The 70,520-nt window shown below is 51.7% G+C and overlaps 3 protein-coding genes across 3 annotated transcripts; 1 reads left to right on the forward strand and 2 right to left on the reverse strand.

Annotated features, from left to right (window-relative positions):
* Nucleotides 1–16,900: 16,900 nt before the first annotated feature.
* Nucleotides 16,901–17,920, forward strand: LOC135999445 (olfactory receptor 14C36-like). The gene has a single exon (XM_065653001.1). It carries the CDS (start codon nucleotides 16,901–16,903, stop codon nucleotides 17,918–17,920), a length of 1,020 nt encoding a protein of 339 aa, XP_065509073.1.
* A 7,680-nt stretch (nucleotides 17,921–25,600) lies between these two features.
* On the reverse strand, nucleotides 25,601–34,156 carry LOC135999414 (olfactory receptor 14A16-like). Its single transcript, XM_065652969.1, has 2 exons — nucleotides 33,482–34,156; nucleotides 25,601–25,903 (listed from the first exon to the last, which is right to left on the reverse strand). The coding sequence occupies exons 1-2, from the start codon at nucleotides 34,154–34,156 to the stop codon at nucleotides 25,601–25,603; spliced, it is 978 nt and encodes a 325-aa protein (XP_065509041.1).
* A 19,977-nt stretch (nucleotides 34,157–54,133) lies between these two features.
* LOC135999500 (olfactory receptor 14J1-like) lies at nucleotides 54,134–55,066 on the reverse strand. The gene has a single exon (XM_065653071.1). It carries the CDS (start codon nucleotides 55,064–55,066, stop codon nucleotides 54,134–54,136), a length of 933 nt encoding a protein of 310 aa, XP_065509143.1.
* Between the last annotated feature and the right edge of the window lie 15,454 nt (nucleotides 55,067–70,520).

Genomic DNA, 70,520 nt, shown 5'->3' on the forward strand with positions numbered 1-70,520 from the left:
ATCAAGGGTTTGAGTGGAGAAACGTTCCTCAGAGGAGCTGCTGTATTTACACTGGGGCATTTTATGTCTCTGCTTCTGCCTCTTTTTCTTTCTTCTTCCTCTGTCTATTTGACGTGAAAGAGCTCTCCAAGGAAAAGATTCATGGAATCCTACAATAAGGCGGGTTGGAAGAGACCCCTGAACACCATCTCTGTCTCACTGACCTTTATGGCACTCCAAGGAAAAGCTGATAGCATTTGTGCTCCCTTGGGTTCATCTTACCACATGCACACAGTGGACAGGCACATGATGTGTATGCTTACAACTCATCTGTACAATGAAAACATGGAATCATAGAATGTCCTGAGTTGGAAGGGACCCACCGGAATCATGGAGTCCAATTCCTGTCTCTGCACAGGACAACCACACAGTTCACACCGTGTGTCTGAGGGCTTTGTCCAGTCTCTTCTTGAACACTGTCAGGCTTGGGGCCGTGACACCTCCGTGGGGAGCCTGTTCAGTGTCCAGCACCTCTGGGTGAAGAACCTTTTCCGCATGTCCAACTGACCCTCCCCTGGCACATCTTTCTTACATTCCCTTGGGTTCTGTCACTGGTCACCACAGAGAAGAGCTCAGTACCTACCCTTCCTTCTCCCCTTGTGAGGAAGCTGTAGCCACCGTGAGGTCTCCTTTTAGTGTTTTCCTCAGCTCTGATGCTCAGAAACCCCTTGGTTTGCTTTCTGAAGCAGAAAGGAGAAGCTATGAGCCCCAGGCAGTGGGAAGGGGGATCCTGTCCCTCACACACGGCTCAAGGCTTTTCCTGGGACCGTGGGATGTGGGTGTGCAAGGCCGAGGGAAGGACAACACTGGTACAACACCTTCCAGCTTCCCCATGGGGCTGCAAGGAGGCAATGAGGCCCCAGTGCCATGAGGACAACATGTCTTCTCCTGGGCCTCAGTGGCAGAGACAACTGTGATGGCCAAGGGGACAGAGACCTGGGTTCTGTTGGTCCCTTCCAGTCTCACCAGTGCCCTTTGCCATCCCCATCACAGGCTGTTCTACACGGTCCTACACCTGCCCCTCTTCCCCTGCAGGCTGCAGACACCCATCTCGCTTCCTCTCCTTGTTCAAATTTGTCAAATATCTTTTTTAGTAACAATGTGAAGTGAAAAGCACTCCTCACTGGAACTGCTGTATTTATGTTAACACCTTCTATATCTCCTCTTTTGCCTTTTTATTTTTTTTTACGATTCCTCTACCTATTCTCTCTCCAGAAACCTCTCCAAAGCAATTATTATTTCAAATCACAGAATAACTCAGGTTTGAAGAGAGCCCTTGTCTCGCTCATCTTGTCTCACTCATCTTGTCTCACTCTCCTGCTCAGGGCAGGGTGAACCAGGGGAGGTTGCTCACGGCGCCCACCCAAGTTTGCATCATCCACAAAGGAGCTGAAAGTACACTCTGTTACATCATAGAACTGGAGAATAAAGATGTTCAACAGTGTTGGCCCAAGTGCTGGTCACTGAGAGATGACGCTGGTAACTGGCTGCACGGAGGACTTTGTACCACTGATGATATTTGGGCTTGATGGTTCAGCCAACTTCCCACCCAGCATCCACTTCTTGAGCCCCATCAGCACCACTCTGCCCAGAAGCACACCATGTCTGAGGCCTTGCAAACGCCCTGTACACAACATGCCTTTCTTGCCCCTCTCCATTGGGGTTCAGAAGTCCCTTCCTTGTCCTTCACGTTCCTGGAAATGGCTGCAGGAGGACATGTCCCATCCCCTTCCCAGGGAGGGAGGTAGGGTGGCCAGCCTGTTATTCTCCCAGTTCTTAGTCCAGCTCTTCTTGAAGATGGCTTTGAGGTCTGCGTTTCCTAAGGACCCCAGAACCATTCTGGTGTCTATGTCACTTTTGAGAGCACAATCCAGAATCACAGGCAAGGGCGACATAGCAGACTGGAGCACTTGCAATGAGCCTGTCCAAGGCAGCTGAGATGAATCTCACTGGGCCACTGGGGTTTGTTCCTGGAGTCACACACAGAAATACCAGGGTTCCGTCAAGCATTGACATCTGAGCTGGCCTCATGGGCTCCTTCTGCACCCAGGGATGTTCAGAGACAGAGTCTCTCCATTTTACACACAGAGGCAGGATTCACAGTGTCTCTCAGGCCTCCTGTTGCCACTCCCAAAGGACAGGAGGCACCTCAGCCCTGTGGTGTGTCACCTGCTCTGCACTCATCTGAGATGTCCCACGTCATGAGGAATGGACACGGGGACCTCAGTTCAAGGAAGCACAACCCAGTGCTGCATTCAGGTGGTTTCCCACGGGATGTTCCTCCCAATATGAAGTGACCTCAAGACCTTGTCTGTGCCACAGGCCTTCAGGGAACCCCAAGGAATAGTTGATGGTGTTTGTGCTCACTCGCGTTCATGTCACCTCACGTACATGATGTGCATGCTCACATCTCATCTGTACAATACAAACTTGGACTGCTGACCTACTCATTCAGTGTCCCTCCATGGAGGGAAGAACAACCTCTGTGAGCTGGGGAGGGAGGCCAGGGCTGGAAATGGTGGTTGTGAGGGGCCAGTCCATGACGATGCCCTGGGGCAGCTTCCGCGGGGTGTCCAGTGCACAGGGGCACAGCCCAGCCCCTGCTCTGCTGGTCCTGCAGGTCTCTGGCAGGAGGCCTGGCTGTGAGAGGACACTGCTGTGTGCCCAGCCCTGCACACACACACTGTGCAGCTGGACCCTGCTGTTTGCATCTGTGGCCACTTTCGTGGGCAAGTTTTTGAGAGAAGGTTTGTAAGAAGACCTAAGCCTTCCGGCACTGCCCTGAGGAGATCACTCTTCTTTATAGAAGTACTGTTACAGAGGCCAGCTCTGTCACAGCAGTGCCCATTGCCTGTCCCTGCCTGCGCTCACAGGACTGACACACAGCAGGACGGTGACCAGGCTGCCAGAGCACTCAGGCCTTGCACCAACACAAGGGATGAGAAGGAGAGTGTGGGAGTGGAACGAGAACAGCTCTGGAAGGCCAAGCGCTGGTGTCCCTGGCAGTGCTGCCAAGCGAGAGCTCTTTCCCCTTCCACCCATGCACACAGGAACTGTCCCTGCAGCTTGAAAAAGGTCTTGGAGTTCGGATGTCAGCAGAAAACAGTTTGCCGGAGAGCACTTTATTTTGCTTAAACACAGGGAGCATGATTCCTCATGGACACAGACACTCAGTGAGAAAACAAAAGCAGGCAGTGAACTAAAAATGGAATTACAGTATTATCATAAGAGAAAAACACAACTAGAGACAAAAAATACTGCACACAGGATGAACCTGCAATGAGTTAGACTATAACTCGTATGTAGAAGAAGACAGAGACAGTTTATAGCTTCGGAAGAAATCCAGTCATCAGTTTCCACAGGGCATCCTTGAGCTCCTGGTTCCTCATGCTGTAGATGAGGGGGTTCACTGCTGGAGGAACCACCGAGTACAGAACGGCCATCACCAGGTCCATGGATGGGGAAGAGATGGAGGGGGGTTTCAGATAGGCAAACATGGCAGTGATGACAAACAGGGAGACCACGGCCAGGTGAGGGAGGCACGTGGAAAAGGCTTTGTGCCGTCCCTGCTCAGAGGGGATCCTCAGCACGGCCCTGAAGATCTGCACATAGGACAGCACAATGAATACAAAACACCCAAATATTACTAAGAGAGTAAACACAGAAAGCCAAACTTCCCTGAGGGAGGCATCTGAGCAGGACAGCTTGAGGATCTGGGGGATTTCACAGAAGAACTGGTCCAGGGCATTGCCCTTGCACAGTGGCAGTGAAAATGTATTGGCCGTGTGCAGCAGAGCACTGAGAAACCCAGTGGCCCAGGCAGCTGCTGCCATGCGGACACAAGCTCTGCTGCCCAGGAGGGTCCCGTAGTGCAGGGGTTTGCAGATGGCAACGTAGCGGTCGTAGGACATGATGGTGAGGAGGGAATACTCTGCACCAATTAAGAAACATACAAAGAAGACCTGGGCAGCACAACCTGCAAAGGAAATGACCCTGGTATCCCACAGAGAGTTGGCCATGGATTTGGGCACAGTGGTGGAGATGCAGCCCATGTCGAGGAGGGCGAGGTTGAGCAGGAAGAAGTACCTGGGGGTGTGGAGGTGCTGGTCACAGGCTATGGTGGTGATGATGAGGCCGTTGCCCAGGAGGGCAGCCAGGTAGATGCCCAGGAAGAGCCAGAAGTGCAAGAGCTGCAGCTCCCGTGTGTCTGTGAACGCCAGGAGGAGGAACTGGGTGATGGAGCTGCTGTTGGACATTTGCTGCCTGTGGGCATGAGGACCTGTGCAAGGAGGAAAAAACAGTGACAGTTTAGATGAGACTTCTCTGGGAAAAACCAAAGCCATTTCCCACAGACCCTCCCACAAAGAGACCCTTTTCTTTTTCCAGGAGAACGTCCTGGCTGGAGCCTTCGTCGGTGCTTGATGAGTGTGCAATGAAGAGCAGGGTCTCTGCCCAGGGGCTCTTGAGGAGTCAGCCTGACCCTGTGTGATGGGTGGGGCAGGGGCCAGTCCTGGGGTTCAGCTTTGTCAGATGGAACCGCTTCTGCTGCAGAAGGGACTGTCAGCATCTGTACCCGCAGGGCTGAGAAACTGAGTTTGAGAGGTTTGGCGTTTCTACAGCTCCTTCTCCTCTCACAGCCTGGGGAGTGTTGTTGGGTGTCAGAAACCCTCAGCATTTCTGCTGCACTCAGGGAGAACAGAGCGAGTCCTGCGAGACCAGAGGATGCCTGTGGGTCAGTGCGGAGTGAGGGCAGCTGCTCTGTCCCTCTGTCTTGCTCCAGCTGCCCTGGGCTGGCACCTTTCTGAGATGGAGGCTGATCACACTGCCATGTTACCCTGAAAAGCCACCAGGCACTGCTGAGAGCAGAGGGGTCCACCTCAGACCATGACATGTTTAGCCCAGGACACACATGGATATTTCACAAACCCAACAGCATTTTCTTGGTCACAGCATCTCTCTGCTTCTCCATGGGGCTTTCAGATAACACACATATGCTGTAGGACGTTTGCATCCTGGAGGGAGGATCACAGCTTGGGAAAAAAACACTCAAGGAGACAGCCAAGAGTCCTAATGATGGCATTTGATTCAGGGAGGCTGAGCTCATTCCCCAGCCCCACACACTGCATTGCCCACAGCCCCACAGGGCAGAGCGAAGCTGGGACACGTGTTCCCATGGACACAGCTGCAGGAAAGGACCCACAAGATCAGGCTGTGACTCTGCAGCTGAAACTCCCATCCCCAGAGAGCCTGACAGCAAGAACCAGATCACACCAACAGTGACCCAGAGCAGTGGAGCAAGAAGGAAACTGTGGTGAGGGTGGGTGTGAGAGAGGCCAGGGCAGAGGCAGCCGGGCACTCAGACAGCGTCACCCTTTCCCAGCTGTGCAGCCACCTCCCACACACCAGCATTGCCGGGCAGCTGCTCTCAGCCCCTGTGCTCTGCAGAGGGAACTGGAGCTCTGGCTGCACAGGAGCTGCTTCATGCCTTGGAGCCCCCGGCCCTGAGGGCAGAGGCTTTGCTGGGTGGGAGAGGAGGCGAGGGGGCTGCTCACAGGAGGCATCTGCACTGCAGGGGATAATACAGAGTTTAACGTATTCTCCCTCCCATATCAATTCTGAGTTTAGTTTCCTCTCATTTCTGATCATTTCCCTGATGTCTGGAGATTCTCCCCCTGGGCGGTGTTTCCCTGTACATGTCTCTTCCCGGTCAGCGCTCACAGACCCCATCCCACTCTCTGTGCTCTCACCCTGGCTCTACAGATCCTGCCTGTTCACAGGGCACTGCCTGGGGGCATCTTCCTGTTTGCAGGTTGGACAACAGGACAGGTCAGACTAAGGCTGATGGGTTCAGCAGATGTGATGCTGGTGCTGTGCACAGGCAGAGCAGTGGCTGAAGGAATGTTAATGAGGATTCTGGAAGATGTAGTGATTAATTGGAGTTGCAGTTCAGGAGTATCATTGACTTGTTTAAGCATGAGAGCTCATTTTCATTTTATCCTTTCCTGCACCCCCCAACCCTTGGGATTGGAAACTGAAAAGACAGGCTCAGGAAAGCTCTCTATCTCTCTGGTAATCCTTGCATTGACGTTCTGCTTGAGGCATCCACTTGGAAAAATCCTGGGGGTGATCTGGAGCTGTGAGCAGCTCTGATCCACACAGCACCCCCTTAACAGCAGAAGCACCTTTCCTGCCTTGACACGGGTCGCTCCTTCCCCGCACAGCTTCTCCCCACAGCACCATGGGGATCTCCCCGGGCAGGCTGAGCGCTGACCCTGGCAGGCGGCAGAGTCCCTGCCCCGGCACAGCCCTGGGGTGCAGGGACCCTGCTCTGCAGGACAGCCCTGGGCACCCCTGGGTGCTCACATGGCTACACAGCTGTTCAAAATTGCCTGATAACAGCCCCCTCCTTACAGATCCCACAAGCTGTGCCTGTGCTAACTTGAGGAGATGCCTCCAGGAGCTGCAGCTGCATTGCCCTGCACCCAGAGACTTACCATGGCAAGGGCTGCAAAGATTTCTCCTCCAGTGAGCTCTCAGTCATCCTCCCCATCCTGACCACCTTTCATCTCTCTCTGCCTTGCTCGTCTCCCTGAGATCCCCAGGCAGAGCCCTCAGCCCTGCTGCGCTTTGCAGAGGAGCTGCTCCTGGGCAGAGCTGTCTCTCTGCAGCGCTGCCGCTTGCCATGAGCTCCCTCTGTCCCAGGAGCCCAGCCCAGCTCAGCAGCACAGGAGCAGCCCAAGGGGCTTTAATGACCCCTCTGGTGGCTTTGGTGCTGAGTCCATGAACCTCAGACCCTGAGGGGAAGTTGAATAAAACCTTTCAAGAAGTCCAAGTCAGATTCAAACTCCAAAGTTTCTTGTAATGTTAATGAGTCCCACTGAAGGACACTATTGAGGAAATGACTCCAAGATTTGGTTAGAGAGGAAACTGGAGGCAGAGACAACAGGTGAGGCAAATCAAGGAGAAGTTCTCTCTGATGATCAGTAAACCTGGATGTGTTTCATTAACCAAAGGGCCAAGCCCTGACCCCCAGCCCTGGGAAGGCAGATCCTGTCCCTCCCACGTTGCCCAGGGCCCTTCCTGGGACAGTGTGATGTGGGGCTGTGCAAGGCCTAGGGCAGGACTATGGTCCCACACCTCCCAGGTTCCTGGCTGGGGACAAGGAGGCCATGAGGCCCCTGTGCTGTAAGGACAAGGTGTCTCCTCACAGGCATCAGAGCTGGAGACAACAGCCACAGCCAAGGGGAGAAGAAGCTCCAGCTGTTAGTGTTTACATGCAGACGGTTTATCCTGATGAGAGCGTCTATCCCAAGGTAACATCATGAGGAGTTACAGGACACTACGAATATCACCTGCAGGAGAAACTTTGCGGTCTTGGGGGGCTAGTGCTCGTAATGCCAGAGGTCTGGACTTAGAGGGCAAGTTTCCCTTCATGTGGGAGAACATCAGGAATGTGTGGAGCTCTGCCTGGGGCCAGGGAATATCAGCTGAAAGTTGAGGACTCAGCGTGAGAGGGCAGAACAACATGGGCAATGTTGTGGTGACTGGACATCAGCTACTGACTCACTGATGAGGAAGAGGAATTAGATGAGGCCTCCTTCAGACAAAGGAAAGAAGCCTCATGTTTTCAGGGCCGTGTCCTCATGGCAAACCTAAGATATCCCAATATCTGCAAGGTACCAGCCATCCAGGAGGGGTTTGGAGCTCATGGACAACATCTTCCTGACACGGGTGGCTGAGGAGTCAGTGAGGTGAGGTGCCCTGTGGGACTTCACACTTACAAACCAGAAAGGGTTGGTCAGGGATGGAACAGTCAGGGATGGGAAAGTAGAGTTGAGGCTCCTGGGAGATGATAACAAGGCAAAGAGCAGGATTTCAGGAGAGCAGGCTTTGGCCTGCTGAGGGACCTGCTTGGGTCCCATGGGATATGACCTTGGTGTTTGCAGCGATTTTTCTCTCACATTTCCTCCCTGCTCTCTCCCACCTGCTGTTGTGCAGCGTTTTTTACCCTTTCTCAAATACAATATCACAGAGGTGCTGCCAGCATCCCTGAGTGGCTCAGATTTGGCAAGGAGTGGGTCCATCTTGGAGCCAGCTCATATCGGCTCTGTCTGACATCAAACTCCTGTTGTCTTCCCAGAGACGTGACAACTGTAGCACGCCCACACTCACCCCAGTTCCAAGACTTTGCCATGTAAACCCGGTAGATGGTGACAATGTGTTGGGTGTTACAAACTACTTGATCATGGGGAAGAAGTGGAAAAGATCTTCTGTCAGCAACCTGAGGAAGTCTCCAGTCAATGAGTAGGTTCCTATGGGGATCTGTAATTGCCCTGACATTCACTGGCCAGGCAAAGCGGCAGGTGCCAACAGTCCAGAGGATCTTGGGCCAACTGCTTTACAGAGGGGAGGGTGGAAGGCCAGCAGCAGAGCACAGGCTGGTGGGCTCCAGAGGAGAAGACTTCGATGTACTGGAGGATGGCGGGCGAGATGGTGACATCATGACATGGAAGTAGGTCTGAAGGGTGAAGGAGCTCAGGAAATCTGGGAAGCCTTACAGAACAGCCTGCTCCAAGCACAAGAATGATCTCTCCAATTACCCACGAAAAGAAGCATTTATCTCATGAAGCTGCTCCTCTGAGCTGGTGAAGCTCCAGCGCAAAAAGGCAGCACACAGGAGGTGGAAGCAGGGGAAGCTGCAAAGGAAGAATTTAGAAACCTTGTCCATGGATGTGGGGATGATGCCAAAGCTGCCCTGGACTTGACTCCTGCAGCAGAGGCTGAGTCCAGTAAGATGAGCTGACACTGCTTCATTTGCAGTAAAAGAATAGACAGGGTGAATGCAGGCCTGCTGCTGAACTTGGTAAGAGAGGGCTGAACTTCGTAAGACAGGACTGAGTTGCTTCACGGCTTCTTTGCCTCCATCTCCACCAGCAAGGTCTCCTGGGACTTTGTTCCTGAAGGCAGGAGTCTGGAGAACAGCCAGGAGTGGATGGGGCTCAAGTCAGCGGTTACCTGAGCAAACTCAGACACCATTATAGAAAAGGAGATGGGTCACTTGACCAGCTCCCTGAACACAAGTATCGCTGTGCTGTGGCACCTCAGATTCCCAGGAACACCCACCTCTTGGTCCAGAGTTGTGTGATTCCTCCTGAGGAGTCCTATCCTGTCTCCTCACTCAAGTGGTGCTTTAGGCACCCACTTTTCTGGCACATTCAGTCTTTATCAGGAGATTCTCTAGATCAATATTTAGTGGACATTGATACCAGTTGTTCTGGCAATGAGGGCATTGGGAGGGGGACAGAAATATAAGAAATTTGGCTTTATGAATACTTATTAAGGAAATGCTCACTGTTTGGCTACAGTTCTGAAATCTCTCTAATCATCCACACCAGACCTGAAGCCTTTAGCAAAGTGCTGCAGAGAGCCTTGGCTTGTAAGAGCATTTTGGCTGTTAATGAGCCCTCTGCTGCCATGGTCCTGAACTGCAGCTACTGAAAGAATTAACAAACTCCTAATGACGTGAAAGGCAGAAAAAAACTCCAAGTTTCTGAGGGTGTTTGGGACCCCAGGAGGGGCCATCGCTGACACAAGCAGTCCCTGTCCCTGGAGGATGGTGAAGGAAAAGCCTGGAGACAATGGTCAGAGGTGGTAAAGGCGATGTGGAGGTGGCTCTGGTGCCCTGTCAGCCCTTCATGGTTGTTTAGCATCAGAATGGCCAAGCCCTGACCCCCAGGGCCTGGCAAAGGAGACCCTTTCAGTCAAATGTTTCTCAAGGCTCTGCCTGTGGTCACTGGGAGGGTATTTGTCGTTTGGGTGTGGGTTTGGTGCCAAGTGCTGTTGCTTTATCCACAGGGCTCTAGTTTTCTGAGGGTTTGGCAATGCCTATGAGGTTCCCCAAGCCCATGCAGCTTCTTTCATAGACCTGCAATGGTCACCAATCACCTGAGCTGTCCCGGTCCCAAACTTGCTTGAATCCGCTCTTTGGATCCATGCCCCAGCACTGAAAGCACACGTTCCTTCTTCTGCTGCCCTAAAATAAAAAAGAAAAATCAATCTATTCCACATTAGCACGATCAGCCAATGGTCTTTAGGTCTTCTTCTTTAACACACTTACTGCTACTCATAGGCCCCTCTCTTCCTGCACTCCCATGTGTCTCACAAACCTTTCACTCTTGTCCTCCAGAAATGGGCCAACACTCCAGGAGGCTGGTGCTTCCTCCAGGCTCATGGATGATTCCTGAGGACCATCCAAGCATGGGCAGTGCAAGAGAGGAGCAGAGCAAGGTCAGCTCATGGGCCATGCCTGAGCACAGCCCCCCCAGCAGCAGCCATTCCCCATCTCCCAGGCACAGCCATGCCCACAGCATGCAAATGTCACTGCCATATATGACTAGTCCAAGAGAAGCCTGCCTTCTTTCCATAAAAACCTGAAAATCTTCCTCCTGTTCCCCCTCCACCCACAAACATCAACCACATTCCACTTGCGGGATTAAACATGGTTGTAAGGATTTGCTGAATTCATCAGCCACCACCCTTCTCTACCTCACATCCCCTGACCCTCCCACACCACACATGGCCGCTCACTGTGCTCAGGGCCTCTCACTCTTCAGAAGAGGCCTTGAGCTCCTTGCTTCTTCCTGGTGCTTATTATCATCTTCCTCCCTCCCTCCAGAGCTCATGGTGAGGTTTCTTGTCCATAACAGCACCTTTATGGCCATGTTTTACTACATGGGTGTCTTTTTGTGAGCATTTGTGCAGAAAGAGTAGTCACAGGAAAGCACCAAATATATAAAAACTGATGCCGAGTGAAATGCCATGAAGACCTGAGGAGTTACTCCCATTGCTGTGTCTCTCCTGGAAGGAGTCTGTCCCAAGAAGGGGATCCAGACTCTGCCACTCTCTGGAGAGGCACACGAGCAGTGTCCGTGCACCTGGGGAGGAACAGGGTGATTTTTGCCAGACCACCCTTCATCTGAACCACTTAGATATGTACTTACGGATGGGGTGTCATGCCTTATACTGAAAATACCTATTGGATTGGCCCTGCCAGTGGGGCTACCACAGATGCAGACTGCTGTGTTGCAGGTATTTATATGTAGGCAGATGAACCCTTTTCTATTTTTTTAATTATTATTATTTTTAATACTGACACTCTTAGAGAAATTACACAAAGACTTGAATGATTATTGATGCATTCTAACATGATTATCCACAGAAGCCCCAGCAGCTTTGCATCTCAAGAAATGGGATGCCAGAGGGCAAGGGCAGGATGGCTTGGGCTCTGTCCTGGCATCTGGAAACTGAAGTGTGCGCCCATCTCCCAACACCCGCCCTGCTCACTGAAGGGTGTGAGAAACTCTGAAGTCACAGTCATGACAGGTATCTTATGTCTAACTGCAGACAGTGTTGTCCTGCCAGCTCAGGATTGGAGCTTCCATCCCTGAAGGTATTGAAAAGATGTGTAAACATGGTGCTTAGGGATATGGTGTAATGGGTAGACTTGGCAGTGTCATATTTACAATTGGACTTTATGACCTTAAGGGTCTTTTCCAACCTAAATTATGATTTGAGTCAAAACCACTTCAATTCCCATCACCTTCAGCTGCCCCCGAGGTCGGCTGTAGTGTGGCACCACTCGCCTGGCTCTCCAGGCAGGCTGGGCACTGGTTTGGTGCCTGCATTGAGAGTTTTCCCCTTTCTGGGGTAAAAGATCTTCGATGAGAGACAGTTGTAGAGATCTGAGTTGCAGAGATTTCAAGCAGTCCTTTCAAAATCTGAGCAGGCTCAGTTTTGGAGTCAGCGAAAAATAGAGACAATCTCAAGGATGTTTTTGAAAAGTGGTACAATCACTAATAAGAATAACAGGGAGTTCCTTATTCCTGATGATGATGATGATGACGATGAACTGAAGTTTTTTAACTTCATTCCCAACAGTCGTTCTTGCTTCTCAAAACAGCTGCTATGTCTCTGTAGCTAACCTCTTGCATGGAGTTCTTTTTAAGAGCTTTTCCTCTCACTTCTACAATTTTTATCATTTAGAAAGTATTTCTTTGGACAGAATTGCCCTGAAATCACCCCTTTCATACTTTTCCCCCTTTTTTTCTGGTGTGAGTGGAGCTGACACAGGGCAGATTACTTCTTTTTTAGGCAAAGAAGGCCAAGGAACAAATCTCAGGTCAGTGCAAAGGCAGAAAGGAAGCCAGAATGTTTATGTGGTGTGCACTGACACACACCGTCACCTGCATTTCCAGTCTCTGAAGTTCCAATGGTGCAGCAGAGACTGGAGTTCTGAGCTCCCTTCATCTGCCCTGTGTGACACATGTAAAATGAAACTACCCCAGCCAAAGAGTTGGTTTTGATTCTCTTCACAGCCTGAAGCCCCACATGGGTCAGGAGACGAGCCAGGATACCCAACGAGGACTCACATGCTCTGCACTTAAATTTCAGGTGTTCCCAGGAATCTCAGGAGACAAGTCGTGCCGATTCCTGGGTGCAAGGAGCTGGTCAAGAGCCCCGTCTCCATTTCTGTAATGATGGCTTTGCTGCCTGGCTGATGTGCAGACTCTGTACACGGATGCTGACACCTGTTGAGCAACCTGCTCTGAAAGGATGAACAAGGTGGGCATGAGGACAGCAGAACAGAAGAACTTGGGTGGGGGCAAGGAAAAGGGATGCACAAGATGTGGTCAGGGCTGTTTGGGGGCACTTGTAAGGCAGCCCTGCACCTCATGTGAGTTATTTCTATGGTCAGAGAGAACCTGAGAGCTGTCCCTAAATTGAAAACATGAAGGGAATGAAAGGACAGCATCATTCAGGCTGGATGGGACCTCGGGACGTGTCTTGACCAACCTCCTGCTCAAAGCACGGTTGGACCAGATTACTCAGGGCTTTCTCCAAACACATCTTGGTCACTTTCTGGGTCAGAGTGGATGCGCACCCCTGGGAAACAGCTTCCAGGGCTTGACTGTCCTCAGGATTGGAAAGTTTCTCCCTTTCTATAGCAGCCTTCCAAGCCTGACCTTCCAGATTATTTTTTACCCGTCTACTTACACACTGACACAAACCATAATATCCTACCTTGGACACAAGAATATTGTGGGGGATGATGCTGAATGCCTTGCTGACTTCCAGGTAACGGACCACCACTGCTCTCCCCACGTCCAGCAACCCTGTCCTTTCCTCACAGAAAGCAAAGAGGTTGGACAGGCACAACCTGCCCTGGGTAAACCCTGTCACCTTCAGACACCCAGAATTGGGGTCCCAGTGAACATGCTCTGGGGCACAGCCCTTAGTTCCCCTGCTCACCCATTGGCCATTTTTGAGAAGTGCACACACTGTGTGAGAGCTGCCAGTGGTCAGGGAGTCCCCCCAGTCTCCATGAGCTTTCCAAGAAGGTGGAGAGTGGCCTCACTGTGACATGGTCCTGCTGTCTCAGCTCCTGGGATGCTGCCCCTCCTGTCCCATAGACTGGAAAGGATTGTGTTAGTTCCAGTGACCCCTGACTTGATCCCCATCCACTGCTGGTTGTTCTCCCTCCAGTCACAGAGGCCTGGGAGACCTTGCTGGTGAAGATGGAGGACCAGAGACACAGAAAATATCACTTCTCTCCCTTATTAAATTAATCCGTACCCACACGGTGTCTTTGTTTCTCCTTTAACTGTTCCTGCAGTAGTAACAGCTCATTAGGGTGCCCTTGAATTGCCTTACAGGTCTAGACTGAGTTTTGCTCTGGCCTGTTGCTGTGCTTGGAGGCTGCTGTCCTTGCAGACCAGATGAACTAACTTCTGCCACCCTGCCTTGGCAGTTTATTCCATCCGTGTCACAGCTCTGTCTGCAACACTGACAGCTCCAGCTCCCCCAGTCAGGTCCCTGGCTGAGGACATTGCCTCACATCTGGGCTGAACCACCCCAGCTGTGGCACCAGGAAACCTCTGAGTTGCCCCGTGGAAACCTGGTACCAAGTGTCCAAGACTCCATGCGTGCAAAGGCTTTGCTTCAGAGCACAGACGTGACGTGGCCAAAAGATTGCTGGATATCTCTCTAGACCTATGAGTATAAAACCAAAATATAATGACTAAATTCATTCAGGTGAACATAGTCCTCCTCCAGTTTTTAGAAATTAGATCCTTTCCTGTAACGTTCTTTTTGTCCTGCCTAATGATGAGAGAAGAAAAGATGATCCTCATACCAATTTACTTTTTAATACAAAGAGCACAATGCTGGCAAGAAGTGTCACTGCTGAAGAGAGAGAATCAACATCACTGATTACTTGAGGTTGTTTCAAAGGATGTGACCCTGGAGCCCCAGGGACAGCTGGAGGGAGCCCAGAGGGGACAGAGGAAGGGACATCATGGGCTGCTCCTGTGCTGCTGAGCTGGGCTGGGCTCCTGGGACAGAGGGAGCTCATGGCAAGCGGCAGCGCTGCAGAGAGACAGCTCTGCCCAGGAGCAGCTCCTCTGCAAAGCGCAGCAGGGCTGAGGGCTCTGCCTGGGGATCTCAGGGAGACGAGCAAGGCAGAGAGAGATGAAAGGTGGTCAGGATGGGGAGGATGACTGAGAGCTCACAGAGGAGAAATCTTTGCAGCCCTTGCCATGGTAAGTCTCTGGGTGCAGGGCAATGCAGCTGTAGCTCCTGGAGGCATCTCCTCAAGTTAGCACAGGCACAGCTTGAGGGATCTGTGAGGAGGAGGCTCTTGGCAGGCAATGTTGAACAGTTGTGAAGGTGGGTGAGCAGCCAGGGGTGCCCAGGGCTGTCCTGCAGAGCAGGGTCCCTGCACCCCAGGGCTGTGCCGGGGCAGGGACTCTGCCGCCTGCCAGGGTCAGCACTCAGCCTGCCCGGGGAGATCCCCACGGGGCTGTGGGGGGAAGCTGTGCGGGGAAGGAGCGACCCCTATCAGGGCAGGAAAGGTGCTTGCGCTGTGGAGAGGCTGCTGTGTGGGTCAGGGCTGCTCACAGCTCCAGATCACCCCCAGGATTTTTCCAAGTGGATGCCTCAAGCAGAAGATCAATGCAAGGATTACCAGACAGATAGGGAGCTTTCCTGAGCCTGCCTTTTCAGTTTCCTATCCGAAGGGTTGGGGGGTGCAGGAAAGGATAAAATGAAAATGAGCTCTCATGCTTAAACAAGTCACTGAGACTCCTGAACTGCAACTCAGAGTCATCAGTACATCTGCCAGAAGCCTCATAACATCTCTTCAGCTGCTGCTCTGCCTGTGCACAGCACCTGCATCACATTGGCTATACTCGTCAGTCTTACTCTGACCTGTCCTTTTCCCCAGTCTGCAAACAGGAAGATGCCCCCAGGCAGTGCCCTGTGAACAGGCAGGATCTGTAGGGCCAGGGTGAGGGCACAGAGGGCGGGATGGGGTCTGTGAGCATTGACAGGGAAAAGACATGGACAGGAAAACACCTCCCAGGAGGAGAATCTCCAGGCAATAGGGAAATGATCAGAAATGAGAGGTAACTAAACTCAGAATTGTTATGGGAGGGAGAACACAGAAAACTCCGTATGATCCCCGCAGTGCAGATCCCTCCTGTGAGCAGCCCCCTCGCCTCCTCTCCCACCCAGCAAAGCCTCTGCCCTCAGGGCCGGGGGCTCCAAGGCATGAAGCAGCTCCTGTGCAGCCAGAGCTCCAGTTCCCTCTGCAGAGCACAGGGGCTGAGAGCAGCTGCCCGGCAATGCTGGTGTGTGGGAGGTGGCTGCACAGCTGGGGAAGGGTGACGCTGTCTGAGTGCCCGGCTGCCTCTGCCCTGGCCTCTCTCACACCCACCCTCACCGCAGTTTCCTTCTTGCTCCACTGCTCTGGGTCACTGTTGTGATCTGGTTCTTGCTGTCAGGCTCTCTGGGGATGGGAGTTTCAGCTGCAGAGTCACAGCCTGATCTTGTGGGTCCTTTCCTGCAGCTGTGTCCATGGGAACACGTGTCCCAGCTTTGCTCTGACCTGTGGGGCTGTGGGCAATGCAGTGTGTGGGGCTGGGGAATGAGCTGAGTCTCCCTGAATCAAATGCCATCATTAGGACCCTTGGCGGTCTCCCTGAGTTTTTCTTCCAAGCTGTGAGCTTCCCTCCAGGATGCAAACCTGTCCTATAGCATGTTAGCATTATCTGAATTACTCATGTAGAAGTGCAGAGATGGTATGATGGAAGAAATGCTGTTTGGTTTGTGAAATGAGCCGTGTGTGTCCTGGGATAGAAGTGAGGTGCTGAGACCTGAGGAAAGGGTGGGACATGTCATGGTCTGAGGTGGATCCCCCTGCTCTCAGCAGTGCCTGGTGGCTTTTCAGGGTAACATGGCAGTGTGATCAGTCTCCATCTCAGAAAGGTGCCAGCCCAGGGCAGCTGGAGCAAGACAGAGGGACAGAGCAGCTGCCCTCACTCTGCACTGACCCACAGGCATCCTCTGGTCTCGCAGGACTCGCTCTGTTCTCCCTAAGTGCAGCAGAAATGCTGAGGGTTTCTGACACCCAAGAACACTCTCCAGGGGAGTTGAATGATTGGACTACATGATCTTTCGAGGTCCCTTCCAATCCCTAATCTGTGATTTTGTGAAGCTGTCAAAACCCCAAGCATTTCAAACTTCATTTTACCATCCTGTTTCATTCTTGGTGACAGTGCAGATGCTGACAGGCCCTTCTGCACCAGCAGCAGTTTCAGATGACAGCTTTGAGCCCCAGGACTGGCCCCTGCCCCCCGTTCCATGACCCCTGCTGCAGAGCAGGGCTGACTCCTGGGCAGCCAGCGGGCACAGGCCCTGCTCCTCACGGCACCTCCAGCCAGCACCACCCAGGGCTCAGCCACGGACCCGAAGGAAGGTCTGGAAAAGGACAAGGGGTGTGGAGCAGGGGGAAGGCATATGTGAAATGGCTTTGATTTTGCTTAGAGAAGTCTCCCCTAACGTGTCGCTTTTATTCCCTCTTGTGACAGTGCCCCATGCCCAGAGACAGCAAATGTCCAACAGCAGCTCCATCACCCAGTTCCTCCTCCTGGCATTTGCAGACACATGGGAGCTGCAGCTCTTGCACTTCTGGCTCTTCCTGGGCATCTACCTGGCTGCCCTCCTGGGCAACGGCCTCATCATCACCACCATAGCCTGTGACCAGCACCTCCACACCCCCATGTACTTCTTCCTGCTCAACCTCGCCCTCCTCGACCTGGGCTCCATCTCCATCACTGTCCCCAAATCCATGGCCAACTCCCTCTGGGACACAAGGGCCATCTCCTACACAGGATGTGCTGTACAGCTCTTTTTGTTTACATTCTTGATAGAAGCAGAGTATTATATACTCACCATCATGTCCTACGACCGCTACGTTGCCATCTGCAAACCCCTGCACTACGGGACCCTCCTGGGCAGCAGAGCTTGTGTCCACATGGCAGCAGCTGCCTGGGCCACTGGGTTTCTCCATGCTCTGCTGCACACGGCCAATACATTTTCACTGCCACTGTGCAAGGGCAATGCCCTGGACCAGTTCTTCTGTGAAATCCCCCAGATCCTCAAGCTCTCCTGCTCAGATGCCTACCTCAGGGAACTTGGGCTTATTGTGGTTAGTGCCTGTTTAGTTTTTATGTGTTTTGTGTTCATTGTGCTGTCCTACGTGCAGATCTTGAGGGCCGTGCTGAGGATCCCCTCTGAGCAGGGACGGCACAAAGCCTTTTCCACGTGCCTCCCTCACCTGGCCGTGGTCTCCCTGTTTGTCAGCACCATTATGTTTGCCTACCTGAAGCCTCCCTCCATCTCCTCCCCATCCCTGGACCTGGTGGTGTCTGTTCTATACGCATTGGTGCCTCCAGCAGTGAACCCCCTCATCTACAGCATGAGGAACCAGGAGCTCAAGGATGCCCTGTGGAAACTCATATCTTACTGTTTTCTGAAACAATAAACTGCCCATCTGCTTCTGAATAGGAATTGTAATGTAACTAATTAGAGATCCAGCCTGTCATCTGTATTATATGTTATTGATTGTTTTTTTATTGTGATAATGTTGTCATCCCCTTTCTAATTCTCTGTCTGCTTTTCTTTCATAACCACTAGTGTAAATCAGGAGCCATGCTCTCTTTCCCTTTAAACAAAATAAATGTGTCTGTAGTGACTTGTTTTTCATTATATCCTTCCTGCAAGGCCTTTTGGAGCTGCAGGAACAGTTCCTGTGTGCATGGGAGGAGGGGAAAAGAGTCCAGCCTGGCAGCACTGCCAGGGAGCACCAGCGCTTGGCCTTCCAGAGCTGTTCTCGTTCCACTCCCACACTCTCCTTCTCATCCCTTGTGTTGGTGCAAGGCCTGAGTGCTCTGGCAGCCTGGTCACCGTCCTGCTGTGTGTCAGTCCTGTGAGCGCAGGCAGGGACAGGCAATGGGCACTGCTGTGACAGAGCTGGCCTCAGAACAGCCTTTCCAGAAAGAAAGGTCATCTCCTATGGGCAGGCCCTCAAGGTTTAGGTCTTTTTACAAACATTCTCTCAAAAACTTGCCCACGAAAGTGGCCACAGATGAAACAGCAGGGTACAGCTGCACAGTGTGTGTGTGCAGGGCTGGGCACTCAGCAGTGTCCTCTCACAGCCAGGCCTCCTGCCAGAGACCTGCAGGACCAGCAGAGCAGGGGCTGGGCTGTGCCCCTGTGCACTGGACACCCCATGGAAGCTGCCCCAGGACATCGTCATGGACTGGCCCCTCACAACCTCCATTTGCAGCCCTGTCCTCTCACCCCAGCTCACAGAGGTTGTCTTCCCTCCATGGAGGGACACTGAATGAGTAGCTCAGCAATCCAAGTTTGCATTGTACAGATGAGATGTGAGCATGCACATAATGTACACGAGTTGACATGAACCCAAGTGAGCACAAACGCCATCAGTTATTCCAGGGGGTTCCATGAAGGCCCATGGGACAGACAGTGTCTCAAGGTCACTTCATGTTGAAAGTAACATCCCATGGGAAACCACCAGAATGCAGCACTGGGATGTGCTTCCTTGAACTGAGATCCCTCCCTGTGTCCATTCCACGTGACATGGGACATCTCAGACGAATACAGAGCAGGGGGACACACCTTAGGGCTGAGGTACCTCCCATCCCTTCGGAGTGGCAACAGGAGGTTTTCATCGAACAGATGAGCTGTGAGCATGCACGTCATGTATGTGAGGTGAGAGGAACCTCAGGTGAGATGAGCCCAGGTGAAAACAAACAGCCATTCCTTGAGGTTCCATGAAGGCCTGTGGGGCAGACAGTGTCTAGAGCTCGCTTCATGTTGGATGTTACATACCAGAGAAATCAGCCTAGATGCAGCACTGGGATATTTCCCCACTTAAATCGTTAGTAGGAAATATATTTGATAACTTTGATAAAAGAAACATACAATCATCTGGTCAGGTCCTGGGCCATAGGCGTTTTATGGATGGGTATGGTGTGTTATGACATCAGCTGTGCCTCAGACACTCATAATCCAGTAAGCAGTATGTGACTGTGAAGGGGACAGTGAGGTCAGTTCTGTCTCTGGAGGTGACAGCCCAGCAGCAGGAACGTGGCTGGGAAAGAACCTCTGCATAAGTACCCACAGCCCCTACCCAGGAAGAGGCCTTGGAGACAGGTTGTCATGTCCATCCCACCTGAGAACATGATGGGACAGAAACAGGGACATGCTCATGTCTATCAGAGAAGCTGAAGGGCCAGCAGCAGTCATGGTGAGGTTACTTCTCTCTGGTCTAGTGGAAGACCACAAGAAGACTAAGCAGGGTTCCCTGCTTGATGGGCAGTTTCTGAGGTGGTATAGCTTTCCCAAGTAGTAGGAACAACCAGGAGAGGAAAAAAAAGCTACCAAGTGCAGATTGGGAAGTGGAGACTGGATATCAGGAGGAAAAAATGTCACTGGAAGGGCAGTGCTGTGGTGCAAGAGGTCACCCAGAGGGGGCTGGATCAGCCCATGGTTTGTGTTCCAAAGAACAGGCAGGGAGGGTGCAGACACATCAGTGAAGGGACAGAAATGCTGGGGTGAGAGCAGGTGGGGAAGCAGATGGGTGTCTGCAGCCTGCAGGGAAAGAGGGGCAGGTGTAGGGCTGTGTAGAACAGCCTGTGATGGAGATGGCAAAGGGCACTGGAGGGGCTCAAGGCACCAACAGAACCCAGGTCTCTGTCCCCTTGGCCATGGCAGTTGTCCCTGCCACTGAGGCCCAGGAGAAGACATGTTGTCCTCATGGCACTGGGGCCTCGTTGCCTCCTTGCAGCCCCATGGGGAAGCTGGAAGTTGCTGTACCAGTGTTGTCCTTCCCTCAGCCTTGCACACCCACATCCCACGGTCCCAGGAAGAGCCCTGAGCCGTGTGTGAGGGACAGGATCCCCCTTCCCATTGCCTGGAGGTCGTGGCTTCTCCTTTCTGCTGCAGAAAGCAAACCAAGGGGTTTCTCAGCATCAGAGCTGAAGAAAACACTAAAAGGAGACCTCATGGTGGCTACAGCTTCCTCACAAGGGGAGAAGGAAGGGTAGGTACTGAGCTCTTCTCTCTGGTGACCAGTGACAGAACCCAAGGGAATGGCAGGAGGATGTGCCAGGGGAGGTTTAGGTTGGACATGAGGAAAAGGTTCTTCACCCAGAGGGTGCTGGACACTGGAACAGGCTGCCCAGGGAGGTGTCACACCCCAACCTGACAGTGATCAAGAAGAGACTGGCCAACGTCCTCAGACACACGGTGTGACCTGTGGGGTGTCCTGTGCAGGGACAGCAGTTGGGCTCGATGATCCATGTTGGTCCCTTCCAGCTCAGGACATTCTATGATTCTATGAAATACTAGGTTAAAAATCCATGTTTTCATTGTGCAGATGAGTTGTAAACATACACATCATGTGCATGTCCACTGCGTGCATGTGGTGAGATGAACCCAAGGGAGCACAAATGCTATCAGCTATTCATTAGAGTGCCATAAATGACAGTTGGACAGAGGTGGTGTTCAGGGATCTCTTCTAACCTGTGTTATTGTAGGATTCCATGAATCTTTTCCTTGGAGAGCTCTTGCACATCAGAATAGACAGAGGAAGAGGAAGAATGGAAAAAAAGAGGCAGAAGCAGAGATATAAAATGCCCCAGTGTAAATACAGCAGCTCCTCTGAGGAACGTTTCTCTACTCAAACCCTTGATAGGAAATCTATTAGATAAATTTGATGAAACCAGCTTAGTTTTACCTGCTCACATGGGACATCTTTGCTCCAGGAAATGGACATATTGGTCTCGGTGGCCCAAGGGGTCCAGTGATGCGATATCTTGGTCTTGGTGGACCAAGATGACTGGAGATGGTACATCCTCGTCTTGGTGGCCCAAAGTGTGCAGGGATGGGACTTCTTGTGTTCAGGAATGGGACATCTTGGCCTGGGTGGTCCAATGGGCCCAAGGGTTGGGACACTGTAGGACTTGGTGGCCCAAGATGCCTGGAGATGGGACATTTTGGGTCTTGGTGGCTTAAAAGTTCCGGAGATGAGACATCCTGCATCTTGATGGCCCAAAGTGTCCAGGGATAGGACATTTTGTGTCCAGAGATGGGACGTCTTGGATCTAGGGATGGGACATCTTGGTCTCAGTGGCCCAAAGTTTCCAGGGATGGGGCATCGGAGCTCTGAGATGGGTCATTTTGGTTCACAGTGGCCCAAGGAGTCCAAAGATGGGACATCTTGGTCTTGGTTGCCCAAGATTGCTGGACGTGGGACATCTTAGGACTTGGTGTCCCCAAAGGGTCTAGGGATGAGACATCCTTGGTCTTGGTGTCCTCACAGTGTCCAGGGATGGGACATCTAGGCCTGGGTGTCCCAAAGTGTCCAGGGATGGGACGTTTTAGGTCTTGGTGGCCAAATGTGTCCAGGGGTCTGGGATTGGACATTTTATATCTTGGTGGCCTAAGGGGTCCAGAAAAGGGACATCCTGGGTCTTGGTGGTTCAAAGTGTCCAGGGAATTGGCATCTTGGCCTGGGTGGTCCATGGATTGGGGCATTTAGGTATTGGTGGCTCAAGGGGGCTGGAGATGGGACATATTGTGTCCAGAGCTGGGACATCCTGGGTCTTGTTGGCCCAAAGTGTCCAGGGATGAGACATCTTGGTCACTTTGGCCTAAGGGGTCCAGGGATGGGACCTCTTTGCTCTGGTTGGCCCAAATGTCCAGGGATGGGACATCCGGGGTCTGGGATGAGACACCCTTGCTCTCTGTGGCCCAAGGGGTCCAGGGATGGGACATTTTTGGTCTTGGTGGTCTGAGGGGTCCAGAGATGGGACATTTTAGGTCTTGATCACCCAAAGTCTCCAGGGATGGTACATCCGGGTTCTGGGATTGGACATTTTATGTCTTTGTGGCCAAAGTTGTCCAGAGATGGGAAATCTTGGTCTGGGTGGTCCAAGGGGGCTGGAGATGGGACATCTTAGGACTTGGTGTCCCCAAAGTTTCCAGGAATGGGTCATCCTGGGTCTCGGAGGCTTCATGGGGTCCAGAGATGGGATATCTGGGCCTGGGTGGCCTAAATTGTCTAGGGATGGGACATCTTGGATCCAGGGATGGGACATTTTAGGTCTTGGTCCCAAAGTCTCTAGGGATGGGATATCCGGTGTCTGGCATGGGACATTCTGGCTCTCGGTGGCCCAAGGAGTCCAGGGACGCGACATTTTAAGTTTTTGGGCCCTAATGGGTCCAGGGACAGGAAATTTAACCCTGAGCGGCCCAAGGTGTCCAGGGATGGGAGATTTTGGCTCTTAGTGGCCTCACAGTTTGCAGGGATGGGACATAGCGGCAGCGAGAGCGACTCCGGTAGCAGTGCCGGCCATGGCAGCGTGTCCGGCTGCCACCACGTCTCCTCTTTCACCAGGACAGGGCCATGGCGGAGTGGCCACCTCCCTGTCCTGCCAGAGGATGCAGCTCTGCACCCCCAGCCCCGCTTTTAAAGGAGTGCCTGGGTGGGGCCCTTTGTGACATCACCAGTGACATCACAATGCCCCACTGTGGCAGTTGCACATCCCCCTGAGATCCAGAGGCTTCAATAGGGCAGTTGATGGCTCCTTCACACATTTTGTGCCCCGCTGTGCCTGTCCCCACGTACACACCAGGGTGGTACCAAGGTGCTGACAGTCACATCCTCCCCTGCCCCGGGCAGGGTGACTTCACCTGCACCAGCTGGGGGGCAGGAGGGGTGGGACCCTCAGTCAGTTGACAGGGTCCTCAGCAAAGGAGTGCCCAGAGAGACTGAGAAGCTCCTGGACTATGTTGTAATGCCCACAGCCTGTCACGTCCTGCCCTCAGGTATGAGTGCGGAATGGAGGGAATGGAGGTTCTCGTTTTCCTGTTTCTGGGAGAGTTTCATCCTCAGTGGAGGAGGGAGCTAAAGCTATAATGGGTAGGACTTCTTTCATGCTCTGTGAATGTTCTTTTGGATTATGCCACCTTGATACCAGTTTACTCAGTTTATCAAGGGGTAAGTAAGCCTTCCATTATATCTCCGGGAACTCCCTTTTAAATTCCCAAAACCCACCATTGTTGTCGGATCTTAGGTTGTTCCCCCTTTCCTCTTCTAATATGCGGATGCTTCTTTCTTGGAGCACTGGTAGCAGCAGCAGTACTGGTAGAAAGGGGCAGATTCTTGACTTCAACATGACAGATTCCTCTCGACCTTTCTTCTAGGATTTTTACAGGGCCATATTTCCTATTATAATGTATCAATTCTTGTGCTGTTTCCCCCCACGTCCACACCTTTTTAGTATTTGGTTGGTTGGGGAAAGTCAGGGCAGGGGTGAACAGTGAATCAATGGTAGTGTCAGCTCCATCCCTCTGGCTCCCACTTCTGGTACCCTGGCTTCTCATCAAGCCTTCCAATCTTTCTACTGGGCTCATCAATGCGATTGTCCTTTGAAGGTTTAAGTGACTCTGGAAGTCCCCTTATCAAGGGTGTCATCATGTCAGGACTCACCGGCAGCATCATTGAGGATTCACATTCGGGAATCAATTTTCTTTCATGTATCATTTGCAAGCAGGCTGCTTTGTGTACACTTTCTAGCGATTGATCAGGTGTGCCAGTGATTGCCAGGGGCTCTCCTCTATCTAAAGGGCTTAGCCCTCCAGCCCAATAAGCAGCTCGCTGGGTTAGGGATCACGGGGCATGTCTGTCACCAGTTGTTAAGAAAACTTCATACCCCCAGTAACCATTAGCTTCCTGTTCACTTAACTGAATTTGGTCTCCCCCAGTTAGGGATACACGCCACACGTACTCAGTTCTTTAGGGAGGCACCCATACTCTTTCTTTAGTTGGCCAGCTCGGTGGCAGTGTCAGGTGTTTGCTTAGTTGTAATGTGAGGGTCAGTATCCTCCTCATTTGCATAAAAATATTCTGTTTTCACTAAGGGTCTCACGTGTGGGTATTCCTCATCATGTCTTCTCGTCTCTTCCAATTCTTTCAGAGGGTAAATTTGATTTATTTGTTGGATACTTTTCTCCTCTAGCTCCCGCTCCCTCAGCACTCCTGTGTTTTATAAACATTCCTCCTTTAGAGTAGCTTGTAATGAGCGGTTTTCTTCCATCGCTTTTTCTAGTTGTGGTGAACAATTTTCTAATTTTTGTTCTAAATTGGAGATTGTTTTTTGCAAAATCTGCACCAGATTTTCAAGGGATTCTATAATTTTGCTTTCATTACTACGCTGCCTGAGGCGATCTTCAATCACTGCGACTAGGCTGGCTCCTCGGACAGCACAGGCTGTAGCTTTGCTGTTATCTGATCTAAACTTAGACTTAGCCTGTAGAGAAATCACTCGGTCCACTACACTCTGTAAATCAGCCCAATTATCACGAGCCCAGTCTTCTCCAGATACGGAGGGTCGAGCCCCATACTTTGCTAAAAGTGTGTAGAACGGGTCTCTATCTTTCCCTAACCAAAAATCTTGATTATCAGCCTTTTCAGTCATTCTTATTATGAAGGGACCAAACCCACTTCAGGAAGGGACAACTTAGTTACACAAAAGCACAGCAACTGCTGTGTCACCCTTCCCGAGTGGTTGGAGGGGCCAAAAATCTGCTATGGGAAGGCTCAACATAGTTACACGAAGACACAGGATTGCCCCTTCACTCTCCCTGGCAGGCAATTCTCATCAACATGAGAACAACACCTATATTTGCACTTTGAGATCCCAGAGACAGAGCCCTCAACTCAAGTTTGGAGCGCTCAACACCAAGGCGTGCATGTTGTGTGGGAAATCTGAATCGCCCCCCCTTGCTTTCTGGACACCTCTCACCTTATCGGGTGTAGGGCCAGGTGTGGATGGAGTGAAACTTTCTTCCCCTATTACAGACCATACAGTACTCCTTTGTTTTCTCAGAATCCTGTCCATGACACAAATTTAATGTCACAGGCCATTCGTTGATGGACTCGTGATGGTTCATTTACTTTGATCTCGAAGCGACCAAAATGCCAAGGGGTCATAATCCAACCAAACAGTGTTAACTTTATTATTTTGTCTGTAAATCGGCACGCGATAGAGAAAGTGGAGAAAAGAGAAAGAGAAAAAAAAAGGGGGAAAGAGGATTAGCTACCACCACGAGTTCCAAAGGCGTCCCTATGGTCTCAGGTCCCGAAAGCAGCGTCCTGCTGGTCCTCCGTCATGACGCATGATCCTTTGGTGGTGTGAGCTCCATGATGTCCACTTGGGAATTGTCTTTTATGCTTCTTCGCCCCGCCTCGCTCCCATGGATTGAGGCCAATCACCGCCTTTGTTTCGCAATCCAGGCTTAACTGCGCAGGTCTGAAGAGTCCCCGCTTCGCTTGCCAGAACCTGACTGCATCGCCTCGGTTCAGGGGTCTCTTACTGGTCCGCTGGGTGACATCAAGACCTTTGTCAAGCCTCTGTCCATGCTCTTCTTTGTTGGCCTTAGTAGCAGGGAGGAGGTGGGGGCAAGTTTGGCTGAGGCAGCAGGTGAAAATCCATCTTCTGGACAGCAGTTATTGTCCCCAGGTCGGAGAGACCTGTAGAACACAATTCCTTTTAGGAGGTGGGGGCAAGTCTGGCTGCGGCAGCAGGTGGAATCCATACAGCAGCCATTGTTACCTGTAGCCCCCGGGTCGGAGAGACCTGTGCAACACAGTTCTTTTCCTCAGGCCTCTCTCCAAGCCATTGTCCAATTCTTTCTGTCAGGGTATCTGTTCTCCAAGTCCCTGATGGTGATGTTGAGGGAAATACTGTTCTTTGGACCGACTTTTACAGGAGGTCATGGAGAATCACAGAATCACAGAATGTTAGGGATTGGAAGGGACCTCGAAAGATCATCTAGTCCAATCCCCCTGCCAGAGCAGGAACACCTAGGTGAGGTTACACAGGAAGGCGTCCAGGCGGGTTTTGAATGTCTCCAGAGAAGGAGAATCCACAACCCCCCTGGGCAGCCTGTTCCAGTGTTCCATCACCCTCACTGAGAAGAAGTTTCTTCTCACATTTAAGTGGAACCTCTTGTGTTCCAGCTTGAACCCATTACCCCTTGTCTTATTGTTGGTTGTCACCGAGAAGAGCCTGGCTCCGTCCTCGTGACACCCACCCTTTATATATTTATAAACATTTATGAGGTCACCCCTCAGTCTCCTCTTCTCCAAGCTAAAGAGACCCAGCTCCCTCAGCCTTTCCTCATAAGGGAGATGCTCCACTCCCTTAATCATCTTTGTGGCCCTGCGCTGGACTCTCTCCAGCAGTTCCCTGTCCTTCTTGAACTGAGGGGCCCAGAACTGGACACAATATTCCAGATGAGGTCTCACCAGGGCAGAGTAGAGGGGAAGGAGAACCTCTCTGGACCTACTAACCACCCCCCTTCTTATACACCCCAGGATGCCATTGGCCTTCTTGGCCACAAGGGCACAGTGCTGGCTCATGGTCATCCTGCTGTCCACCAGGACCCCCAGGTCCCTTTCCCCTACACTGCTCTCTGATAGGTCATTCCCCAACCTGTACTGGAACCTGGGGTTGTTCCTGCCGAGATGCAAGACTCTACATTTCCCCTTGTTATATTTCATTAAATTTTTCCCCGCCCAACTCTCTAGCCTGTCCAGATCTCGCTGGATGGCAGCACAGCCCTCTGGCGTGTCAGCCACTCCTCCCAGCTTGGTGTCATCAGCAAACTTGCTGATAGTACACTCAATTCCCTCATCCAAGTCATTGATGAATATATTGAACAGTATTGGTCCCAGAACTGACCCTTGAGGCACTCCACTAGATACAGGCCTCCAACCAGACTCTGCCCCATTGATCACAACTCTCTGGCTGCTCTCCTTCAGCCAGTTTGCAGTCCACCTCACTAAACACAGCCAGGCTCTTCACTATGGTGCGTGGTAGAAGCACAAAAGAGAATGGGTGGAAGGTGAGAGAGGTTCAGCCAGGACATAAGGAAAAGCTTTTTCCCCAGGAGCTCAGCCAAGTGCTGTCTCAGGTCACCCAGAGAGGCTGCACAGGCTCTGTCTTTGCAAGTTTTCAATCTCTGATTGAATTAAGGCTTGAACACCTTGGTCTGACCCAGTTTGTGACAGGTTGGACTGCAGACTCCTGATGTCCCTTCAACCTCAGTTCTCCTAACGATCCCATTTTGATGCTGGGCTCTGTTTCTAATAGAAGCAGAGCAGACGATTTTGGGCCATGAATCCAGCTGTGCTGGAGGTGACCATCTAAACCATCATCTCAACCAGTGAACCAGCCAACACCTCAGTGTGACTCGCTCTGGGCAAAGTGTGAGGAGTCCTGGGCAGGGAAGGTTTAGAGGGCATGGGGTGCTATGCAAGACACAAAATGATCTTGGCTTAATGCCTGCAGGCCCAACAGATGTCAGTTAATGTCAATGAAAATTAAAATAAGAAGAACTGAAGACAAAGATCCAAAGCAAAGGAAAGTGTCAACATACTTGTCTTTATTTTTCTTTTTTTCTTTGGGAGGGCTTCTTTTCTTTGAAAAGCAAAGAGTTTTCCAGAACTGGGAATGGATTTAGGACACAAGTGTCTTCAGCTCCAGGGACACAAACACCTGGTGCCAGTGTAGATGCCCCGGGAACCCCTGCCCAGGCTCCCCCTGCATTGCAAGGTGCTCTGGTCTCCCCCAGGTCCTCTGTGATAGATGCCAATCCCAGGCTAGCACCTCAGGTGCACTGGGGCCCCGAAAATGGCACTGACTGTTTATGGTGAGACAACTGATGACTGATGTCTGCCTGGAAAGCTGCACTTTGTTGTTGTTGTTGTTGGTTTGGTTTGGTTAGGTTTGGTTTTTTGGGGGTTTTTTGGGTTTTGCTTGTTTGTTTTGTTTGTTTGTTTGTTTCTGGGGGTTTTTGTTTGGTTGGTTTTTAACATATTAAAACAAAAATTCCACAACAAACAAAAAAACACCCACCAGAAACACAAAAAAATGCTAAACAGTGAATTACCAGGAAGTGTCCTAAGGGTACGAAAAGAAATATTGGTCTTCCCCTGTACTTCTATTTCCAGCACTCTATTATTTCAACTCCCTCGTCATTCAGGAGTTTCCACCTCTCCTGATTAAATGCTCATGTCAAAGGACAACTTTCCAGCAGACTGTCTGGACGTTTGCCCTTCCCAGTGCTCTCAGGTTTCCTCCTCCACTTGCTCTGTGGTCATTCAGTTGCCTCTCAACTCTCTGGTTTCTGATTTGAGCTTCAGGGAGTTACAAACTTGCCCCATTCTTCAGAAGTCTAATTAACACGGTAGTTAACGTGTTAATTGTGTTTATGTATATCCTTTCCTATCTCTCTGTCTAAAACAGTTCTTGTGTGGATGTCCCGTGTGGATGGTGGACCTCATTAGATCCAGCTTACACACACAGTTGAGGAAAGTGGTTTAGTGTTTATGAAATTGTGTAGTGTTTACACAGGAGAGCAGGTGGGAGCTGGTGTGCAGGAGCTGCAGCATCCACCCGCAGAGCTCAGTGCAGAAGTCTGATGTGAGGAAAAGTGATGCAAGTCCCAGGTGGCCAAGGAGGGAACTGGCAGACTGGGGGTGGGCGGTGAGCAGCAAGGGTGTCCATACAGTGTCCAGCCTCAAGGGACTGTTCTCCTGCCTGTCCAGATGGCTTCAGGAGACCCTCTGGATCAATGTCCATTGCAGAATGCTGCTGTCACTTCTTCTACACACTGAAAAATGACAGAAAATACCCTTGAAAGAAAAACCCCTCCTTTATGAAATCTTCTTTGAAGTCTTCATCAGTAAGTGTCCCATTGAAACCTCTCCAGTTAGTTCTACAAGTCTTGAAGATTTGAAGAAAATTAGGAAAGAAACATCGCTCGTTAGGGCTTTCTGTGTTTTAATGAGCCCCATGGCGTATTTGGTGCTGAGTCCATGAACCTCAGATCCCAAGGACAGACTGAAGAATCTCCTCAAGAAGTCCAAGTCAGAAGCAAAGCCCAAAGTACCTTGAAGCATTAATGGGCCCCACTGAGGGCTGTTACTGACAAAGCCTCCCCAGGGACTCGTTAGAGCAGATAATTGGAGGCAGTGATTGCATCAGGCAAAGGCAAAGTGCAGCAGCTCTGATGCTGAGAAAACCCTTGGTTTGTTTGATGAAGGACAATGGCCAAGCCTTGACCCCTGCCCCTAGGAAGGGAGATCCTGTCCCTCACGTGTGTCTCAGGGCTCTTCCTGGGGATGTGGGGATGATGCCCAGTGCAGGACAACGGTGTGACACTCCCTGGGGGGTGCAAGGAGGCAATGGGGCGCCATGGCCATGACAACCATGTGTCTCCTCTAGGCCGCACTGTCAGGGACATCTGCAGACACCCCATGCGCTTCCCCAGCTTGTTCTCACCCCGGTGTGTCCCCACCTGTGCTGCTGAACAGCTGATCCCAGCAAGAGAGAACAAAAGGGCAACAGGCAAAAAGACCCAAAGGCCAACTGCAAAATGGCAGAACGGCAAAAGGCCGAACTGACATCGAACTCCTGACAGAATGAAACTTCTGAATGGAACTAACCAAACCAGCTGGAAAACCCAAAGTAATGGATGTAACAAACCCTAAAAGCCAGCTCCAGCTTTAGACTGAGCATGACGCTAATCACAGGGAATATTTCATTGATCAGCCTGCATGTCAGTCCAGGTGCTGTCCTGTCTGTGTCCCCTCCTGCCAATTTGCATCTGCAGCTGGATGGCCAAAGAAGTCCTTGGTTTCCCTGACAACAGCCAAGATATCAGTGAGTTCTGACATTCCTTTCATACCAAATGGCAAACACTGTAAAGCTGCTAAAAGAAAAAATTAACTCTATCCCAGGGAAGAAACAGTGTTATTATTCTCATAGCAAATCTAAACAAAAGACTGTAGTAGCTATGAAGGAGAGAGATTCAAAATGCATGAAGAAAATTAACTCAATCTCAGTAAAAACAGCACGTTTCCTCAGCCTCCACTTCACCAGGCTAAAGAAGTTTGGGTCTCTCAACATCTCCACACATGACCCAGACTCTCTCTGGCCACACGACAGCTCCTCCCCGTTCCTCCAGCGTGGGGAACCTCCCACTGGGACACCCCGCTCCAGATGTGACCACACCAGTGCGGAGTCAAGATGGACAATAACTGCCCTTGGCTGGGTGGCCACGCTCCTCCCAGTGCAGCCCAATGTGCTCATGGGCATATTCCTGTTTAGCACCACTGAGAACTGACTGAACATCCAGGCTCAGAGGGTTGTGACCAGCGGCACAAAGCCCAGCAGGAGGTACCATGAGGAGCACTGAAGGACACCATGTCCCTACCCAACATCTCCTCCCCACAGGTGTCTCTTGGGTCCCTGGAACCACCTCAGTGACAAGGGGGAGAGCACTGCCTGTATGGGGTGGAGGAGATGGGGTCTGGAATGAGGGTCCTGGGGCAGTTTCTCCTGGATGTTCGTGCAGCAACAAGCTGGGCTGGATATTTGAAGAGAGGAACTCTTCCGAAGGGCCTCCAATGGGCTTGGGGATGGTCTACAGTTTCCTGCATGCTGCCTTTTCTGGTGGAGATCAGAGGCTGCCGGCCCTTTAGAGGACCCAGGACAGGCCTTGTCCTTCCCCTGGTCACAGCTGGACCCCAGTTCTCCAGCTCGGCCCCAGCTCAGGAGCCTTGTCTAGGGGTGACTTTTGGGGTAAGGTTGACAAGAGTGGTGCATAAGTTTGTCTTAAGGACATGTGATGAGCACCAGGACTGAAGTACCAGAGCAAAATGATGTGGCTTCTGGGCGAATACTTTGTTCGGTGCAAATCCTGAAACAGAGTCCCAGACTTGCTTTCCATGCCACCCTTCACGAGCAATGATGCACTAAGAGATGGCAAGTGGGGGACACCAATCCTTCTCCAGCTACTTCCCGGGCCTGGTGAAGCACCAGGACAGCAAGGACTTCTGGCCCTGCACCCTGAACTCTGGGTATTATCTTGGGGCAGCTGAACACCAGCATTTTTCTCTCCAAGGCAATTTCCAGCCCTGGTCAGCTCCTGTCTGATCTCCCCCCATCCCTCCTCTGATCTGGTCTGGTGCTCCTGGCCCCTTCCCTGTGCTCCCCACAGGGCCCCAACCTGGCACTGATGCTCTATAGAGCTGGTTGGCTGCAGGACCATGGGGTGACTCCACACTGGTTGTGCTGCTCAGTGAGGGACACAGATGCAACTGCATGGGCTGCACTGTCACTGAGCTCTTTCCCGGGGGTCTAAAGCTCCAGAATGGGTTCAGAGCATTTCTTGGGACTCATTGGGTTTTCTGCTCATTTTGGTTCAGCAATCCCTTCCTTGTCCTTCAGGTGCCTGGAGATTGGTGCAGGAAGATGCGGCCTATCCCGTTCCCAGGGATGGAGGTAGGCTGACCAGCCCGTAATTCTTCAAATTGTCCTTCCTGCCCTTCTTGAAGATGGGTTTGACATCTTCCTTTCCCAAGGACCTCAGAACTCCTATGTTTCTGCTGTCACTTTTGAAAGCACAATCCAGAATCATGGGCAAGGGTGATGTAGCAGACAGGAGCACTTGCAATGAGCCTGTCCAAGGCAGCTGAGATGAATCTCACTCAGCCACTGAGGTTTGTTCCTGGAATCACACGCAGAAATGCCAGGGTTCCATCAGGCATCCACGTCTGAGCTGGTCTCAGGACTGCTTATGCACCCAGGGATGATCAGAGACAGAGTCTGTCCCTTTTACACACAGAGGCAGGAGTCACAGTGGGTCTCTGGCCTCCTGTTGCCACTCCAAAGGGACAGGAGGCACCTCAGCCCTGTGGTGTGTCACCCTGCTCTGCACTCATCTGAGATGTTCCATGTCATGAGGAATGGACACGGGGACCTCAGTTCAAGGAAGAAGATCGCAGTGCTGCATTCAGGTGATTTCCCATGGGGTGTTCCTCCCAACATCAAGTGACCTCAAGACCTTGTCTGTGCCACAGACCTTAATGGAAAAACAAGGAATAATTGATGGTGTTTGTGATCACTCGCGTGCGTGTCACCTCACGTACATGATGTGTGTGCCTACATCTGTACAAAGCCAACATGGACTGCTGAACAACTCATTCAGTGTCCCACCAAGGAGGGAAGAGCAACCTCTGTGAGCTGGGGAGAGAGGCCAGGGCTGGAAATGAAGGTTGTAAGGGGCCAGTCCATGATGATGTCCTGAGACTTCTTCTCAAGGGGTGTCCAGTGCACAGGGGCACAGCCCAGCCCCTGCTCTGCTGGTCCTGCAGGTCTCTGGCAGGAGGCCTGGCTGTGAGAGGACACTGCTGAGTGCCCAGCCCTGCACACACACACTGTGCAGCTGTACCCTGGTGTTTGCATCTGCATGTCGCTTCAGCATGTTCTACAGAGAAGCTTGGAAGAAGAGCTAAACCTTCAGGCCCTGTCCATAGGAGATGACCTTTCTTTCTGGAAAGGCTGTTGTGAGGCCAGCTCTGTCACAGCAGTGCCCATGGCCTGTCCCTGCCTGCGCTCACAGGACTGACACACAGCAGGACGGTGACCAGGCTGCCAGAGCACTCAGGCCTTGCACCAACACAAGGGATGAGAAGGAGAGTGTGGGAGTGGAACGAGAACAGCTCTGGAAGGCCAAGCGCTGGTGCTCCCTGGCAGGGCTGCCAGGCTGGACTCTTTTCCCCTCCTCCCATGCACACAGGAACTGTCCCTGCAGCTCCAAACAGGCCTTGCAGGAAGGATATAGTGAAAATGAAGTCACTACAGGATGCTTTATTTTGTTTAAATACACACAGATCATGGCTCCTCATTTACACAGCCAGGGGTTATAAAAGAAAAGCAGACAGTGAATTAGAAAGGGGATGAAAATGTTATCACAATTAAAAAAAAAGGCTAATAACAACAGAAAACACAGATGAGAGACTGGACCTGTAACTAGTTACATTAAAACTGCTATGTAGAAGCAGATGGGCAGTTTATTGCTTCAGAAAACACTAAGATATGAATTTCCACAGGGCATCCTTGAGCTCCTGGTTCCTCATGCTGTAGATGAGGGGGTTCACTGCTGGAGGCACCACTGAGTACAGAACAGACACCACCAGGTCCAGGGATGGGGAGGAGATGGAGGGGGGCTTCAGGTAGGCAAACATGGCAGTGCTGAGGAACAGGGAGACCACGGCCAGGTGAGGGAGGCACGTGGAAAAGTCTTTGTGCTGTCCCTGCTCAGAGGGGATCCTCAGCACGGCCCTCAAGATCTGCACATAGGATACCAAAATGAACACAAAACACCCAAATCCTAAACAGACACTAACCACAAGGAGCCCAGCTTCCCTGGAGTAGGACTGTGAGCAGGAGAGCTTGAGGATCTGGGGGATTTCACAGAAGAACTGGTCCAGGGCATTGCCCTTGCACAGCGGCAGTGAAAATGTATTGGCCGTGTGCAGCAGAGCATTGAGAAATCCAGTGGCCCAGGCAACTGCTGCCATGTGGACACAAGCTCTGCTGCCCAGGAGGGTCCCGTAGTGCAGGGGTTTGCAGATGGCAACGTAGCGGTCATAGGACATGATGGTGAGAAGTGAATATTCTGCTGTAGCACAGAAAAAGAAAAAAAAGAGTTGGGCAGCACATCCCGAGTATGAGATGGCCCTGGTGTCCCAGAGGGAATTGGCCATGGATTTGGGGACAGTTGTGGAGATGGAGCCGAGGTCGAGGAGGGCGAGGTTGAGCAGGAAGAAGTACATGGGGGTGTGGAGGTGCTGGTCACAGGCTATGGTGGTGATGATGAGGCCGTTGCCCAGGAGGGCAGCCAGGTAGATGCCCAGGAAGAGCCAGAAGTGCAAGAGCTGCAGCTCCCGTGTGTCTGTGAACGCCAGGAGGAGGAACTGGGTGATGGAGCTGCTGTTGCACATTTGCTGATGAGCATGGGGCACTGTCACAGGAGCAAAAGATAGTGATAAGTTAGGGGAGACTTCTCTGAGGAAAATCAAAGCCATTTCTCACACACCCTCCCCTGCTCCACACCCCTTGTCCTTTTCCAGACCTCCCTTCGGGTCCGTGGCTGAGCCCTGGGTGCTGCTGGCTGGAGGTGCCGTGAGGAGCAGGGCCTGTGCCCGCTGGCTGCCCAGGAGTCAGCCCTGCTCTGCAGCAGGGGTCATGGAACGGGGGGCAGGCGACACACCTGGGGTTCAAAGTTGTCATCTGAAACTGCTGCTGGTGCAGAAGGGCCTGTCAGCATCTGCACTGTCACAGAGAATGGAACAGGATGGTAAAATGAAGTTTGAAATGATTGGGGTTTTGACAGCTTTGCAGAATCACAGAACATTAGGGATTGGAAGGGACCCTGAAAGATCATGTAGTCCAATCATTCAACTCCCCTGGAGAGTGTTGTTGGGTGTCAGAAACCCTCAGCATTTCTGCTGCACTCAGAGAGAACAGAGCGAGTCCTGCGAGACCAGAGGATGCCTGTGGGTCAGTGCAGAGTGAGGGCAGCTGCTCTGTCCCTCTGTCTTGCTCCAGCTGCCCTGGGCTGGCACCTTTCTGAGATGGTGATCACACTCACATGTTACCCTGAAAAGCCACCAGGCACTGCTGAGAACAGAGGGATCCACCGCGGACCATGACATGTCTCACCCTTTCGTCAGGTCTCAGCACCCCACTTCTGTCCCAGGACACACACGGCTCATTTCACAAACCAAACAGCATTTCTTCCATCATAGCATCTCTGCACTTCTGCATGAGTAATTCAGATAATGCTAATGTGCTATAGGACAGGTTTGCATCCTGGAGGGAAGCTCGCAGCTTGGAAGAAAAACACTCAATGAGACAGCCAAGGGTCCTAATGATGGCATTTGATTCAGGGAGATTCAGCTCTTTCCCCAGCCCCACAGACTGCATTGCCCACAGCCCCACAGGGCAGAGCAAAGCTGGGACACGTGTTCCCATGGACATAGCTGCAGGAAAGGACCCACAAGATCAGGCTGTGACTCCGCAGCTGAAACTCCCATCCCCAGAGAGCGTGACAGCAAGAACCAGATCACAACAGCAGTGACCCAGAGCAGTGGAGCAAGAAGGAAACTGCGGTGAGGGTGGGTGTGAGAGAGGCCAGGGCAGAGGCAGCCGGGCACTCAGACAGCGTCACCCTTCCCCAGCTGTGCAGCCACCTCCCACACACCAGCATTGCCGGGCAGCTGCTCTCAGCCCCTGTGCTCTGCAGAGGGAACTGGAGCTCTGGCTGCACAGGAGCTGCTTCATGCCTTGGAGCCCCCGGCCCTGAGGGCAGAGGCTTTGCTGGGTGGGAGAGGAGGCGAGGCGGCTGCTCACAGGAGGGATCTGCACTGCAGAGGATCAAAGGGAGTTTTCTGTGTTCCCCCTCCCATAACAATGCCAGTTTTATTTTCCTGTCATTTCTGATCATTTCCCTGCTTCCTGGAGATTTTCCCCCTGGGAGGTGTTTCCCTGTCCATGTCTCTTCCCTGTCAATGCTCACAGACCCCATCCCACCCTCTGTGCCCTCACCCTGGCCCTACAGATCCTGCCTGTTCACAGGGCACTGCCTGGGGGCATCTTCCTGTTTGCAGACTGGGGAAAAGGGCAGGTCAGAGTAAGACTGACGGGTATAGCCAATGTGATGCTGGTGCTGTGCACAGGCAGAGCAGCAGCTGGAGGGATGTTACGAGGCTTCTGGCAGATGTGATGATTAATCGGAGTTGCAGTTCAGGAGTCACAGTGACTTGTTTAAGCAGGAGATCTCATTTTCATTTTATACTTTCCTGCACCCCCCACCCCTTGGAATAAGCACCTGAAAAGACAGGCTCAGGAAAGCTCTTTATCTGTCTGGTAATCCTTGCATTGGTCTTCTCCTTGAGGCATCCACTTGCAAAAAATCCTGTGGGTGATCTGGAGCTGTGAGCAGCCCTGACCCACACAGCAGCCTCTCCACAGCACAAGCACCTTTCCTGCCCTGATAGGGGTCACTCCTTCCCCCTACAGCTTCTCCCCACAGCACCGTGGGGATCTCCCTGGGCGGTGCTGACCCTGGCAGGCGGCAGAATCCCTGTCCCAGTACAGCCCTGGGGTGCAGGGACCCTGCTCTGCAGGACAGCCCTGGGCACCCCTGGGTGCTCACCCAGCTTCACAGCTGTTCAACATTGCCTGCCAAGAGCCTCCTCCTCACACATCCCTCAAGCTGTGCCTGTGCTAACTTGAGGAGATGCCTCCAGGAGCTACAGCTGCATTGCCCTGCACCCAGAGACTTACCGTGTCAAGGGTTGCTGAGATTTCTCCTCCAGTGAGCTCTCAGTCATCCTCCCCATCCTGACCACCTTTCATCTCTCTCTGCCTTGCTCGTCTCCCTGAGACCCCCAGGCAGAGCCCTCAGCCCTGCTGCGCTTTGCAGAGGAGCTGCTCCTGGGCAGAGCTGTCTCTCTGCAGCGCTGCCGCTTGCCATGAGCTCCCTCTGTCCCAGGAGCCCAGCCCAGCTCAGCAGCACAGGAGCAGCCCATGATGTCCCTTCCTCTGTCCCCTCTGGTCTCCCTCCCTCTGTCCCTGGGGCTCCAGGGGCACATCCTTTGAAACAACCTCAAGTAATCAGTGATGTTGATTCTCTCTCCTCTGCACAGACACTTCTTACCAGCATTGTATTCTTTCTATTAGAAAATAAATTGGTATGAGAATCATCTTTTCTTGTCCCATCATTAGACAGGACACCAGGAATATTACAGCAAAGGATCTAAATTCTCCAAGCTAGGGGAGGAATCTCTTCATCTGAATGAATTTAGGCATTATATTCTGGTTTTATAGACTCAGGTCTAGAGAGACGTTCATCAATCTTTTGACCATGTCATGTCTGTGCTCTGAAGCAAAGCCTTTGCACCCATGGGCTCTTGGACACTTGGTACCAGGTTTCCATGGGGCGACTCAGAGGTTTCCTGGTGCCACAGCTGGGGTGGTTCAGCCCAGATGTGAGGCAATGGCCTCAGCCAGGGACCTGACTGGGGGAGCTGGAGCTGTCAGTGTTGCAGACAGAGCTGTGACACGGATGGAATAAACTGCCAAGGCAGGGTGGCAGAAGTTAGTTCATCTGGTCTGCAAGGACAGCAGCCTCCAAGCACAGCAACAGTCCAGATCAAAACTCAGTCTAGACCTGTAAGGCAATTCAAGGGCCCCATAATGAGCTGTTCCTAGTTCAGGAAAGGAGAAACAAAGACACCTTGTGGCCACTCATTGATTTAATAATGGATAGAAGTGATATTCTCTGTGTCTCTGGTCCTCCATCTTCACCAGCAAGGTCTCCCAGGCCTCTGTCACTGGAGGCAGAACAACCAGCAGTGGATGGCGATCAAGTCAGGGGTCCCTGGAACTAACACAATCCTTTCCAGTCTATGGGACAGTGGTGGCAGCATCCCAGGAGCTGAGACAGCAGGACCATGTCACAGTGAGGCCACTCTCCACCTTCTTGGAAAGCTCATGGAGACTGGGGGGACTCCCTGACCACTGGCAGCTCTCACACAGTGTGTGCACTTTTCAAAAATGGCCAATGGGTGAGCAGGGGAACTAAGGGCTGTGCCCCAGAACATGTTCACTGGGACCCCATTTCTGAGTGTCTGAAAGAGAAGGTGACGGGGTTTACCCAGGGCAGGTTGTGTCTGTCCATCCTCTTTGCTTTCTGTGAGGAAAGGACAGGGTTGCTGGACGTGGGGAGAGCAGTGGTGGTCTGTTACCTGGAAGTCAGCAAGGCATTCAGCATCATCCCCCACAATATTCTTGTGTCCAAGGAAGGATAATAGGGTCTGCATCGGTGTGCAAGTAGATGGGTAAAAAACAATCTGAATGCTTGGACTTAGAAAGGCTCTAGATAAAGGGAGAAACTTTCCAATCCTGAGGACAGTCAAGCCCTGGAAGCTGTTTCCCGGGAGTGTGCACTTACAGTGTCCCAGAAAGTGTCCAAGATGTGTTTGGATAGAGCCCTGAGTAATCTGGTCTGACCCTGCTTTGAGCAGGAGGTTGGTCAAGACACGTACCAAGGTCCTTTCCAGCCTGAATGATGCTGTCCTTCCTTACCCTTCAGTTTTCAAAATAGACTAAACTCTCAGGTTTTCCCTGACAAGAGAAATAATTCACATGAGCTGCAGGGCTGCTTTACAAGTAACCGTAAACAGCCCTGACCACAACTTTTGCATCCCTTTTCATTTGCCCCAACCCAAGTTCTTCTTTTTGGCTGTTATAACACCCTTCCAGAAAGAACAGGCCACCTCGTTCATCCTTTCAGAGCAGGTTGCTCAACAAGTGTCAGCATCCATGTACAGAGTCTGCACTTCAGCCAGGCAGCAAAGCCATCGTTACAGAAATGGAGACGAGGCTCTTGACCAGCTCCTTGCACCCAGCAATTGGCATTCCTGAGATTCCTTGGAACACCTGAACTCTAAGTGCAGAGCATGTGATTCCTTGTTGGGTATCCTGGCTTGTCTCCTGACCCATGTGGGCCTTCAGGCTGTGAAGAGAATCAAACCCAACTTTTCATTTTACATGGTGTCAAACAGGGTGGATAAAGGGAGCTCAGAACTCCAGTCTCTGCTGCACTGTAAGGCTTGATACCCCATCCATAAGCACATAACTAAGTGGTTCAGACAAAGCGTGGTCTGGCAAAAGTCACCCTTTGTGTCCCCAGGTGCATGGACACTGCTCATGTGCCTCTCCAGAGAGTGGCAGAGGCTGGATCGCTTTCTCAGGAGAAACTCCTTGCTGGAAAAATACAGCTAATGGGGTGACTCAACAAGGTTTTGTTGCATTTCACTGGGCATCGGATTTGATATATTTGGTGCTTTCCTGTGATCACTCCTTCTGCACAGATGATCACAGAAAGACAACCGTTTTGTAAGAGTTGGTTACAAAGGTCCTGTCGTGAACAAGAGAGCTCACCATGAGCTCTGGAGGGAGTGAGGAAGTTTATAACAAGCACCAGGAAAAACCAAGAAGCTCAAGGCCTCTTCTTGATAGTGAGAGGCCCTGAGCAGCAGTGAGCGGCCATGTGTGGTGTGGGAGGGTCAGGGGATGTGAGGTAGAGAAGGGTGATGGCTGATGACTTCAGCAAATCCTTACGACCATGTTTAACCCTGCAAGTGGGATGTGGTTGATGTTTGTGGGTGGAGGAGGAATAGGAGGAAGTTTTTTTGGGAGTTTATGGAAAGAAGGCAGGCCTCTCTTGGGCTAATCATACATGGCAGTGACATTTGCATGCTGTGGGCATGGCTGTGCCTGGGAGATGGGAATGGCTGCTGCTGGGGTGGCTGTGCTCAGGCATGGCCCATGAGCTGACCTTGCTCTGCTCCTCTCTTACACTGCCCACACTTGGATGGTCCTCAGGAATCATCCATGAGCCCGGAGGAAGCACCAGCCTCCTGGAGTGTTGGCCCATTACTGGAGGACAAGAGTGAAAGGTTTGTGAGACACATGGGAGTGCAGGAAGACACGGGTCTATGCGTAGTAGTAAATGTGTTAAAGAAGAAGACCTAAAGACCATTGGCTGATCGTGCTAATGTGGAATAGATTGATTTTTCTTTTTTATTTTAGGGCAGCAGAAGAAGGAACGTGTGCTTTCAGTGCTGGGGCATGGATCCAAAGAGTGGATTCAAGCAAGTTTGGGACCGGCACAGCTCAGGTGATTGGTGACCATTGCAGGTCTATGAAAGAAGCTGCATGGGTTTGGGAGACCTCACAGGCATTGCCAAACCCTCAGAAAACCAGAGCCTTATAGTAAAAGTAACAGCACCAAACCCACACCCAAAACACACATACCCTCCCAGTGACCACAGGCAGAGCCTTGAGAAACATTTGACTGAAAGGGTCTCCTTTGCCAGGCCCTGGGGGTCAGGGCTTGGCCATTCTGATGCTAAACAACCATGAAGGGCTGACAGGGCACCAGAGCCACCTCCACATCGCCTTTACCACCTCTGACCATCGTCTCCAGGCTTTTCCTTCAGCAGCCTCCAGGGACAGGGACTGCTTGTGTCAGCGATGGCCCCTCGTGGGGTCCCAAACACCCTCAGAAACTTGGGGTTTGTTTCTGCCTTTCACTTCATTAGAGGTTTGTTAATTCTTTCACTAGCTGCAGCTCAGGACCATGGCAGCAGAGGGCTCATTAACAGCCAAAATGCTCTTACAAGGCTCTCTGCAGCACTTCGCTAAAGGCTTCTGGTCTGGTGTGGATGATTAGAGAGATTTCAGAACTGTAGCCAAACAGTGAGCATTTCCTTAATAAATAGTCATAAAGCCAATTTTCTTATATTTCTGTCCCCCTCCCAATGCCCTCATTGCCAGAACAACTGGTATCAATGTCCACTAAATATTGATCTAGAGAATCTCCTGATAAAGACTGAATGTGTCAGAAAAGTGGGTGCCTAAAGCACCACTTGAGTGAGGAGACAGGATAGGACTCCTCAGGAGGAATCACACAACTCTGGACCAAGAGGTGGGAGTTCCTGGGAATCTCAGGTGCAACAGCACAGCGATACTTGTGTTCAGGGAGATGGTCAAATGATCCATCTCCTTTTCTGTAATGGTGTCTGAGTTTGCTCAGGTAACTCCTGACTTGAGCCCCATCCACTCCTGGGTGTTCTCCAGACTCCTGCCTTCAGGAACAAAGTCCCAGGAGACCTTGCTGGTGAAGATGGAGGCAAAGAAGCCATGAAGTACCTCAGTCCTGTCTGATTCTACTCTTACGAAGTTCAGCAGCAGGCCCATGTTCGCCCTGTCTATTCTTTTACTGTAAAGAAGCAATATCAGCTCATCTTGCTGCCCTCAGCCTCCCCTGCAGGTATCAAGTCCAGGGCAGCTTTGGCATCATCCCCACATCCATGGACAAGGATTCTAAATTCCTCCTTTACAGCTTCCTCTGCTTCTGCCTTCTGTGTGCTGCCTTTTTGCCCTGGAGCTCTGTCAGTTCAGACAGGCAGCCTCATGATGTAAAGTCTTCTTTTCATGGGTACTCGGAGAGATCATTCTTGTGCTTGGAGCAGGCTGTCCTGTGAGGCTTCTCAGATTTCCTGAGCTCCTTCACCCTTCAGACCTACTTCCATGTCACCACCTTTATTGGCCGCCGTCTCCCAGTATGTCCGTGTCTTCTCCTCTGGAGCCCACCAGCCTGTGCTCTGCTGCTGGCCTTCCTCCCTCCCCTCTGGTGCCTGGAATCCCACTGTTGCCTGGTCACCACAGCCAAGGTGGACACTGATGTTCACATCCCTCACCAGCTCTTCTTTGTTTCCCAGTTCCAGATCCAGGTGAGCATCACCCTCGTTGTCCCAGCAGGCAGTCACGTTAAGAAGTTGGCCCAAGATCCTCTGGACCGTTGGCACCTGCCGCTTTGCCCGGCCAGTGAACATCAGGGCAATGACAGTTCCCCATAGGAACCTGCTCATTGACTGGAGACTTCCTCAGGTTGCTGCCAGAAGATCTTTTCCATTTCTTCCCCATGATCAAGTAGTTTGTAACACCCAACACGTTATCACCCTGTGTTGGGTTTACATGGCAAAGTCTTAGACCTGGGGGTGAGTGTGGGTGTGCTACGGTTGTCACCTCTCTGAGAAGACAACAGGAGTTTGATGTCGGACAGAGCCGATATGAGCTGGCTCCAAGATGGACCCACTCCTTGCCAAATCTGAGCCACTCAGGGATGCTGGCAGCACCTCTGTGATGTTGTATTTGAGAAAGGGTAAAAAACGCTGCACAACAGCAGGTGGGAGATAGCAGGGAGGAAATGTGAGAGAAAAATCACTGCAGACACCAAGGTCATATCCCATAGGACCCAAGCAGGTCCCTCAGCAGGCCAAAGCCTGCTCTCCTGAAATCCTGCTCTTTGCCTTGTTAGCATCTCCCAGGAGCCTCAACGCCACTTTCCCAGCCCTGACTGTTCCATCCCTGACCAACCCTTTCTGGTTTGTAAGTGTGAAGTCCCACAGGGCACCTCACCTCACTGACTCCTCAGCCACCCGTGTCAGGAAGATGTTGTCCATGAGCTCCAAACCCCTCCTGCATGGCTGGTACCTTGCAGATATTGGGATATCTTAGGTTTGCCATGAGGACACGGCCCTGGAAACATGAGGCTTCTTTCCTTTGTCTGAAGGAGGCCTCATCTAATTCCTCTTCCTCATCAGTGAGTCAGTAGCTGATGTCCACCCACCACAACATTGCCCATGTTGTTCTGCCCTCTCACGCTGAGTCCTCAACTTTCAGCTGATATTCTCTGTCCCCAGGCAGAGCTCCACACATTCCTGATGTTCTCCCACATGAAGGGAAACTTCCCCTCTAAGTCCAGACCTCTGGCATTACGAGCACTAGCCCCCCAAGACCGCAAAGTTTCTCCTGCAGGTGATATTCGTAGTGTCCTGTAACTCCTCATGATGTTATCTTGGGATAGACGCCCTCATCAGGATAAACCGTCTGCATGTAAACACTAACAGCTGGAGCTTCTTCTCACCCTGGCTATGGCTGTTGTCTCCAGCTCTGATGCCTGTGAGGAGACACCTTGTCCTTACAGCACAGGGGCCTCATGGCCTCCTTGTCCCCAACCAGGAACCTGGGAGGTGTGGGACCATAGTCCTGCCCTTGGCCTTGCACAGCCCCACATCACACTGTCCCAGGAAGGGCCCTGGGCAACGTGGGAGGGACAGGATCTGCCTTCCCAGGGCTGGGGGTCAGGGCTTGGCCCTTTGGTTAATGAAACACATCCAGGTTTACTGATCATCAGAGAGAACTTCACCTTGCTTGTCCTGACCTGTCGTCTCTGCCTCCAGTTTTCTTCTCTAACCAGATCCTGGGGTCGGATCATCAGTAGTGTTCCTCAGTGGGACCCATTAACATTACAAGAAACTTTGGAGTTTGAATCTGACTTGGGCTTCTTGAGAGGTTTCTTCAGCTTCCTCCAGGGTCTGAGGTTCATGGACTCAGCACCAAACCCACCAGAGGGGTCATTAAAGTGCCTGGGGCTGCTCCTGTGCTGCTGAGCTGGGCTGGGCTCCTGGCACACAGGGAGCTCATGGCAAGCGGCAGCGCTGCAGAGAGACAGCTCTGCCCAGGAGCAGCTCCTCTGCAAAGCGCAGCAGGGCTGAGGGCTCTGCCTGGGGATCTCAGGGAGACGAGCAAGGCAGAGGGAGATGAAAGGTGGTCAGGATGGGGAGGATGACTGAGAGCTCACTGGAGGAGAAATCTTTGCAGCCCTTGCCATGGTAAGTCTCTGGGTGCAGGGCAATGCAGCTGTAGCTCCTGGAGGCATCTCCTAATGGTATCACAGGCACAGCCTGTGGGATCTGTAGGGACGCTAATCTCGTTCAGCAGTTTGGGAAATTTGAGAAGTCGGTTGTGCAGCCAAGGGTGCCCAGGGCTGTGCTGCAGAGCAGGGTCCCTGCACCCCAGGGCTGTGCTGGGGCAGGGACTCTGCCGCCTGCCAGGGTCAGCGCTCAGCCTGCCCGGGGAGATCCCCACGGTGCTGTGGGGAGAAGCTGTGGGGGGAAGGAGCGACCCCTATCAGGGCAGGAAAGGTGCTTCTGCTGTTGAGGGGGTGCTGTGTGGGTCAGGGCTGGACACAGCTCCAGATCATCCCCAGGATTTTTTGCAAGTTGATGCCTCAAGGAGAAGACCAATGCAAGGATTAGCAGACAGATAAAGAGCTTTCCTGAGCCTGTCTTTTCAGTTGCTTTTTCCAAGGGGTGGGGGGTGCAGGAAAGTATAAAAAGAAAACGAGCTCTCATGCTTAAACAAGTCACTGATACTGCTGAACTGCAACTCTGAGTGATCAGTATGTCTGCCAGAAGCCTCAGAACATCCCTTCAGCTGCTGCTCTGCCTGTGGACAGCACCTGCATCACCTTTGCTGGACCCGTCAGCCTTAGACTGACCTGTCCTGTTTTCAAACCTGCAAACAGGAAGATGCCCCCAGGCAGTGCCCTGTGAACAGGCAGGATCTGTAGGGCCAGGGTGAAGGAACAGAGGGTGGGATGGTCTGTGAGCACTGACAGGGAAAAGACATGGACAGGGAAACTGTTCCCAGGGGCAGAATCTCCAGACAGCAGGGAAATGATCAGAAATGAGAGGAAACTAAACCTGGAATTGTTCTGGGAGGGAGAACACAGAAAACTCCGTATGATGCCCGCAGTGCAGATCCCTCCTGTGAGCAGCCCCCTCGCCTCCTCTCCCACCCAGCAAAGCCTCTGCCCTCAGGGCCGGGGGCTCCAAGGCATGAAGCAGCTCCTGTGCAGCCAGAGCTCCAGTTCCCTCTGCAGAGCACAGGGGCTGAGAGCAGCTGCCCGGCAATGCTGGTGTGTGGGAGGTGGCTGCACAGCTGGGGAAGGGTGACGCTGTCTGAGTGCCCGGCTGCCTCTGCCCTGGCCTCTCTCACACCCACCCTCACCGCAGTTTCCTTCTTGCTCCACTGCTCTGGGTCACTGTTGGTGTGATCTGGTTCTTGCTGTCAGGCTCTCTGGGGATGGGAGTTTCAGCTGCAGAGTCACAGCCTGACCTTGTGGGTCCTTTCCTGCAGCTGTGTCCATGGGAACACGTGTCCAGCTTTCCTCTGACCTGTGGGGCTGTGGGCAATGCAGTGTGTGGGGCTGGGGAATGAGCTGAGTCTCCCTGAATCAAATGCCATCATTAGGACCCTTGGCTGTCTCCTTGAGGTTTGCTTCCAAGCTGTGAGCTTCCCTCCAGGATGCAAACCTGTCCTGTAGCACGTTAGCATTATCTGAATTCCCCATGCGGAAGTGCAGAGATGCTATGATGGAAGAAATGCTGTTTGGTTTGTGAAATGAGCCGTGTGTGTCCTGGGATATAAGTGGGGTGCTGAGACCTGAGGAAAGGGTGAGACATGTCGAGGTCTGAGGTGGGTCTCTCTGCTCTCAGCAGTGCCTGGTGGCTTTTCAGGGTAACATGGCAGTGTGATCAGCCTCCATCTCAGAAAGGTGCCAGCCCAGGGCAGCTGGAGCAAGACAGAGGGACACAGCAGCTGCCCTCACTCTGCACTGACCCACAGGCATCCTCTGGTCTCACAGGACTCGCTCTGTTCTCCCTGAGTGCAGCAGAAATGCTGAGGGTTTCTGACACCCAAGAACACTCCCCAGGCTGTGAGAGGAAAAGGAGCTGTAGAAACGCCAAACCTGTCAAACTCAGTTTCTCAGCCCTGCGGGTACAGATGCTGACAGTCCCTTCTGCAGCAGGAGCGGTTCCATCTGACAAAGCTGAACCCCAGGACTGGCCCCTGCCCCACCCATCACACAGGGTCAGGCTGACTCCTCAAGAGCCCCTGGGCAGAGACCCTGCTCTTCATTGCACACTCATCAAGCACTGACGAGGGCTGCAGCCGGGACGTTCTCCTGGAAAAAGAAAAGGGTCTCTTTGTGGGAGGGTCTGTGGGAAATGGCTTGGGTTTTTCCCAGACAAGTCTCATCTAAACCGTCACTGTCTTTTCCTCCTTAGCACAGGTCCTCATGCCCACAGGCAGCAAATGTCCAACAGCAGCTCCATCACCCAGTTCCTCCTCCTGGCGTTCACAGACACACGGGAGCTGCAGCTCTTGCACTTCTGGCTCTTCCTGGGCATCTACCTGGCTGCCCTCCTGGGCAACGGCCTCATCATCACCACCATAGCCTGTGACCAGCACCTCCACACCCCCATGTACTTCTTCCTGCTCAACCTCGCCCTCCTCGACCTGGGCTCCATCTCCACCATTGTCCCCAAGTCCATGGCCAATTCCCTCTGGGACACAAGGGCCATCTCCTATCCAGGATGTGCTGCCCAGGTCTTTTTTTATTTTTTCTCTGCTACAGCAGAGTTTTCTCTCCTCACCGTCATGTCCTACGACCGCTACGTTGCCATCTGCAAACCCCTGCACTATGGGACCCTCCTGGGCAGCAGAGCTTGTGTCCACATGGCAGCAGCTGCCTGGGCCAGTGGGTTACTCAATGCTCTGCTGCACACGGCCAATACATTTTCACTGCCACTGTGCAAGGGCAATGCCCTGGAGCAGTTCTTCTGCGAAATCCCCCAGATCCTCAAGCTCTCCTGCTCAAACTTTTACCTCAGGGAACTTGGTCTTCTTCTGGTTAGTCTCTTATTAGTATTTGGGTGTTTTGCATTCGTTGTGCTGTCCTATGTGCAGATCTTGAGGGCCGTGCTGAGGATCCCCTCTGAGCAGGGACAGCACAAAGCCTTTGCCACGTGCCTCCCTCACCTGGCCGTGGTCTCCCTGTTTGTAAGCACTGCCATGTTTGCCCACCTGAAGCCCCCCTCCATCTCCTCCCCATCCCTGGACCTGATGGTGTCTGTTCTGTACTCGGTGGTGCCTCCAGCAGTGAACCCCCTCATCTACAGCATGAGGAACCAGGAGCTCAAGGATGCCCTGTGGAAACTCATATCTTACTGTTTTCTGAAGCAATAAACTGCTCTTCTGCTTCTACTTTGCAGTTTTAATGTAACTAGTTACAGGTCCAGCCTCTCATCTGTATTTTCTGTTGTTATTGATGATTTCTTTTTTGTGATAACATTGTCATCCCCTTTCTAATCACTGTCTGCTTTTCTTTTATAACCACTGGCTGTGTAAATGAGGAGCCATGATCTGTGTGTTTTTAAACAAAATAAAGGGTCCCATAGTGATGTGTTTTTCACTATATCCTTCCTGCAAGGCTTCTTGGAGCTGCAGGGACACCTCCTGTGTGCATGGGAGGAGGGGAAAAGAGTCCAGCCTGGCAGCCCTGCCAGGGAGCATCAGCGCTTGGCCTTCCAGAGCTGTTCTCGTTCCACTCCCACACTCTCCTTCTCATCCCTTGTGTTGGTGCAAGGCCTGAGTGCTCTGGCAACCTGGTCACCGTCCTGCTGTGTGTCAGTCCTGTGAGCGCAGGCAGGGACAGGCCATGGGCACTGCTGTGACAGAGCTGGCCTCCGTAACACTACTTCTATAAAGGAAAGTGATGTTCATAGGGCAGTGCCTGAAGGCTTAGGTCTTCTTCAAGTTCATCTTCAGGACATGCACAAGAAAGCAGCCTGCAGGTTGAAACAGCAGTGTAGAGATAAACAGTGTGTGTGTGCAGGGCTGGGCACACAGCAGTGTCCTCTCACAGCCAGGCCTCCTGCCAGAGACCTGCAGGACCAGCAGAGCAGGGGCTGGGCTGTGCCCCTGTGCACTGGACACTCCACGGAAGCTGCCCCAGGGCATCGTCATGGACTGGCCCCTCACAACCAACATTTCCTCTCTCCCCAGCTCAGAGAGGTTCTTTGTCCCTCCATGGAGGGACACCGAATGAGTATTTCAGCTGTTCATGTTGCATCATACGGATGAGATGTGAGCATGCACATCATGCATGAGAGGTGAGATGAACCCGAGTCAGCAGAAACGCCACGAGCTATTCCTGTGCGTTCCATTTTGGCCTGTAGGACAGACAGGGTCTTGAGGTCATTTCTCGTTGCGAGTAACATCCCATGGAAACTGCCTAAATGCAGCACTGGGATGTGCTTCCTTTAACCAATGTCCCTGTGTCCATTCCTCATGATGTGGGACATCTCAGATGAGTGCAGAGCAGGGTGACACACCACAGGGCTGAGGTGTCTCCCGTCCCTCGGGAGTGGCAACAGGAGGCCAGATGGACACTGTGACTCCTGCCTCTGTGTGTAAAAGGGACAGACTCTGTCTCTGAACATCCCTGGGTGCATAAGGAGCCCACGAGGCCGCCTCAGACGTGGATGCCTGATGGAACCCTGGCATTTCTGTGTGTGACTCCAGGAACAAACGCCACTGGCCCAGGCAGATCAATCTCACGTGCTCCTGTCTGCTATGTCATCCTTACCTGTGAGTCTGAATTGTGGTCTGAAACCTGCCAGAGCAATCAGAGGGGTTCTGAGGTCCTTGGAAAAGGCAGTTGTCAAACCTGTCTTCAAGAAGGGCAGCAATGAGAACTGTGAGAATTACAGGCTGGTCAGCCTGTGTCCTTCCATGGGAAGGGAATGGGACAAGTCCTCCTGCAGCCATGTCCAGGCACTTGGAAAACAAGAAAGGGATTGCTGAACCCAAATGGGCAGTGAAAGAAAGGCATGTTTAATACATGGAATTTCACAGGGTGTCAGACATGGTTTCCCATGGTGTCCTTAAAGTGGGATTGGTGCTCTCTGGGCTCAAGAAGTGAATGCTGGGTGGGAAGCTGGCTGGATGATGAAGGCCAAATGTCACCAGTGGTACAAAGCCCCCCCTGCAGTCAGTTACCAGTGGAATCCCTCAGGGACCAGCACTTGGGCCAGCACTGGTGAATGTCTTTATTCTCCCCCTGAATGAGGTGACGGAGTGAACCTTCAGCTCCTTTGTGGATGGTGCAAAGCTGGGCAGAGGCCTTGGACAACCTCACCTGGTTCACCCTGCCCTGAGCAGGACAGTGAGACAAGAGGATGTTCAAACCTGAGTTACTCTGTGATTCAAGGAATCTTCCCCTTGGAAAGGTTTTGGAAGACAGAATAGGTGGAGGAACAAGACAAAAAAAAAGGAAAAAAGAGGCAGAGAAGGAGACCTAAAAGGCGACAACAGAAACAGAGCAGTTCCTGTGAAGAATGTTTCTCTACTCAAATTGTTAGCAGGAAATCTCTAATCAGCTCCCCAAACTCCCTGTTTTGCTCATTGGCCCTCTGGGATTTACATCACATTTCTTTACATCAGATTCTGCACGGAAGTTTGCACCTGATTGTTGCAGCTTGTTTGCAGGAATTAGTTCATGTTTCCTTAGAGAACCGGATTAAACAGGCACCGCGGGAATTTTTAATTAGAGGAAACAAAGAAAGGAGAAAAAAAAGAAAACACAATAGAACTTAATGTTGTTTCTCAGTTCTATGGTTAAATTAAGTAGTTTCCAGTGAGGTCTGAATGAGCAAAGAGTGAGAGGAGGAAGAACCGCTGGGGAGCAATGGAAAGTGCAAATGTCCAGACAGGCTTCTGAAGAGATGACTTCAGACATGCTGAGATGATTAAGGACAGGTAGAAACTCCTGGATGTTCAGGGGGATTAAATACACAGCATGATAGACAGAATTCTGGCAATGCAAGCATAGGGAAAGGTCAATGTTTCAACTCCCACAGTACATACGCATTCTGAAAATTCATATTTTAGCAGTATAGAAATTCCACAGACATTTTATTGGAAATATTGAATCATTTCATCTGAGAAAAAAAGAGTGTGGGGTTTTTGTTCTTGTTGTTGTTTTTGGTTTGATTTGGTTTTGAGGGGAGTTCTCAGGTTTTTGGGCTGAGCTCCATGGTCTCACTATAAGCATCCAATGCAAACCTTGAGAGGCCCCAGTATACCTGAGGTGTTTGCCTGGACTGGCAGGTATCAGACAAGACTGATAAAGACATGTCGCTTCCATCATTTACATCTAGTATTCAAGACTTCTGTGCTTAGTTAGAAAAGTTTCAGCACTGTAGGCAAAGAGGCAGGTACATGAAGAGCACTGAGAAGAAGTGATAGAAGAATTATCCAGTTGATATCACGGAATCATAGAATCGTTTCAGTGGAAAGAGACCCTCAGGATCATTGAGTCCAATCATAATCTGACTCAAGCACTAAACCATCTCCATTAAGAACCTCATCTAAACTCCTTTTAAACACCTACAGGGATGGTGACCCCGTGACTTCCCTGGGCAGCCTGTTCCAATGCCCGACAACCGTTTCCAAGAAGAATTTTTTCCTAATATCCAATCTAAAGCTCCCCTGGCACAACTTGAGGCCATTTCCTCTTGTCCTATCACTTGCTACTCAGGAGAAGACACAAACACCCTCCCTGCTCCAACCTCCTGTCAGGCCGTTATAGACAGTGACAAGGTCTCCCCTCAGCCTCCTTTTCTCCAGGCTAAACAGCCCCAGTTCTCTCAGCCGCTCCTCCTAAGACTTCTTCTCCAGCTTCTTCACCAGCTCCATTGCCCTTCTCTGAACTTGCTCCAGAACGTAAAGGTCTTTCCTATAGTGAGGGGCCCAAAACTGAACACAGGATTCCAGGTGGGGCCTCACCAGCACTGAGGACAAGGGGATGAGCACTGCCCTGGTACTGCTGGCTGTGCTATTCTTGGTGCATGTCAGGATGCTGGTGGCCTTTTTGGCCACCTGGGCACACGCTGGCTCCTGTTCAGCTGCTGTCAGTCAACACCCACAGATCCCTTTCTGTTGATCAGCTTTCCAGCCACTCTTCCCTGAGCCTGGAGCCTTCATGGGGTTGTTGTGACCCAAGTGCAGGACCCGGGACTTGGCCTTGTTGAGCCTCAGACAACTGGCCTCAGCCCATCAATCCAGCTCGTCCAGATCCCTCTGTATGGCCTTCCTACCCTCCAGCAGATCAACACTCCTTCCCCTGCTGTGCTGTGTTTTACTTGGTGGCCAAAACAGCTTTGAGAACATGCTGACATTTTTGTTGTTGCTGAGCAGTGCTGGCACAGCCTCAAGGCCTTCTGTGTTTCTCAGTCTGCCCCAAAAACAAGAGGGCTGGATGTGGCTAAAGGCTGGGAGGGGACCAAGCCAGGACAGCTGACCCCAACTGACCAAAGAGATATTCCACACCATATGGCATCATGCTCAGCAACCTCATACAATTGTTCTCAGTCCATCATTTCATCCGGTCCAGATCCCTCTGTGTGGCCTTCCCACCCTCCAGCAGATCAACACTCCCACCCAATTTGGTGTCACCTGCAAACTTACTGAGGGTGCACTCGATCCCCTCGTCCAGATCATTGACAAAGAGATTAAACAGAACTGGCCCCAATACTGAGCCCTGGGGACACCACTCATGACCGGCTGCCAACTGGGTTTGGCTCCGTTCACCATAACTCTTTGGGCCCGGCCCTCCAGCCAGTTCTTTATCCATCGCAGATACACCATCCAGGCCATGAGCTGCAGCTTCTCCAGGAGATGCTGTGGGATACGGTGTCAAAGGCTTTACTGAAGTCTAAGTGCACAACACGCACAGCTTGTGTGGCAGATTCACTCCCCCACGACAGACTTTCCCTCATCTGCTAAGCCGGTCACCTTGTCACAGGAGGAGATCAGGTTGGTCAAGCAGGACCTGCCTTTCATAAAGCCATGCTGATTGGGCCCGATTGCTCGTCTCGTATGTGTGACCGCACAGTCCCTTTCCCAGCCCTGTTCCTGCTCTTCCTGGGTAGGGGCTGTGGGTACTTTGGCAGAGGTTCTTTCCCAGCCACGTTCGTTCTGCTGGGCTGTCACCTCCAGAGACAGAACTGACCCCACAGTCCCCTTCACAGCCACACGCTGCTTACTGGATTAGGAGTTACCGAGACACAACTGACCTCATAATACCACACCCATCCATCCCCCTCTGTAGCACGCAGGACCCAACCAAGACTGAAGTGTGTTCTACATGGTCCTACACCTGCCTCTCTTTCCCACAGGCCCTAGACACCCATCTCGCTTCCTCACAATTTTTCAAATTTGTCAAATATATTTCCTACTAACAATGTGAGTGAAAAGCACTCCTCGCTGGAACTGCTATATTTATGTTAACACTTCTATATCTCCACTTCTGCCTTTTTGTTTTTACTATTCTTCTACGTATTTTCTTCCAGAAACCTCTCCAAGGCAAAAAGTATTTCAAATCACAGAATACCTCAGGTTTGAAGAGAGCCCTTGTCTCACTCATCTTACTCTCCTGCTCAGGGCAGGGTGAACCAGGGGAGGTTGCTCGAGGCCTCCTCCCAAGTTTGCACCATCCACAAAGGCACTGAAAGTGCACTCTGTTACATCATGGAAGGGGAGAATAAAGACATTCAACTGTGTTGGCCCAAGTGCTGGTCACTGAGAGGTGACACTGGTAACTGTCTGCTCGGAGGACTTTGTACCACTCATGATATTTGGGCTTGATGGTTCAGCCAACTTCCCACCCGGCATCCACTTCTTGAGCCCCATCAGCACCACTCTGCCCAGAAGCACACCATGGCTGAGGCCTTGCAAACGCCCTGCACGCAACATGGCTTTCTTTCCCCTGTCCATTGGGGTTCAGCAATCTTTTCCTTGTCCTTTACATTCCTGGAAATGGCTGCAGGACGACATGTCCCATCCCCTTCCCAGGGAGGGAGGTAGGGTGGCCAGCCTGTTATTCTCCCAGTTCCTGTTTGTGCTCTTCTTGAAGATGGGTTTGAGGTCTGCATTTTCTAAGGACCCCAGATCCATTCTGGTTTCTACGGCACTTTTGAGAGCACAATATGGAATCACGGGCAAAGGTGACATAGCAGTCTGCAGCACTTGCAATGATCCTATCTGGGGAAGCTGAGATGAATCTCACTGGGCCACTGGGGTTTGTTCCTGGAGTCACACACAGAAATGTCAGGGTTCTGTGAGGTGTTCACATCTGAGCCGGCCTCATGGACTCCTTCTGCACCCAGGGATGTTCAGAGACAGAGCCTGTCCCTTTCACACACAGAGGCAGGAGTCACAGTGTCTCTATGGGCTCCTGTTGCCACTCCCAAAGGACAGGAGACACCTCAGCCCTGTGGTGTGTCACCCTGCTCTGCACTCATCTGAGATGTCCCACGTCATGAGGAATGGACACGGGACCTCAGTTCAAGGAAGAAGATCCCAGTGGGTTGTTTCCCATGGGCTGTTACTTCCAATGTGAGTGACCTCGATGTTTGTCCCACAGGCCTTCCTGGCACTCCCAGGAATAGCTGATGGCATTTCTGCTCACTCGTGTTCATCTCACCTCATGTACATGATGTGCATGCCCATATCTCATCTGAACAATGCAAACATGGACTTCTGACCTACTCATTCAGGAACAAATTCTCCAAGCTGGTGTGACAGCCCGGTGCTGGAAATGGAGGTTGTGAGGGGCCAGTCCATGACGATGCCCTGGGGCAGCTTCCATGGGGTGTCCAGTGCACAGGGGCACAGCCCAGCCCCTGCTCTGCTGGTCCTGCAGGTCTCTGGCAGGAGGCCTGGCTGTGCGAGGACACTGCTGTGTGCCCAGCCCTGCACACACACACTGTGCAGCTGTACACTGGTGTTTCATCTGTGGGCCAGTTTCTTGGGCATGTTCTTGAGCAAACCTTTTGAAGAATCACAGAATCACAGAATCACAGAATTCTAGGGATTGGAAGGGACCTCAAAAGCTCATCCCCCCACCAGAGCAGGAACACCCAGGTGAGGTTACACGGGAAGGCATCCAGGCGGGTTTTGAATGTCTCCAGAGAAGAAGACTCCACAACCCCCCTGGGCAGCCTGTTCCAGTGTTCCGTCACCCTCACTGAGAGAAGTTTCTTCTCAAATTTAAGTGGAACTTCCTGTGTTCCAGCTTGAACCCATCACCCCTTGTCTTACTGTTGGTTGTCACCGAGAAGAGCCTGGCTCCATCCTCATGACACTCACCCTTATAAACATTGATGAGGTCACCCCTCAGTCTCCCCTTCTCCAAGCTCAAGAGCCCCAGTTCCCTCAGCCTTTCCTCATAAGGGAGATGCTCCACTCCCTTCATCATCTTTGTGGCCCTGCGCTGGACTCTCTCCAGCAGTTCCCTGTCCTTCTGGAACTGAGGGGCCCAGAACTGGACACAATATTCCAGAGGAGGTCTCACCAGGGCAGAGTAGAGGGAGAATAAAAACAATAAAACAATAAAAACCCAACCAATAACAACATATAATACAGATGACAGGCTGGACCTGTAATTAATTACAACTCCTATGCAGAAGCAGATGGGCAGTTTATTGCTTCAGAAAACAGTAAGATATGAGTTTCCACAGGGCATCCTTGAGCTCCTGGTTCCTCATGCTGTAGATGAGGGGGTTCACTGCTGGAGGCACCACTGAGTACAGAACAGACACAACTAGGTCCAGGGAAGGAGAGGAGATGGAGGGGGGCTTCAGGTAGGAAAACAAGGCAGTGGTGACGTAGAGGGAGACCACGGCCAGGTGAGGGAGGCACGTGGCAAAGGCTTTGTGCCGTCCCTGCTCAGAGGGGATCCTCAGCACAGCCCTGAAGATCTGCACGTAGGAGAGCACAATGAACACAAAACAAATAAAAACTAAACAGGCACTAACCACAATAAGCCCAACTTCCCTGAGGGAGCTGTCTGAGCAGGAGAGCTTGAGGATCTGGGGGATTTCACAGAAGAACTGGTCCACAGCATTGCCCTTGCACAGTGGCAGTGAAAATGTATTGGCCGTGTGCAGCAGAGCATGGAGAAACCCAGTGGCCCAGGCAGCTGCTGCCATGTGGACACAAGCTCTGCTGCCCAGGAGGGTCCCGTAGTGCAGGGGTTTGCAAATGGCAACGTAGCGGTCGTAGGACATGATGGTGAGAAGAGAATACTCTGCACCTAACAAGAAGGCAAACGAAAAGAGCTGTGCAGCACATCCCGAGTATGAGATGACCCTGCTGTCCCATAAAGAATTTGCCATGGATTTGGGGACAGTGATGGAGATGGAGCCCAGGTCGAGGAGGGCGAGGTTGAGCAGGAAGAAGTACATGGGGGTGTGGAGGTGCTGGTCACAGGCTATGGTGGTGATGATGAGGCCGTTGCCCAGGAGGGCAGCCAGGTAGATGCCCAGGAAGAGCCAGAAGTGCAAGAGCTGCAGCTCCCGTGTGTCTGCGAACGCCAGGAGGAGGAACTGGGTGATGGAGCTGCTGTTGGACATTTGCTGCCTGTGGGCATGAGGACCTGTGCAAGGAGGAAAAGACAGTGACAGTTTAGATGAGACTTCTCTGGGAAAAACCAAAGCCATTTCACATATGCCTTCCCCCTGCTCCACACCCCTTGTCCTTTTCCAGACCTTCCTTCAGCTCCGTGGCTGAGCCCTGGGTGGTGCTGGCTGGAGGTGCCGTGAGGAGCAGGGCCTGTGCCCGCTGGCTGCCCAGGAGTCAGCCCTGCTCTGCAGCAGGGGTCATGGAACGGGGGCAGGGGACGGACCTGGGGTTCAAAGTTGTCATCTGAAACTGCTGCTGGTGAAGAAGGACCTGTCAGCATCTGCACTATCACAGAGAATGAAACGGGATGGTAAAATGAAATTTGAAAGGTTTGGTTTTTTTACAGCTTCACAGAACCATAGAATGTTAGGGATTGGATGGGACTTCGAAAGATCATCTAGTCCAATCCTGCGACTCCCCTGGAGAGTGTTGTTGGGTGTCAGAAAGTCTCATCATTTATGCTGCAGGGAGAAGAGAGCAAGCCCTGCGAGACCAGAGGATGCCTGTGGGTCAGTGCAGAGTGAGGGCAGCTGCTCTGTCCCTCTGTCTTCTCCAGCTGCCCTGGGCTGGCACCTTTCTGAGATGGAGGCTGATCACACTGCCATGTTACCCTGAAAAGCCACCAGGCACTGCTGAGAGCAGAGGTTTGCAGGCTGCAAAAAAGGACAGGTCAGCCTAAGGCTGATGGGTTCAGCAGATGTGATGCTGCTGCTGTCCGTGGGCAGAGGGGTGGCTGAAGGGATGTTACAAGGCCTCTGGCAGATCGGCTGATCACTCAGACTTGCACTTCAGGAGTCTCAGTGACATGTTAAAATTGGAGAGCTCCTTTTTCACTTATCCCTTCCTCCATCCCCCCACCCTCCAAGTCTTGGAATAGGAGACTGAAAGGACAGACTCGGGAAAGCTCCTTATCTTTATAGTAATACCTGTATAGATCTTCTCCTTGAAACCTCCAATTGGAAGCAGTCTGGAGTGATCTGGAGCTGTGAGCACCCCTGACCGACGGAGAACCCAGCAGCAGAATGACCCTGCCCTGCTGGGGGTCGCTCCTTCCCCCCACAGCTTCTCCCCTCAGTGTTGTTGGGATCTCCCCGGGCAGGCTGAGCGCTGACCCTGGCAGGCGGCAGAGTCCCTGCCCCGGCACAGCCCTGGGGTGCAGGGACCCTGCTCTGCAGGACAGCCCTGGGCACCCCTGCCTGCACATTTACATTTGCACCCCACAGCCATCCTTGGCAGAACACAGCATTCATGTCTTTTCATTCTGACGGTGCAGAAGGCAATCCCTGCTCTGCAGCACATCCTCTTCCTTTCTATCAGAGAATCTCTGAGAGTTTTACTTACATCTCTTGCAGGCTCTGCAATGTGACAGCTTTCTGAGATCCTACCATGATTTGCAGATGCAATGCCCTGCAGAAACAGGCATCATATCTGCGAAGATTTCTCCCATAGTGATCTCTCAGCATCCTCCCACTCCAGACTGCATTTCCACTCTCTGCCTGGCTCCTCTCCCCTCGGTGCTGCAGGCAGAGCCCTCAGCCCTGCTGCGCTTTGCAGAGGAGCTGCTCCTGGGCAGAGCTGTCTCTCTGCAGCGCTGCCGCTTGCCATGAGCTCCCTCTGTCCCAGGAGCCCAGCCCAGCTCAGCAGCACAGGAGCAGCCCATGATGTCCCTTCCTCTGTCCCCTCTGGGCTCCCTCCAGCTGTCCCTGGGGCTCCAGGGGCACATCCCTCGAAGCAAACTGAAGTAATGAGTGATGTTGATTCTCTCTCTTCAGCAGAGACACTTCTTGCCAGCATTGTGTTCTTTGTACTAAAAAATAAATTGGTATGAGAATCATCTTTTCTTGTCCCATCATTAGGCAGGACAAAAGGAAAGTTACAGGAAAGGATCTAATTTCTAAAAACTGGAGGAGGAATATGTTCACCTGAATGAATTTAGGCATTATATTTTGGTTTTATACTCATAGGTCTAGAGAGATATCCAGCAATCTTTTGGCCACGTCATGTCTGTGCTCTGAAGCAAAGCCTTTGCACACATGGGGTCTTGGACACTTGGTACCAGGTTTCCATGGAGCAGGTCAGTGGTTTCCTGGTGCCACAGCTGGGGTGGTTCAGCCCAGATGTGAGGCAATGTCCTCAGCCAGGGACCTGACTGGCTGAGCTGGAGCTGTCAGTGTTGCAGACAGAGCTGTGACACGGATGGAATAAACTGCCAAGGCAGGGTGGCAGAAGTTAGTTCATCTGGTCTGCAAGGACAGCAGCCTCCAAGCACAGCAATGGTCCAGATCAAAACAGTCTAGATCTGTAAGTCAATTCAAGAGCCCTATAATGAGCTGTTACTACAGCAGGAACAGTTAAAGGAGAAACAAACAACTTGTAGTTACTGATGAATTTAATAAGGGAAAGAAGTGATATTCTCTGTGTCTCTGGTCCTCCATCTTCACCAGCAAGGTCTCCCAGGCCTCTGTCACTGGAGGCAGAACAACCAGCAGTGGATGGGGATCAAGTCAGGGGTCCCTGGAACTAACACAATCCTTTCCAGTCTATGGGACAGGAGGGGCAGCATCCCAGGAGCTGAGACAGCAGGACCATGTCACAGGGAGGCCACTCTCCAGCACCTTGGAAAGCTCATGGAGACTGGGGGGACTCCCTGACCACTGGCAGCTCTCACACATTGTGTGCACTTTTCAAAAATGGCCAGTGGGTGAGCAGGGGAACTAAGGGCTGTGCCCCAGAACATATCCAGTGGGACCTCATTTCTGGGTGTGTGAAAGAGAAGGTGACGGGGTTTACCCAGGGCAGGTTGTGCCTGTCCATCCTCTTTGCTTTCTGTGAGGAAAGGACAGGATTGCAGGATATGGGGACAGCAGTGGTGGTCTGTTACCTGGAAGTCAGCAAGGCATTCAGCATCATCCCCCACAATATTCTTGTGTCCAAGGTAGGATATTATGGTTTGTGTCAGTGTGTAAGTAGACGGGTAAAAAATAATCTGGATGGTTGGGCCTGGAAAGGTGCTATAGAAAGGGAGAAACTTTCCAATCCTGAGGACAGTCAAGCACTGGAAGCTGTTTCCCAGGGGTGCGCATCCACTCTACCCCAGAAAGTGTCCAAGATGTGTTTGGATAAAGCCCTGAGTAATCTGGTCTGACCCTGATTTGAGCAGGAGGTTGGTCAAGACACCTCCCGAGGTCCCATCCAGCCTGAATGATGCTGTCCTTTCATTCCCTTCACGTTTTCAATTTAGGGACAGCTTTCAAGTTCTCCCTGGCCACAGGAATAATTCACATGAGGTGCAGGGCTGCTTTACAAGTGCCCCCAAACAGCCCTGACCACATCTTGTGCATCCCTTTTCCTTTGCCCTCACCCAAGTTCTTCTTTTTTGCTGTCCTCATGCCCACCTTGTTGATCCTTTCAGAGCAGGTTGCTCAACAGGTGTCAGCATCCGTGTACAAGTCTGCACATCAGCCAGGCAGCAAAGCCATCGTTACAGAAATGGAGACGAGGCTCTTGACCAGCTCATTGCACCCAGCAATTGGCACAACTTGCCAGCTGAGATTCCCATGAACACCTGAACTTGAAGTGCAGAGCATGCGAGTCCTCGTTGGGTATCCTGGCTTGTCTCCTGACCCATGTGGTGCTTCAGGCTGTGAAGAGAATCAAAACCAACTTTTGGCTGGGGTAGTTTCATTTTACATGTGTTACAATGGGCAGATGAAGGGAGCTCAGAACTCCAGTCTCTGCTGCACTGTTGGGACTTGAGAGACTGGAAATGCACGTGACGGTGTGTGTCAGTGCACACCACATAAACATTCTGGATGCCTTTCTGCCTTTGCACTGACCTGAGATCTGTTCCTTGGCCTTCTTTGCCTAAAAAAGAAGTAATCTGCCCTGTGTCACCTCCACTCACACCAGAAAAAAAGGGGGAAAAGTATGAAAGGGGTGATTTCAGGGCAATTCTGTCCAAAGAAATACTTTCTAAATGATAAAAATAGTAGAAGTGAGAGAAAAAGCTCTTAGAAAGAACTCCATGCAAGAGGTCAGCTACTGAGACATAGCAGCTGTTTTGAGAAGCAAGAATGACTGTTGGGAATGAAATTAAAAAACTTTACTTCATCATCATCAAGAATAAGGAATTCCCTGTTATTCTTATTAGTGATAGTACCACTTTTCAAAAACATCCTTGAGATTGTCTCTATTTTTCAATGGCTCCAAAACTGAGCCTGCTAAGACTTTGAAAGGAAGAGTTCAGACCTCTGCCACCCAAATCTCTACAACCATCTCTCATCGAAGGTCTTTTACCCCAGGAAGGGAAAATTGCCAGTGCAGGCACAAAACCGGTGTCCAACCTGCTTGGAGAGCCAGGAGAGTGGTGTCACACAACAGCTGCCCTGGAGGGAAGCTGGAGGTGATGGGAATTGAAGTGGTTTATCTCAGATCATAATTTAGGTTGGAAAGGACCCTTAAGGTCATAAAGTTCAATTGTAAATACGACACTATCAAGTCCACCCATTACACCATATCCCTAAGCACCATGTCTACACATCTTTTCAATACCTTCAGGGATGGAAGCTCCAATCCTGAGCTGGCAGGACAACACTGTCTGCAGTTACACATAAGATACCTGTCATGACTGTGACTTCAGAGCTCATTGGCAGAGTTTCTCACACCATTCACTGGGCAGGGTGGGTGTTGGGAGATGGTCCCACACTTCAGTTTCCAGATCCCAGGACAGAGCCCAAGCCATCCTTCCCTTGGCCTCTGGCATCCCATTTCTTGAGATGCAAAGCTGCTGAGGCTTCTGTGGATAATCATGTTAAAATGCATCAATAATCATTCAAGTGTTTGTGTAATTTCTCTAATAGTGTCAGTATTAAAAATAATAAATATCTGTAACACAGCAGTCTGCATCTGTGGTAGCCCCACTGGCAGTGCCAATCCAATAGGTATTTGCAGTATAAGGCATGACACCCCATCCATAAGTACATATCTAAGTGGTTCAGATGAAGGGTGGTCTGGCAAAAATCACCCTGTTCCTCCCCAGGTGCACAGACACTGCTCATGTGGCTCTCCAGAGAGTGGCAGAAGCTGGATGCCCTTCTTGGGACAGACTCCTTCCAGGAAAGACACAGCAATGGGAGTAACTCCTCAGGTCTTCTTGGCATTTCACTCGGCATCAGTTTTTATATATTTGTTTTTTTCCTGAGACTACTCTTTCTGCACAAATGCTCACAAAAAGACACCCATTTAGTAAAACATGGTCATAAAGGTGCTGTTATGGACAAGAAACCTCACCATGAGCTCTGGAGGGAGGGACGAAGATGATAATAAGCACCAGGAAGAACCAAGAAGCTCAAGGCCTCTTCTGAAGAGTGAGAGGCCCTGAGCAGCAGTGAGCGGCCATGTGTGGTGTGGGAGGGTCAGGGGATGTGAGGTAGAGAAGGGTGGTGGTTGATGACTTCAGCAAATCCTTATAACCATGTCTGAGCCTGCAAGTGGGATGTGGCTGATGTCTGCAGGTGGAGGGGGATTAGGAGGAAGATTTTTAGGGGGTTATGGAAAGAAGGCAGCCTTCTCTTGGACTAATCATATATGGCAGCGACATTTGCATGCTGTGGGCATGGCTGTGCCTGGGAGATGGGGAATGGCTGCTGCTGGATGGGCTGTGCTCAGGCATGGCCCATGAGCTGACCTTGCTCTCCTCCTCTCTTGCACTGCCCATGCTTGGATGGTCCTCAGGAAGCTCCCATGAACTGGCGGATGCATGAACCTCCTGCAGTGATGGGGTACATTTACAAATAGAGGATTCAAGCAAGTTTGGGACTGGGACATTGAGGTGATTGGCGACCGTTGCCAGGGGTATGAAAGAAGCTGGAGGAGTCGTGAGGAACTCACAGGCATTTCCAGCTCCACAGAAAACCAGAGCCTTGCAGCTAAAGCAACAGCACTTGACACAAAACCCACCCCCAAAACACCAAACGCTCACACTGACCAGAGAAAAAGCCTTGAAAAACACTTGAGAAAAATCTACCAGGTCGCAGGGGTCAGGGCTCAGCCATTATGGTGATAAACAAGCACCAAGGGCTGACAGGGCATCAGAGCCACCTCCACATTGCCCTCACCACCTGTAACCAGTGTCTTCAAGTCTTTCCTTCACCAGCCTCCAGGGACAGGGACCTCGACTGGTTGTTTCCTTTGCAGCTTTGTCAGTGATGGCCCTTCATGGGGTCCGGAGCACGCTCAGAACCTTGAGTTTTGCTTCGGCCTTTCACTTCATTAGAGCCTTGTTCATCCTTTCAGTAGCTGCACTTCAGGATCATGGCAGCAGAGGGCTCATTAACAGCTAAAATGCCCTTACATGGCAAGGCTTTGTGCATCATTTTCCTAAATGCTTGAAGTCTGGTGTGGTTGATTAGAGAGATTTCAGGAATAGCCAAACAGAGAGCATTTCCATAATAAAGAGCAATAAAACAGTATTTCTTCTATTTCCTTTCCTGCTCATCCTTCCCTCCTTTTCCAGAACAGCTGTTATCAGCAGTCTCCTCTTCATATTGATGTGGAGCATCTCCTGATAAAGACTGGATATGACAGAAATGTGGGTGCCTAAATCACCAGAGCACCTCCAGAGGAATCACCCTCCTCTGGACCAAAAGGTGGGAGTTCCTGGGAATCTCAGGTGCCACAGCACAGCGATACTTGTGTTCAGGGAGATGGTCAAATGATCCATCTCCTTTTCTGTAATGGTGTCTGAGTTTGCTCAGGTAACTCCTGACTTGAGCCCCATCCACTCCTGGCTGTTCTCCAGACTCCTGCCTTCAGGAACAAAGTCCCAGGAGACCTTGCTGGTGGAGATGGAGGCAAAGAAGCCATGAAGTACATCAGTCCTGTCTGATTCTACTCTTACAAAGTTCAGCAGCAGGCTCACGTTCACCCTGTCTATTCTTTTACTGTAAGGAAGCAATATCAGCTCATCTTGCTGCCCTCAGCCTCCCCTGCAAGTATCAAGTCCAGGGCAGCTTTGGCATCATCCCCACATCCATGGACAAGGATTCTAAATTCCTCCTTTACAGCTTCCCCTGCTTCTACCTTCTGTGTGCTGCCTTTTTGCCCTGGAGCTCTGTCAGTTCAGACAAGCAGCCTCATGACATAAAGTCTTCTTTTCATGGGTACTTGGAGAGATCATTCTTGTGCTTGGAGCAGGCTGTCCTGTAAGGCTTCTCAGATTTCCTGAGCTCCTTCACCCTTCAGACCTATTTCCATGTCACCACCTTTATTGGCCACCATCCCCCAGTATGTCCGTGTCTTCTCCTCTGGAGCCCACCAGCCTGTGCTCTGCTGCTGGCCTTCCTCCCTCCCCTCTGGTGCCTGGAATCCCACTGTTGCCTGGTCACCACAGCCAAGGTGGACACTGATGTTCACATCCCTCACCAGCTCTTCTTTGTCTCCCAGTTCCAGATCCAGGTGAGCATCACCCTTGTTGGCCCAGCAGGCAGCCACGTCAAGAAGTTGTCCCAAGATCCTCTGGACCATTGGCACCTGCTGCTTTGCTGGCCAGTGAATGCCAGGGCAATTACAGTTCCCCATAGGAACCTACTCATTGACTTGTGACTTCCTCAGGTTACTAACAGAAGATCTTTTCCATTTCTTCCCCATGATCAAGAAGTTTGTAACATACAACACGTTATCACCCTGTACTGGGTTTACATGGCAAAGTCTTGGAACTGGAGTGAGTGTGGGTGTGCTACAGTTGTCACCTCTCTGAGAAGACAACAGGAGTTTGATGTCAGACAGAGCCGATATGAGCTGGCTCCAAGATGGACCCACTCCTTGCCAAATCTGAGCCACTCAGGGATGCTGGCAGCACCTCTGTGATATTGTATTTGAGAAAGGGTAAAAACCGCTGCACAACAGCAGGTAGGAGAGAGGAGGGAGGAAATGTGAGAGAAAAAACACTGCAGACACCAAGGTCATATCCCATAGGACCCAAGCAGATCCCTCAGCTGGCCAAAGCCTGCCCTCCTGAAATCCTGCTCTTTGCCTCATTATCATCTCCAAGGAGCCTCAACGCAACTTCCCCATCCCTGACTGATCCACCCCTGACCAACCCTTTCTGGTTTGTAAGTGTGAAGTCCCACAGGGCACCTCACCTCACTGACTCCTCAGTCACCCGTGTCAGGAAGATGTTGTCAATGAGCTCCAAAACCCTCCTGCATGGCTGGTACCTTGCAGATATTGGGATATCTTAGGTTTGCTACGAGGACACGGCCCTGGAAACACGAGGCTTCTTTCATTTGTCTGAAGGAGGCCTCACCTAATTCCTCTTCCTCATCAGTGAGTCAGTAGCTGATGTCCACCCACCACAACATTGCCCATGTGGTTCTGCCCTCTCATGCTGACTCCTCAACTTTCAGCTGATATTCTCTGTCCCCAGGCAGAGCTCCACACATTCCTGATGTTCTCCCACATGAAGGGAAACTTCCCCCCTAAGTCCAGACCTCTGGCATTACGAGCACTAGCCCCCCAAGACCGCAAAGTTTCTCCTGCAGGTGATATTCGTAGTGTCCTGTAACTCCTCATGATGTTATCTTGGGATAGACGCTCTCATCAGGATAAAACGTCTGTATGTAAACACCACCAGCTGGAACTTCTTCTCCCCTTGGCTGTGGCTGTTGTCTCCACCTCTGGTGCCTGTGAGGAGACACCTTGTCCTTACAGCACAGGGGCCTCATGGCCTCCTTGTCCCCAGCCAGGAACCTGGGAGGTGTGGGACCATAGTCCTGCCCTTGGCCTTGCACAGCCCCACATCACACTGTCCCAGGAAGGGCCCTGGGCAACGTGGGAGGGACAGGATCTGCCTTCCCAGGGCTGGGGGTCAGGGCTTGGCCCTTTGGTTAATGAAACACATCCAGGTTTACTGATCATCAGAGAGACCTTCACCTTGCTTTTCCTGACCTGTCATCTCTGCCTCCAGTTTTCTTCTCTAACCAGACCCTGTAGTCATTTCCTCAATAGTGTTCCTCAGTGGGACCCATTAACATTACAAGAAACTTTGGAGTTTGAATCTGACTTTTGACTTCTTGAGAGGTTTCCTCAATTGCCTCTAAGGGTCTGAGGTTCATGGACTCAGCACCAAACCCACCAGAGGGGTCATTAAAGTGCCTTGGGCTGCTCCTGTGCTGCTGAGCTGGGCTGGGCTCCTGGGACAGAGGGAGCTCATGGCAAGCGGCAGCGCTGCAGAGAGACAGCTCTGCCCAGGAGCAGCTCCTCTGCAAAGCGCAGCAGGGCTGAGGGTTCTGCCTGCAGGACCGAGGGGAGAGGAGACAGGCATAGAGAGGGGAAACACAGTCTGGGGTAGTGAGACGGCTGAGAGAGCACTGGAGGAGAAATCTTTGCAGCCTTGCCATGGTAAGTCTCTGGGTGCAGGGCAATGCAACTGCAGCTCCTGGAGGCATCTCCTCAAGTTAGCACAGGCACAGCTTGAGGGATCAGTAAGGAGGGGGCTCTTGTCAGGCAATTTTGAACAGCTGTGAAGCTGGGTGAGCACCCAGGGGTGCCCAGGGCTGTCCTGCAGAGCAGGGTCCCTGCACCCCAGGGCTGTGCCGGGGCAGGGACTCTGCCGCCTGCCAGGGTCAGCGCTCAGCCTGCCCGGGGAGATCCCCACGGTGCTGTGGGGAGAAGCTGTGGGGGGAAGGAGCGACCCGTGTCAAGGCAGGAAAGGTGCTTCTGCTGTTAAGGGGGTGCTGTGTGGATCAGAGCGGCTCACAGCTCCAGATCACCCCCAGGATTTTTCCAAGTGGATGCCTCAAGCAGAAGATCAATGCAAGGATTACCAGACAGATAGGGAGCTTTCCTGAGCCTGTCTTTTCAGTTTCCTATCCCAAAGGTTGGGGGGTGCAGGAAAGGATAAAATGAAAATGAGTTCACATGCTTAAACAAGTCGATACTCCTGAACTGCAACTCCTGTGCACAACACCAGCATCATATCTGCTGAACCCATCAGCCTTACTCTGACCTGTCCTTTTCCCCAGTCTGCAAACAGGAAGATGCCCCAAGGCAGTGCCCTGTGAACAGGCAGGATCTGTAGGGCCAGGGTGAGGGCACAGAGGGTGGGATGGTCTGTGAGCACTGACAGGGAAAAGACATGGACAGGGAAACTGTTCCCACGGGGAGAATGTCCAGGCAGCAGGGAAATGATCAGAAATGAGAGGAAACTAAACTCAGAATTGTTCTGGGAGGAAGAACACAGAAAACTCCGTATGATGCCCGCAGTGCAGATCCCTCCTGTGAGCAGCCCCCTCGCCTCCTCTCCCACCCAGCAAAGCCTCTGCCCTCAGGGCCGGGGGCTCCAAGGCATGAAGCAGCTCCTGTGCAGCCAGAGCTGCAGTTCCCTCTGCAGAGCACAGGGGCTGAGAGCAGCTGCCCGGCAATGCTGGTGTGTGGGAGGTGGCTGCACAGCTGGGGAAGGGTGACGCTGTCTGAGTGCCCGGCTGCCTCTGCCCTGGCCTCTCTCACACCCACCCTCACCGCAGTTTCCTTCTTGCTCCACTGCTCTGGGTCACTGTTGGTGTGATCTGGTTCTTGCTGTCAGGCTCTCTGGGGATGGGAGTTTCAGCTGCAGAGTCACAGCCTGATCTTGTGGGTCCTTTCCTGCAGCTGTGTCCATGGGAACACGTGTCCAGCTTTCCTCTGACCTGTGGGGCTGTGGGCAATGCAGTGTGTGGGGCTGGGGAATGAGCTGAGTCTCCCTGAATCAAATGCCATCATTAGGACCCTTGGCTGTCTCATTGAGTTTTTCTTCCAAGATGTGAGCTTCCCTCCAGGATGCAAACCTGTCCTATAGCACGTTAGCATTATCTGAATTAGTCATGCAGAAGTGCAGAGATGCTATGATGGAAGAAATGCTGTTTGGTTTGTGAAATGAGCCGTGTGTGTCCTGGGATAGAAGTGAGGTGCTGAGACCTGACGAAAGCGTGAGACATGTCATGGTCTGAGGTGGATCCCTCTGCTCTCAGCAGTGCCTGGTGGCTTTTCAGGGTAACATGAAAGCAGTGTGATCAGCCTCCATCTCAGAAAGGTGCCAGCCCAGGGCAGCTGGAGCAAGACAGAGGGACAGAGCAGCTGCCCTCACTCTGCACTGACCCACAGGCATCCTCTGGTCTCGCAGGACTCGCTCTGTTCTCCCTGAGTGCAGCAGAAATGCTGAGGGTTTCTGACACCCAGCAACACTTACCAGAGTGGGAGGGGAGAAGGAGCTGTAGAAACGCCAAACCTCTCAAACACAGTTTCTCAGCCCTGCGGGTACAGATGCTGACAGTCCCTTCTGCAGCAGGAGCGGTTCCATGTGACAAAGCTGAACCCCAGGGCTGGCCCCTGCCCCACCCATCACACAGGCTCAGGCTGACTCCATAAGAGCCCCTGGGCAGAGACCCTGCTCTTCATTGCACACTCATCAAGCACCGATGAGGGCTCCAGCCCGGACGTTCTCCTGGAAAAAGAAAACGGTCTCTTTGTGGGAGGTTCTGTGGGAAATGGCTTTGGTTTTGCTCAGAGGAGCCTCATCTAAACCTTCTACATAGTAGTTTTAATGTAACTAGTTACAGGTCCAGCCTCTCACTTGTATTTTCTGTTTTTATTGAAGTTGGTTTTTATTGTGATAACATTGTCATTCCCTTTCTAAATCTCTGTCTGCTTTTCTTTTTTAACCACTGGCTGTGTAAATGAGGAGCCGTGCTCTCCTTTTCTCTTAAACAAAATAAAGCATCCTGTAGTGACTTGTTTTTCAATATATATCCTTCCTGCAAGGCCTGTTTGGAGCTGCAGGGACAGTTCCTGTGTGCATGGGAGGAGGGGAAAAGAGTCCAGCCTGGCAGCCCTGCCAGGGAGCACCAGTGCTTGGCCTTCCAGAGCTGTTCTCGTTCCACTCCCACACTCTCCTTCTCATCCCTTGTGTTGGTGCAAGGCCTGAGTGCTCTGGCAGCCTGGTCACCGTCCTGCTGTGTGTCAGTCCTGTGAGCGCAGGCAGGGACAGGCAATGGGCACTGCTGTGACAGAGCTGCCCTCACAACAGCCTTTCCATAATGAAGGTGATCTCCTATGGGCAGGGCCTGAAGGTTTAGCTCTTCTTCCAAGCTTCTCTGTAGAACATGCTGAAGTGACATGCAGATGCAAACATCAGTGTACAGCTGCACAGTGTGTGTGTGCAGGGCTGGGCACACAGCAGTGTCCTCTCACAGCCAGGCCTCCTGCCAGAGACCTGCAGGACCAGCAGAGCAGGGGCTGGGCTGTGCCCCTGTGCACTGGACCCCCCGCGGAAGCTGCCCCAGGGCATCGTCATGGACTGGCCCCTCACAACCTCCCTTTCCAGCACTGGGCTGTCACACCAGATGGAGAATTTTTTCCTGAATGGGTAGGTCAGAAGTCCATGTTTGCATTGTTCAGATGAGATATGGGCATGCACATCATGTACATGAGGTGAGATGAACACGAGTGAGCAGAAATGCCATCAGCTATTCCTGGGAGTGCCAGGAAGGCCTGTGGGACAAACATCGAGGTCACTCACATTGGGAGTAACAGCCCATGGAAAACAACCCACTGGGATCTTCTTCCTTGGACTGAGGTCCCGTGTCCATTCCTCATGACGTGGGACATCTCCGATGAGTGCAGAGCAGGGTGACACACCACAGGGCTGAGGTGTCTCCTGTCCTTTGGGAGTGGCAACAGGAGGCCAGATGGACACTGTGACTCCTGCCTCTGTGTGTGAAAGGGACAGACTCTGTCTCTGAACATCCCTGGGTGCAGAAGGAGCCCACGAGGCCGCCTCAGATGTGGACACCTGACAGAACCTGACATTTCTGTGTGCGACTCCAGGAACAAACCCCACTGGCCCAGGCAGATCAATCTCACGTGCTCCTGTCTGCTATGTCATCCTTACCTGTGAGTCTGAATTGTGGTCTGAAACCTGCCAGAGCAATCAGAGGGGTTCTGAGGTCCTTGGAAAAGGCAGTTGTCAAACCTGTCTTCAAGAAGGGCAGGAATGAGAACTGTGAGAATTACCGGCTGGTCAGCCTGTCTCCTTCCATGGGAAGGGAATGGGACAAGTCCTTCTGCAGCCATGTCCAGGCACTTGGAAAACAAGAAAGGGATTGCTGAACCCAAATGGGCAGTGAAAGAAAGGCATGTTCTATACATGGAATTTCACAGGGTGTCAGACGTGGTTTCCCATGGTGTCCTTAAAGTGGGATTGGTGCTCTCTGGGCTCAAGAAGTGAATGCTGGGTGGGAAGCTGGCTGGATGATGAAGGCCAAATGTCACCAGTGGTACAAAGCCCCCCCTGCAGTCAGTTACCAGTGGAATCCCTCAGGGACCAGCACTTGGGCCAGCACTGGTGAATGTCTTTATTCTCCCCCTGAATGAGGTGACGGAGTGAACCTTCAGCTCCTTTGTGGATGGTGCAAAGCTGGGCAGAGGCCTTGGACAACCTCACCTGGTTCACCCTGCCCTGAGCAGGACAGTGAGACAAGAGGATGTTCAAACCTGAGTTACTCTGTGATTCAAGGAATCTTCCCCTTGGAAAGGTTTTGGAAGACAGAATAGGTGGAGGAACAAGACAAAAAAAAAGGAAAAAAGAGGCAGAGAAGGAGACCTAAAAGGCGACAACAGAAACAGAGCAGTTCCTGTGAAGAATGTTTCTCTACTCAAATTGTTAGCAGGAAATCTCTAATCAGCTCCCCAAACTCCCTGTTTTGCTCATTGGCCCTCTGGGATTTACATCACATTTCTTTACATCAGATTCTGCACGGAAGTTTGCACCTGATTGTTGCAGCTTGTTTGCAGGAATTAGTTCATGTTTCCTTAGAGAACCGGATTAAACAGGCACCGCGGGAATTTTTAATTAGAGGAAACAAAGAAAGGAGAAAAAAAAGAAAACACAATAGAACTTAATGTTGTTTCTCAGTTCTATGGTTAAATTAAGTAGTTTCCAGTGAGGTCTGAATGAGCAAAGAGTGAGAGGAGGAAGAACCGCTGGGGAGCAATGGAAAGTGCAAATGTCCAGACAGGCTTCTGAAGAGATGACTTCAGACATGCTGAGATGATTAAGGACAGGTAGAAACTCCTGGATGTTCAGGGGGATTAAATACACAGCATGATAGACAGAATTCTGGCAATGCAAGCATAGGGAAAGGTCAATGTTTCAACTCCCACAGTACATACGCATTCTGAAAATTCATATTTTAGCAGTATAGAAATTCCACAGACATTTTATTGGAAATATTGAATCATTTCATCTGAGAAAAAAAGAGTGTGGGGTTTTTGTTCTTGTTGTTGTTTTTGGTTTGATTTGGTTTTGAGGGGAGTTCTCAGGTTTTTGGGCTGAGCTCCATGGTCTCACTATAAGCATCCAATGCAAACCTTGAGAGGCCCCAGTATACCTGAGGTGTTTGCCTGGACTGGCAGGTATCAGACAAGACTGATAAAGACATGTCGCTTCCATCATTTACATCTAGTATTCAAGACTTCTGTGCTTAGTTAGAAAAGTTTCAGCACTGTAGGCAAAGAGGCAGGTACATGAAGAGCACTGAGAAGAAGTGATAGAAGAATTATCCAGTTGATATCACGGAATCATAGAATCGTTTCAGTGGAAAGAGACCCTCAGGATCATTGAGTCCAATCATAATCTGACTCAAGCACTAAACCATCTCCATTAAGAACCTCATCTAAACTCCTTTTAAACACCTACAGGGATGGTGACCCCGTGACTTCCCTGGGCAGCCTGTTCCAATGCCCGACAACCGTTTCCAAGAAGAATTTTTTCCTAATATCCAATCTAAAGCTCCCCTGGCACAACTTGAGGCCATTTCCTCTTGTCCTATCACTTGCTACTCAGGAGAAGACACAAACACCCTCCCTGCTCCAACCTCCTATCAGGCCGTTATAGACAGTGACAAGGTCTCCCCTCAGCCTCCTTTTCTCCAGGCTAAACAGCCCCAGTTCTCTCAGCCGCTCCTCCTAAGACTTCTTCTCCAGCTTCTTCACCAGCTCCATTGCCCTTCTCTGAACTTGCTCCAGAACGTAAAGGTCTTTCCTATAGTGAGGGGCCCAAAACTGAACACAGGATTCCAGGTGGGGCCTCACCAGCACTGAGGACAAGGGGATGAGCACTGCCCTGGTACTGCTGGCTGTGCTATTCTTGGTGCATGTCAGGATGCTGGTGGCCTTTTTGGCCACCTGGGCACACGCTGGCTCCTGTTCAGCTGCTGTCAGTCAACACCCACAGATCCCTTTCTGTTGATCAGCTTTCCAGCCACTCTTCCCTGAGCCTGGAGCCTTCATGGGGTTGTTGTGACCCAAGTGCAGGACCCGGGACTTGGCCTTGTTGAGCCTCAGACAACTGGCCTCAGCCCATCAATCCAG

Source organism: Caloenas nicobarica, chromosome 28 (genome assembly GCF_036013445.1).
Source record: "Caloenas nicobarica isolate bCalNic1 chromosome 28, bCalNic1.hap1, whole genome shotgun sequence".
Classification (NCBI taxonomy): domain Eukaryota; kingdom Metazoa; phylum Chordata; class Aves; order Columbiformes; family Columbidae; genus Caloenas; species Caloenas nicobarica.

Coding starts and splice junctions, on each gene's coding strand:
- LOC135999445 (XM_065653001.1), top strand. CDS start 16,901: ATGGCTTTGATTTTGCTTAGAGAAGTCTCCCCTAACGTGTCGCTTTTA.
- LOC135999414 (XM_065652969.1), bottom strand. CDS start 34,156: ATGTACTTCTTCCTGCTCAACCTCGCCCTCCTCGACCTCGGCTCCATC. Junction 25,904..33,481: donor TGTACTCAGTGGTGCCTCCA/GCAGTGAACCCC, acceptor CCTGCTACTAAG/GCCAACAAAGAAGAGCATGG.
- LOC135999500 (XM_065653071.1), bottom strand. CDS start 55,066: ATGTCCAACAGCAGCTCCATCACCCAGTTCCTCCTCCTGGCGTTCGCA.